General features: G+C 47.7%; 4 protein-coding genes across 7 annotated transcripts; 1 reads left to right on the top strand and 3 right to left on the bottom strand.

The window, feature by feature from the left end:
• Positions 1-2,872: 2,872 nt before the first annotated feature.
• Positions 2,873-10,043, bottom strand: LOC100285799 (uncharacterized). Of its 2 annotated transcripts, XM_035962295.1 has the most exons (12): positions 9,594-10,043; positions 9,162-9,197; positions 8,609-8,682; positions 8,438-8,478; positions 8,279-8,350; positions 8,006-8,201; positions 6,906-7,001; positions 6,702-6,769; positions 6,405-6,606; positions 5,965-6,048; positions 5,227-5,295; positions 2,873-3,134 (listed from the first exon to the last, which is right to left on the bottom strand). In XM_035962295.1, exons 1-11 carry the CDS (start codon positions 9,826-9,828, stop codon positions 5,236-5,238), a joined length of 1,164 nt encoding a protein of 387 aa, XP_035818188.1. In that variant the 5' UTR covers positions 9,829-10,043; the 3' UTR covers positions 2,873-3,134; positions 5,227-5,235. The 2 variants fall into 2 exon arrangements, with proteins under 2 accessions (XP_035818188.1, NP_001152161.2); NM_001158689.2 differs by lacking the exon at positions 2,873-3,134 and having other exon boundaries at positions 4,831-5,295; positions 9,594-9,865.
• Positions 3,461-4,325, bottom strand: LOC100281347 (50S ribosomal protein L10-like). The gene has a single exon (NM_001154265.2). The coding sequence runs from the start codon at positions 4,245-4,247 to the stop codon at positions 3,579-3,581; it is 669 nt and encodes a 222-aa protein (NP_001147737.1). The 5' UTR covers positions 4,248-4,325; the 3' UTR covers positions 3,461-3,578.
• A 17,645-nt stretch (positions 10,044-27,688) lies between the features above and the next one.
• LOC103639283 (uncharacterized) lies at positions 27,689-28,657 on the top strand. The gene has a single exon (XM_008662043.3). It carries the CDS (start codon positions 28,021-28,023, stop codon positions 28,507-28,509), a length of 489 nt encoding a protein of 162 aa, XP_008660265.1. The 5' UTR covers positions 27,689-28,020; the 3' UTR covers positions 28,510-28,657.
• Positions 28,658-47,221: 18,564 nt separating this feature from the next.
• Positions 47,222-57,258, bottom strand: LOC103639281 (pentatricopeptide repeat-containing protein, chloroplastic-like). Of its 3 annotated transcripts, none has more exons than XM_008662040.3 (12): positions 56,659-57,258; positions 55,118-55,205; positions 54,683-54,887; positions 54,010-54,117; positions 53,510-53,674; positions 52,879-53,433; positions 51,880-51,945; positions 51,699-51,779; positions 50,912-51,009; positions 48,059-48,275; positions 47,863-47,923; positions 47,222-47,764 (listed from the first exon to the last, which is right to left on the bottom strand). In XM_008662040.3, the coding sequence occupies exons 1-12, from the start codon at positions 57,170-57,172 to the stop codon at positions 47,445-47,447; spliced, it is 2,478 nt and encodes an 825-aa protein (XP_008660262.1). In that variant the 5' UTR covers positions 57,173-57,258; the 3' UTR covers positions 47,222-47,444. The 3 variants fall into 3 exon arrangements, with proteins under 3 accessions (XP_008660262.1, XP_008660264.1, XP_008660263.1); XM_008662042.3 differs by having other exon boundaries at positions 53,368-53,433; positions 56,659-57,256; XM_008662041.4 differs by lacking the exon at positions 54,010-54,117 and having other exon boundaries at positions 47,268-47,764; positions 56,659-57,256.
• Between the last annotated feature and the right edge of the window lie 13,920 nt (positions 57,259-71,178).

Genomic DNA, 71,178 nt, shown 5'->3' with positions numbered 1-71,178 from the left:
CTATAGTGATATGCCTCGCGTAGACAGGCAACAGCGCAAGCAAGACGATTAACTTGCAGACGTGTGTCAGCACAGCAGAACAATTAGATCATCGATTTAAGGATGAGTTTTCAATTTGGTAAGTTTGGGATTAGTTAAATTTGATCAAGATCCTAGTTGTTTGATTGGGGAGGGGGAGGGTGTTGGCGCGGGCACCTGTCGGCCATCGTGGCATCACCGCCTGCCAAGCCTGCGAGGCCTGAAGTCACAAAACGTAAGGAGAATGGAGAACCTAGTCGGTATCATCCTCGCAATTCACTTGACACTTTCAACTGCTTACTCTAGTGGTGGCAAGACAGAGAGGAGAAAGGGCTATGGTGGTGGCTATGGTTTGGTGCTACCCAAGCTACCTCATAGGAGACGTCGCGATGATTGGAATTGTGGTTTCTCACTCGTTATATGAAATGCATTCATGCAAATTGTATGCAAGTTGTATGGTAGACGCGTTGAAAACGAGCATAACCCATTGTAAAGGTTTGGAACGTGTTTGACCAATATTTTATTTAAACAAGGTCTACCGATATGATATATAGAAACTAAACAATGTTGCACCTAACTAGTATATAGCAATGCATAAGCATCTCTACGATAATTCATGAAAATGTGCAGAATTTAACTATTTACTGTCACTAAATAGCAAGAATTGATGCATATGGTGCTTAGGCTATTCCCAATTCATAGTATCATACACATTTAATACATGCCACATAAGCATTTTTTATGATGTGGTAAGAGAATTAAGGGGAAAGAGAGGGAAAAAATTGTATCTTGAATGAAAAACTATATGGCCACGAGATTATATTCATTGAATTTTGAACCATCCAAACGACCCACATCTCATACTCTCACATATACTAGCATTTAATATTCTGTCGAGAATCAAAAAGTAACCTATGATATTATGCATTGGAATAGTTATATCTTATATAATTTCAAATGACATGCCGGTTTTAGAAGATATTGTGACAAGATACTATAGACTGGGAATAGCCTTACGCCTTGTTTAGATCGTTGGAATTGAATTCAATTCTAGTAAGGTCCCGTTTGTTTCCTTTCATTTCGAATAGGCTATTTTTTTAGAATATGGCATTCCACCACTTTCCAAAGTTATCATATAAGCCTATCTCAAATTCATGGGGTGAGAGATGGAAATTGATTCTATAGATTTACATATTAATTTTCTGATGTACAACTTATAGCACACTCTTCTACTTGTGCCTTTATAACATAAATGTACTATATAACTATCTCTCTCATATGATTTGGGATAATATACAAATATATTACATATATAAATATAAAAACTTAATTAGTTTTGTCTAAATTATAATTATTAAAATGGAATTCAATTCCAACCAAACAAACGGGCCCTTATAGTAATTTAGGCATATATTAATTAAGTTACTTTGATTTTATGCAAAATATATTTATATACTATTATTAGCAAGATGTTGGAGATATTTATGTGCTACATTTTTAATGTAAAGAAGTGAGATGAAGAGTGTAATGTAAATTACATAGTAGAAATAAATTCTACTAATGCATAAAATCATTTCTCATCCTCCACCCTATGAATTTGAGTAGGCATATATCTGAACTTTGGAAGGTGGTGGAATGTCAAATTCCAAACTAAATAAGTTACTTTATTGAGTGAATTCTAATTCCTCTAAAATAAAGGGATCCAAACGCTCTATTAGATAAATTTTGGATGAGTATAGACATGTACATCTGGTTTACTGAACTGTTTTGATGTTGTGCTAAGTTCAAACTTCAAACTTTATGTATATGGTATAACAAGCGATTGCATCTTTCAGCCGTGAAAATCATCTCACTAGTCATAATGATGATGATTCAGTGACAAGCTTAGAATACTACATTGATGATTAATGGAAGAATAATGAACACTGAAGACTACTACAAAACTATGGTTTCACCATTTTGCCTCATCAATGAAAGCTCAAAGAAATAACAGAAGCATAATTCATTTACTAACTGAATGACTGCTGCGTTGTACATAGAACAAACATAAAGGTACTCATAGGCATGAATCTGTGCGTGCCGTGCATGTGGTGAATTGCGTCTGTCAGTATTGTGTTCCTAATAACAGATATCTACCTGGATGACTGGCACCGTATATGTTGGAACAAACAGACAGAACCGCATATTTTTTTCATTACCAAATCAAACTAATCATGATTGATGGCTACAAAAGAGAACTAAAACGCAAAAAAAAGACCGGGAGAATGGAGTATGTAATTGTTAGAAGGTATTGTGGGTGTAAATACATAACACAACGAGAAGACCAGGACCTACAACTACATTACAATAACCTGTGCACCAAATAATGCCTGGGGAGGGACCGTTCCTGCCAGGAAAAGAGTTAGCATTTCATGTTCATAGCTAGCCACTAGCCAGTACTCACTCCGTTTTTTTTAATTTGACGTTGTTTAGTTCAAAAATGAACTAGACGGCGACAAATATTCCAGAAGATAGTACCATGTAAAAACAGTCCTGCAAACTGCATTCTTAATTTCTCATCCATTCACAAATTGATAGCTCAATGCTTAAACAATTTTGAAACTGCCACTCACGAAAAAAAAAACCTTAGTACCTGTTTGTCACAAAAGATGCACTTGGTTGTTAGAGTCATGCATACAGGACTGGGATTAAAGGCTTCGATTACGGGACCAAATCCAAGAAAATTCAACGCAAACTCACCTACCTTGCAGCTAGTGCAACTCAAACCATTGTCAACAATCACATGACTCAAGTGTCCTCCATTAGACTAGCTACATTCGTCAAATTATGAGTTTATGATAACAACCAATACCAATGAAGGCAATTAGCACACACCAAACAGATGGTTACGTGGATGTGATTCCAGAGCAAGTGAATGTTCATACAATCAAGATATTGTGCACATTGAATAAGCGAGTCTCTCTAGCTATCCAGAAGAATTTCTAACTCTGCTTCGATTGTTACAACTTATTTGAATGCTTGAGTTCTGTCAGTGCATAAGTGGACTTCCCCTTTTACTGTCAGAGTTTCTGAAATGACAGTGCCAATTTATATCTCATGACACTCCAGCATATTCACTGGAAAAAAAAAAGAAACCTCAATCCTAAACCAGTATATAAGCAAACACAGCCACTCTAGAGTATAAGCAATCACAATTGTTTCAGGGGCATGTACAATTCATCATGAAACCCTCCCTGGGACAGTGAGAGTCAGGTAGAATTGCTCTAACACAAATCTAATTATCAAATCATTCTACATACTAGTCATCGCCCTCATCTACAATCTCACCCGATCCTGACCCTCATCTACAATCTCACCCGATCCTAGAATACTATGCATGGTAGAAAGAACTGCTAAGAATCACGAATGTACTCTCTTTAGTCTTCCAGGGGAAGAGCAAGCATTGTAAACTGGAAAGTGTGATTCAATTCAAATGTGACTGGGAGCCAGTTAAGGTACACAGAATTCTACAAACAGAAAGTAGGGAGTGAAAGGGAGATGACAACCATTTCACAACCCCACTAGGCGGCTCCAGCCTCCTCTTCGAGCTTGCGTACGTACGCGGAGAGCACCGCAACGACATCCCTGGCTGGCGCCTGCAGCGTGGCGACGAGCGACGTAGCGGGTCCCTGCAGCGCGCCGAGCAGCGTGGCGTACACCTCGGCGCGGCTGGGCATAGTCTCGAGCGCCTTGAAGTCTCCGGGCCCGTAAAACTTGCCCTCAAAGACGGCCCCGACGAAGTCGTTGGTCTCCTCGACGCGCTCCTCTTTCTGGAAGGCGCGGTAGGGCTTGAGCGCGGCTGGTACCTCCTCGGTGTGGACGAAGAGCCAGGCATTCATACCCTTCATGCACGGCTTGAGCGCTTCCCAGGGGGTGCCCTCGATGGCTTTCCCCACCAGAGTGTTCTTCGCCACCAGCAGTCTGCAGGTCTCTGGGAGCGCGTCGCGGATTCCCTGCAGCTGCTTCACCGTCAGGCCCTCGTACTTGATACCAGCCAGGAGGTAGCAGCCCTCCAGCTGCTCCCGGACGGTGGTCACCGTCTCCTCCTTGCGGCCACGGGTGATGGCCGCGCGTATGGTGCAGCGGCGAGGGCGCTGTTGGGGAAGTTTCGATGCGGCTACAGCGTGGGTTCGGAATGCCGGGAGGGGCTTTGCGGTGGGGAGCGTGGTGGGGAGGAAGGAGGTCTCCATTTTGCTGTGCGGGAGGAGGCGGAGGAACGGCGGGTTGGGTTGCGCGCTGGGACTGGGAGGGACGAACGGAGTCCGCACGAAGTAGAAAGACGAGTGAAAGGGGCTTATCTGTTGCGAGACGTGGACTGGGTCTACGGAACATTTAGATTATGTGGGGCCGAGCGCTCAGTGGCTCGGCTGCGTTTAGTCCGTAAGCAAAGCTGCAAAGGGCTAAATCTTTTTATGCGAAAGGGAAAAAAGAGGCTAACTCATGAATTTCTTTGAATTTGTACCAAATTACACCTATAGTACACACAACATCGAAAGAATTCAGCAGCATGACAACATTTTTCACGTACATCAGTAGATGTAGACCAGCCATAAAAGAGTTGGAAAAGACCAAAATGAAGAAACATTGAGGACGTAGAGAACAACTTGAGCCAATCAGTTCCATGCAAGAAGCAGCAGAATCAATGCTGACTCCGTAAATTTGAAGTTATCAGGTAGTTAAAAAAGTTGTGGAAAGATAGATATTTGAATGTTCAATTTGGTGAATTAATTATTATAATAATGGAACGTTATATAATTCATAACTTCGAACAAGTAAAGAGCAGCCCGAGAAGCAAATATTCTACATGGAAACAAGAACATCTATTACAAGCGACGCTCATTTCAGTTTTGGTTCCACTGCGTGGAGCCTGCCTTAGCCTTTGTACACATAGTAATAAATACCCTCTTCAGGACCCAAAAAATGCAATAAAATATGTCTTGCTGACTCTAACGTGTATTTGTTGGCAGAACGAATAAAGCTGTTTGCAACAGTCTACCTATAGTTTAACAAAAACATTATTTTATACTGTAGACTGCACTGTTCACGAGGTGGAGTTCTAAGAGTCGACCTCCAGTTCCAGCCAAGGATTATAAATTTACTAGACCAAAAAAAAAGGGCTACATCTTGTCTTGTCAAGCATGTCAAATGATAATGATCAAGGGAGCATACATGGTATCATCACTGTATACGTTCCTTCTCCAGAATATAGTTGATGGCATCTTCAACAGTATCAACAACCTTATAGGCAAACACAAGTTTTATCAGAACAGCAATCAAATTATGATGATAAATTCACGATAATGGGTAACCTATGTTTGTTTTCATCCTAGATATTTTCCATTGCAACAGATCGATAGTGTTGAGTTAACAAATTTCAGTTAAGCAGGAAACCTGCTATGACAGCATATGCGAAAATCACAATCCAAGGAACATAAAAAACGAAATAAAATAATTAACTCCCAGATTGCCAGTGAAACATGAATATAACATATTATACTAACAAAAAATGAAGTAGGTAATTATTTTCTTACGAGAAAAAGAAAGGCACCCAAATAGTAAGCCCACATCTATCACCAGTACAATCCGGTTTGTTCCTACAATATATTTTCTGGCGTTGTGGTGTGAGAGGACTCACAATAAGTTATAACACGGACATTTATTGTGCATTACACAAACAAAAACAAAGAGGCACAGTTTTGCAGGTCATTACTTGAGATTTGACCCATGGATACCAAAACTCTCTAGCTGTGTGAGCTATAAGATGGGAAAGTCGCTTATGGTTAATTGGTTATTCTAAGATTAAGACTCAAGCATCTGTCATGTACACATACTTTCTTGTCAAACATGTGTTACCAGATAACTTAACAGTCACAGGGTGGAATATAAGTTTTTGGTTATAAGATATACCACATCTGCAGGAAACTGTGGGTCGTTATCCTTTCCCCTAAAAACACCCGTCCTTGTAAGAACAGATGACCATGGGTGGCCAGCCTGGAAAGTTCAAATTATGCAGGTTAAGTATCTCTTGATAGAAAGCAATGGCTTGCTGGCTCATAACCGTTTTCAATTCAATGTAATAAAAGAGCAACACAGAAAATGAAAATGTTTGAAAGTGGATGATATGTTATTCAATACGGTAATGCTGTCCTCCAATGGATGAGGTAGCCTGTTTTTTTGTTGGACTACAAGCTAGCTGTTCAACTCTGCAATCATATATATTGTACTAATAGGCAATGTTGATATCATCAAAGAAACAGATATTGAAAGCTGTACAACATCCTTGTACCATCAACCACTCCATGCAGTGAATATTTTTATATAAATGTTAAAATGTATCAAAGACTAACCTTCATAGCTCCATTGATATCCACTTTAGGATTATCTCCAACCATGTAAATAGTTGAAAACTGATAATCTTTTCCTTCCATTGGTGTCTGTGAATTAGGATACATACTCATAACAAGTTTTTCAAGTATGTTTGCTGCATTCTTGAACACAAATGGATTAGGTTTCCCATAAGATGTATACTTCAGTGGATGATCATTTATTCTGAAATTTAAGTGAGCAGAAAACGATTAAGCTGGACGCACAACCATGCTTATAAATTTGAAGTACAGTATCTCATAAACAAATAAATGTCTTACTCATTGAAGATGCTTTCCAAAGCTATCCTGAAGGCGCCCATCCCAAGCCGCTCAGAAGGAAATGCTGCCTGCCATAGGATCTCAAAACTAAGTTTCTTCCAGTGCAATGGTTATCTTAGTATTACTGAACCTGGATGGAAATAAGAGAAAATTTGGCCTGTAGGGTGTTCACAATATAGCACCATTCTTAACATATCATCATACCTGGTATTCAAGATCATCAGCTGCAAAATACAAAGGAGGTTGATCACCTTTTTCAGTCCCAGGAAGTCCATGAGTAGACAAGATGTCACAGAGTACCTTTCGTATTGATTTTTTTTAAAAAAAAAACAGATTATTAAACTTATGTATGTCGATCTGAAAATGAAGTAATCACAATTTCACATGAAACAGCTGCACTTTCGAGGAAGAAGGTGTTTATGGATCACTCATTAAGATATTCTATGAAAATCAAACAAATGCAGCCCAACAGTGGCAGACCTAGGGGTATACCAGGTATGCTCTGGCATACCCCACGTACTCAGCGTATACAAAGTATATATATAGGGAAAATAAAAAAACATTTTAAAATATTTAGTAAAAAGGATGTTACGCAAATAGTCTTGTAGATTGTGTTTTTTTGTGTTTAGGCTTATGGTCTTAGGATCTATCTAATAAAATCTTGAGATGACCTGTAAGATATACAATACGAACATAAAAATGATAAAATCGACAGTCCAACGCTCGATTGTTTAGATTCTTCAACGGACATGGCTCGCGAGATGCCGTTGGAGACTAAACTGCTGGGTGTAGGCTCACGAAAACGACAAAACGTCTAACAACTTTATGATGGGTTTTAAGCTTTCGATAGTCGAGAGGCAGGAAAAGATCAATGTTGATCAACAGTTCGGTATATATTATGTGACTGTTTGTGTTATCTCGTGAGAACTAAGGATTTAATCCGTGCGAGTATAATTTATTTTATCGTTTATTATTTTATTTTTAAAGTTGATGAATCTAATATAATTAAGATATTGATCATGTCTCTTAGAATGTCTCAGCTAAAATGTCATATAAACTGCGAGTATGACTTTTCATCTATTTATATTATAATTTAGGAATGTTTTTAACTTACTTTCTGAATTGAAGACTTATTATTTATATTTTTAACTTAACCTTAAAATTTAAAATTTACTGTATTGCTAAGTGGTTTGATCAAATATGTATGAAAATTTTAGATGGCATACCCTATAGTAAAATCCTATATCCGCCACTGCAGCCCAAGAAGATTTTCTATTAGTGAGGCCCGGGCATGAAAGAAGTACCTGTAGATCTCTTCCCCAATCGACAGGATCGCTGACAACAAATACTCCTTTAACTCGCTCTGAATAAACATCATATGATGGGTGCACTTTTGCAGACATGTGACTGTCTGTTTGCCCAACTTTCCAAGTCTTGAAAGGAGCAAGGGGGTCAATATCTTTATAATATGATGCATATTCATCTATGGACAGAACTTTTCTGTAGATACAGACGAGTCATGAGGAATTCACACCATAAATTTGACCCATGATCGTAATAGCAACATGAAGAACTACCTAAATCCGTACGCGGACATCACTACTGCAGGCTCTCCTTTTCCAACAGCAACAATAAGGTCATCTTCAAAACTGCAAAGTTCAAAAACGGGTTCCATTCAGGTGCTACAAGTCCATGAAGAAACAAGAAATCATTGATGTAGTACTTGAAAGGCACACCGCTTCACCAGCTCTCTGTAAGGAGAATGTCCATGCACAACCTACACACATCAGAAAATTTCGTAGATGGAATTTAACATAGCCAATGGTTGAGAAGGTAAAATAAATAAATGCAATAATTTTCTCTCCTAACTTCAGATAAGCAATGACTCATGAGTACTGCAGAAGTACCTGTGTTGGAGAAATATTGACTCCTAAAAGTTGGCTTAGCTCAAGGGCCCTTCTGTGCTCTGGAACACCTCCTCCTACCAACAAATTGGTAAACCTTAATAACCTCTCAATAAGAACTTCAGCAACGCAATTAAAAGTCCCACGCTCCATAGTGGCTTTGTCCAACCCTTAACTGTGATTACTGATGGCCATGTAAAAGGTATAACAAAACTTATAATAGGATGGACTGTTCACTGTAAATATAACAGTTATCTGCAGCATTAAAAAGTTGATAATAAACCTTTCCAGAACAAGATTGCCTCATAGATATAATTCAAAAAAAAACATGTTATGTTGAATGCAGATAATGCAACATTGGTCGAAATAATCAAATGTACCAGTCTAATAATGTCACATAATTTGGCAGTCTAGTTAAGGATAATGTCTATCAAAGAACAGGTTTTGTCGTTCTTGATATAAAGTGGGAACTTTTTAGAAATATCCCAAAACAGGGAGCTAGTATGAAACAATGATAGCAAAACACTGTGTGCAGATGGCACATTGAACTACTCACCATTCGTTAAAAACAGAAACGGGATCTTCAGGGTACCTGAAAAGGAACAATAACTGTGATCCATAATCTTTAACCCTAGTAGAAGCTATATGCCTTAATTAGCAAATAGGAATAGCAACATTGACAGAACAGATTATTCTCACAGGTTCGCACTCCAGAAATGAGTAGACGATGCAGCCTAAAAATTCAATTGTAAATCCAAATGCGATTTAATAATGGAGTAATACACAAGATACAATGCCTAACGACGTGGACCTGTTCAACAAAATGCTCAAAAGACACGAATGCGTCAAGCATGGCCAAACATCCGAGACTACTTCGCCGTTACAAACACAGAAGCGAGACACTCTATGAGTCGTCCTGTTGAAAGTGCAAAGTGCTTCAACGAATGGGTCGAATGCAGCAGGGTACGAGAAGGCGCAAGGGCGTTACCTTCTTCGGAATATAGGCGTCGGATGGCCCGCGGCGCGCCCCCGATCGGACTTCGGCCGCGCAGGATGACCCCATCGATGTCGAACGCGATGCCGAAAGATGGCCTCGCCGGCGCCGGCGCGGTGTGGGAAAAACGTTGGGCCACATCGGACGGCCGGCGGCGCTGCACGGTCTGGTGCTCCGCCCGCGACCGCGACCGCGCCGCACGGACCAACGCAAAGCGGAAGCCTCTCATACCAGACCCGCCGTGCTCTAGAAGTCCACAACTCCTGTGCTCTACGGGCTTCGGCTTCTCAGCGAATGCGAGGCGTCTGGCTCCGCGCTGTCCGCGGCCGCGAGGCGTCGCTGGTTGCGTTCGCGCGTGGCGGCGGGTGAGTTCTCTAGACAAGCCGCCAAGCGGGGACTGCTCCACCTCAGAAAATTTGGAGCTGAAATTGTGTCTACAAGGCATTTAGTAAATTATTTTATTTATTATTTAGATTATTTAAATTTATATTATAAGCTACCTCTTCACGTTGGAACTGAAACCCTGAGCAATCTCAAACACTCATAAGGCCTTGTTCGTTTGTGTCGGATTGCACCCGGAATCGTTCTGACTAATCAAAGTTTATATAAATTAGAGAATTAATCTGGTTAGAATTTGTTCCGACCCACCAATCCGATACAAACGAACAAGGCCTAAAGTTATCTCAAATATAATACCCATCCACATCTCATATTTTAAACGTAGTTATATACTCTATCATATAAAACATTATTTTGTATGGTCATATACACATCTACTCATTAATGTCTAACACCCTAACACATTCCCATGAGTCAAATTAGACCACACTTAGTAAATCGTGCATATGGTCGTGCAAAACACTATTTTCACTGTGTACTACATTATTTATAGAGAGAAATTTAAAATGAGGTGTGATAGAATGTTAGGTAGAAAGTCTGCTAGAGATAGCCTTAACAAGATAGAGATCCACATTGTTCAGTCAAATGTATGAGTTAGCTAACACTGCTTGTCGGGGACCATAATTAGGGGTACCCTCGAGACTCCTAATTCTCAGCTGGTAACCCCCATCAGCACAAAACTGCAAAGGCCTGATGGGTGCGATTAAGTCAGGGATCGGTCCATTCGAGGGACTCGATCACGCCTCGCCCGAGCCTAGCCTCGGGCAAGGGCAGCCGACCCCGGAGGATCTCCGTCTCGCCCGAGGCCCCCCTCCAGCGACGAACATACTTCCGGCTCGCCCGAGGCCCTGTCTTCGCCAACAAGCAACCCTGACCAAATCGCCGCGCCAACCGACCAAATCGCAGGAGCATTTAATGCAAAGGTGGCCTGACACCTTTATCCTGACGCGCGCCCTTCAGTCGACAGAGCCGAAGTGACCGCAGTCAATTCGCCGCTCCACTGACCGGCCTAACAGAAGGACAGCGCCGCCTGCGCCGCACCGACTGCTGTGCCACTCGACAGAGTGAGGCTGACAGGCAGTCAGGCCCAGCCTCAGGCACCATAGGAAGCTCCGCTTCGCCCGACCTAGGGCTCGGACTTGGGCTCAGCCCCAGAAGACGGCGAACTCCGCTCCGCCCTACCCAGGGCTCGGACTTGGGCTCAGCCCCGGAAGACGACGAACTCCGCTCCACCCGACCCAGGGCTCGGACTCGGGCTAAGCCCCGGAAGACGGCGAACTCCGCTCCGCCCGACCCAGGGCTCGGACTCGGGCTAAGCCCCGGAAGACGGCGAACTCCGCTCCGCCCGACCCAGGGCTCGGACTCGGGCTAAGTCCCGGAAGACGGTGAACTCCGCTCCGCTCGACCTAGGGCTCGGACTCGGGCTCAGCCCCTGAAGACGACGAACTCCGCTTCGCCCGACCCCAGGGCTCGGACTCAGTCCTGGCCTCAGCCGACGGTCTCCGCCTCGCCCGACCCAGGGGCTCGGACTCGACCTCGGAGGAGCCTCCACATCGCCCAACCTAGGGCGCGGACCGGCCACGTCAACAAGAGGCGCCATCATTACCCTACCCCAAGCTGACTCAGGCTACGGGAAACGAGACCGGCGTCCCATCTGGCTCGCTCCGCCAGACAAAGTAATGATGGCGCCCCGCACGCTCTGTGACGATGGCGGCTCTCAGCCCCCTTACGGAAGCAAGAGGACGTCAGCAAGGACTCGACAGCCCCGACAGCTGTCCTTCCGCCAGGCTTCAGCGCTCCTCCGACGACCACGACACCACACGAACCGGGTGCCAAAACCTCTCCGGCTGCCACGATGGCATGTACTTAGGGCGCTAGCTCTCCTCCGCTAGACACGTTAGCACTCTGCTACACCCCCATTGTACACCTGGATCCTCTCCTTACGCCTATAAAAGGAAGGACCAGGGCCCTCTTACAGAGGGTTGGCCGTGCGGGGACGAGGACGAGACAGGCGCTCGCGTGAGGCCGCTCGCTCCCTCTCCCGCGTGGACGCTTGTAACCCCCTACTGCAAGCGCACCCGACCTGGGCGCAGGACGAACACGAAGGCCGCGGGATTTCCACCTCTCTCACGCCCGTCTCCGGCTGCCTTTTCCCCCCCTTCGCGCTCGGCCTCGCGCCGACCCATCTGGGCTGGGGCACGCGGCGACATTTCACTCGTCGGCCCAGGGACCCCCCGGTCTCGAAACACCGACAGTTGGCGCGCCAGGTAGGGGCCTGCTGCGTGTTGACGAACAGCTTCCCGTCAAGCTCCAGATGGACAGTCTCCAGCAACCTCTCCAGCCCGGGACGGTGCTCCGTTTCGAGAGTCTTGAGTTCATGTCCCTCGACGGCAGCTACGACATGATACTCCTTCCCCCGCCGTGCGACAACGACAATGGCGGCCGACAGCCCGCCCGCCGGTGGCGGAATCGACGACGTCTTCCCCGCGTGGTGGAAGAACAACATTCGAGCTCACCCCGCCCTCTCCCCCGCCGATGGAGGAGGAGGCGGGGCAACCAAGGACAAGCAGGAGGCGGCACCTCGTCGGCTGTCGAGCAAGTCGACGGCGCCGGCGCCCCAACGGGGGGCGCGTCGGGCATCGACCTCGCGTCTGAGACAAAGACGAGCGTCGTCTCCCCGCAACGCGCCAATCCCAAGCAAACGGACGACGCCAGCACGCTCGCGAAAGGCTTGCTGGGCGTCACCCTCGTACCTGAGACGACGGTGCAGTCAGTCCCTGACGTGACTTCGTCACCGCCCGTCGACCAAGAGGTACCCACCGATTCTTATCTCACGCCTTTCGGATTCAGCCTCGACTCGCCAAGCGACTTTGCTTTGGCGGACGCTCTCGTAGAGGCGAATCCAAACCCTCTGGGGTTTCGTATGCGGTCACCCTGGGACCGGCTGACGGACGTCTCGACCTACGGGCCCTCTAGGTCCAAGGAAGACGACATGCCCGACTCCTGTTGGGATTTCTCCGGACTTGGTAACCCCAGTGCCATGCGGGACTTCATGACCGCGTGCGACTACTGCCTTTCCGACTGTTCCGACGGTAGCCGCAGCCTCGGCGACGAGGACTGCGGCCCAAGTCGTGAATGTTTCCACGTCGATCTAGGGGGTCCCTCCGAAGGCAGCCATCTCGGTATGCCGGAGGACGGTGATCTCCCTAGGCCTGTGTCTCGCGTTGACATCCTACGGGAGCTAGCTGTGGTCCCCGTTCAGGCGGGGGGTCATGACCCACAGCTTGAGCAAATCCGCGGGGTGCAGGCCAGGCTCGACGAGGGAGCAGGAGCACTTGAGCCGATCCGCCGGGACGTCGGGCAGGAATGGGCGGGCCAGCCTCCGGCCGGAGAAATGCGCCATCTACCCCAGGGTATCCAGCACCGCATCGCCGACGATGTCAGGGTAAGGCCGCCACCCACTTCCAGTGGGGCCGGCCAGAAACTGGCTGCAGCGGCAATGCTTCTCCGTGCGATGCCAGAGCCATCAACCACCGAGGGGCGGCGAATCCAGTGAGAGCTCAAGAATCTCCTGGAGGGCGCCGCGGTCCGATGAGCCGAAAGCTCCACCTCCCGAAGGCAGGGGTACCCCTCAGAACATCGCGCCGCGACTTCCCGATTCATGCGGGAAGCCTCGGTCCACACCGGGCGCACGCGCAACACAGCGCCTGCGGCCCCGGGACGCCTCGGCAACGAGCACCATCACCGCGACCGTCGGGCCCACCTCGACGAGAGGGTGCGCCGAGGCTACCACCCCAGGCGTGGAGGACGCTACGACAGCGGGGAGGATCGAAGTCCCTCGCCCGAACCACCCGGTCCGCAGGCTTTCAGCCGCGCCATACGACGAGCGTCGTTCCCGACCCGGTTCCGACCCCCGACTACTATCACAAAGTACTCGGGGGAGACGAGACCGGAAATGTGGCTCGCGGACTACCGGCTGGCCTGCCAACTGGGTGGGACGGACGATGACAACCTCATCATCCGCAACCTCCCCCTGTTCCTCTCCGACACCGATCGCGCCTGGTTGGAGCACCTGCCTCCGGGCAGATCTCCAACTGGGACGACCTGGTCCAAGCCTTCGCCAGCAATTTCCAGGGCACGTACGTACGCTCTGAAAACTCCTGGGACCTCCGAAGCTGCCGGCAGCAGCCGGGAGAGTCTCTCCGGGACTACATCCGGCGATTCTCGAAGTAGCGCACCGAGCTGCCCAACATCACTGATTCGGATGTCATCGGCGCGTTCCTCGCTGGCACCACCTGCCGCGACCTGGTGAGCAAGCTGGGTCGCAAGACCCCCACCAGGGCGAGCGAGCTGATGGACATCGCCACCAAGTTCGCCTCTGGCCAGGAGGCGGTTGAGGCTATCTTCCGGAAGGACAAGCAGCCCCAGGGCCGCCCACCGGAAGATGCCCCCGAGGCGTCAACTCAGCGCGGCACCAAGAAGAAGGGCAAGAAGAAGTCGCAAGCGAAACGCGACGCCGCCGACGCGGACCTTGTCGCCGCCGCCGAGTACAAGAACCCTCGGAAACCCCCCGGAGGTGCCAACCTCTTCGACAAGATGCTCAAGGAGCCGTGCCCCTATCACCAGGGGCCCGTCAAGCACACCCTTGAGGAGTGCGCCATGCTTCGGCGCCACTTCCACAGGGCCGGGCCACCCGCGGAGGGTGGTAGGGCTCGCGACGACGACAAGAAAGAAGATCACCAGGCAGGAGAGTTCCCCGAGGTCCGCGACTGCTTCATGATCTACGGAGGGCAAGCGGCGAACGCCTCGGCTCGGCACCGCAAGCAAGAGCGTCGAGAGGTCTGTTCGGTGAAGGTGGCGGCGCCAGTCTACCTAGACTGGTCCGACAAGCCCATCACCTTCGACCAAGCCGACCACCCCGACCACGTGCCGAGCCCGGGGAAATACCCGCTCGTCGTCGACCCCGTCATCGACGACGTCAGGCTCACCAAGGTCCTCATGGACGGAGGCAGCAGCCTCAACATCATCTACGCCGAGACCCTCGGGCCCCTGCGTGTTGATCTGTCCTCGGTCCGGGCAGGCGCTGTGCCTTTCCACGGGATCATCCCCGGGAAGCGCGTCCAGCCCCTCGGACAACTCGACCTTCCCGTCTGCTTCGGAACGCCCTCCAACTTCCGAAGGGAGACCCTCACGTTCGAGGTGGTCGGGTTCCGAGGAACCTACCACGCGGTACTGGGGAGGCCATGCTACGTGAAGTTCATGGACGTCCCCAACTACACCTACCTCAAGCTCAAGATGCCGGGCCCCAACGGGGTCATCACCGTCGGCCCCACGTACAAACACGCGTTCGAATGCGACGTGGAGTGCGTGGAGTACGTCGAGGCCCTCGCCGAATCCGAGGCCCTCATCGCCGACCTAGAGAGCCTCTCTAAGGAGGTGCCAGACGTGAACCGTCACGCCGGCAACTTCGAGCCAGCGGAGACGGTTAAGTCCGTCCCCCTCGACCCCAGCAGCGACGCCTCCAAGCAGATCCGGATCGGCTCCGAGCTCGATCCCAAATAGGAAGCAGTGCTCGTCGACTTTCTCCGCGCGAATGCCGACGTCTTCGCGTGGAGTCCCTCGGACATGCCCGACATTCCGAGGGATGTCGCCGAGCACTCGCTGGACATCCGAGCCGGAGCCCGACCCGTCAAGCAGCCTCTGCGCCGATTCGATGAAGAAAAGCGCAGAGCCATAGGCGAGGAGATCCACAAGCTAATGGCGGCAGGGTTCATCAAAGAGGTATTCCATCCCGAATGGCTTGCCAACCCTGTGCTTGTGAGAAAGAAAGGAGGGAAATGGCGGATGTGTGTAGACTACACTGGTCTAAACAAAGCATGTCCGAAGGTTCCCTACCCTCTGCCTCGCATCGATCAAATCGTGGATTCCACTGCTGGGTGCGAAACCCTGTCTTTCCTCGATGCCTACTCAGGGTATCACCAAATCAGGATGAAGGAGTCCGACCAGCTCGCGACTTCTTTCATCACGTCCTTCGGCGTGTACTGCTATGTCACCATGCCGTTCGGCTTGAGGAATGCGGGCGCGACGTACCAGCGGTGCATGAACCATGTGTTCGGCCAACACATTGACCGGACGATCGAGGCCTACGTCGATGACATCGTAGTCAAGACGAGGAAAGCCTCTGACCTCCTTTTTGGCCTTGAAGTGACATTCCGATGTCTCAAGGCGAAAGGCGTGAAGCTCAATCCCGAAAAGTGTGTCTTCGGGGTGCCCCGAGGCATGCTCTTGGGGTTCATCGTCTCCGAGCGGGGCATCGAAGCCAACCCGGAGAAGATCGCAGCCATCACCAGCATGGGGCCCATCAAGGACTTAAAAGGCGTACAGAGAGTCATGGGATGTCTTGCGGCTCTGAGCCGCTTCATCTCACGCCTCGGCGAAAGAGGTCTGCCTCTGTACCGCCTCTTAAGGAAGGGCGAGTGCTTCACTTGGACCCCTGAGGCCGAGTAAGCCCTCGGAAACCTGAAGGCGCTCCTCACGAATGCGCCCATCTTGGTGCCCCCCGCTGCCGGAGAAGCCCTCTTGATCTACGTCGCCGCGACCACCCAGATGGTTAGCGTCGCGATTGTGGTTGAGAGACGAGAAGAGGGGCATGCATTGCCCGTCTAGAGGCCAGTCTACTTCATCAGCGAGGTACTGTACGAGACCAAGATCCGCTACCCACAAGTTCAGAAGCTGCTGTACGCGGTGATCCTGACGCGGCGGAAGTTGCGACACTACTTCGAGTCTCATCTGGTAACTGTGGTGTCATCCTTCCCCCTGGGGGAGATCATCCAGTGCCGAGAGGCCTCAGGTAGAATCGCAAAGTGGGTGGTGGAAATCATGGGCGAAACAATCTCGTTCGCCCCTCGGAAGGCCATCAAGTCCCAGGTCTTGGCGGACTTCGTGGCTAAATGGGTCGACACCCAGCTCCCAACAGCTCCGATCCAACCGGAGCTCTGGACCATGTTCTTCGACGGGTCGCTGATGAAGACAGGAGCCGGCGCAGGCCTACTCTTCGTCTCGCCCCTCGGGAAGCACCTACGCTACGTGCTACGCCTCCATTTCCCGGCGTCCAACAATGTGGCTGAGTACGAGGCTCTGGTCAACGGGTTGCGGATCACCATCGAGCTAGGGGTCCGATGCCTCGACGCTCGCGGTGACTCGCAGCTCGTCATCGACCAGGTCATGAAGAACTCCCACTGCCGCGACCCGAAGATGGAGGCCTACTGCGATGAGGTTCGGCGCCTGGAAGACAAGTTCTACGGGCTCGAGCTCAACCACATCGCCCGACGCTACAACGAGACTGCGGACGAGCTGGCTAAAATAGCCTCGGGGCGAACAACGATTCCCCTGGACGTCTTCTCCTGAGACCTGCATCAACCCTCCGTCAAGATCGACGACACGCCCTGACCCGAGGCACCCTCGGCCTAGCCCGAGGTACCCTCGGCTCAGTTCGAGGCACCCTCGGCTCAGCCCGAGGCATCCTTGGTTCAGCCCGAGGTACCCTCGGCCCCCGAGGGAGAGGCACTGCGCGTCGAGGAGGAGCGAAGCGGGGTCACGCCTAATCGAAATTGGCAGACCCCGTACCTGCAATATCTCCACCGAGGGGAGCTACCCCTCGACCGAACCGAAGCTCGGCGGTTGGTGCGACGCGCCAAGTCGTTCGTCTTGCTGGGAGACGGGAAGGAGCTCTACCACCGCAGCCCCTCAGGCATCCTCCAGCGATGCATCCCCATCGCCGAAGGTTAGAAGCTCCTGCAAGAGATACACTCGGGGGCTTGCGGCCATCACGCAGCACCTCGAGCCCTTGTTGGAAACGTCTTCCGACAAGGTTTCTACTGGCCGACGACGGTGGCCGACGCCACTAGAATTGTCCGCACCTGCGAAGGGTGTCAGTTCTACGCGAGGCAGACCCACCTGCCCGCTCAGGCCCTGCAGACGATACCCATCACCTGGCCTTCTGCTGCGTGGGGTCTGGACCTCGTTGGCCCCTTGCAGAAGGCACCCGGGGGCTACACGCACCTGTTGGTCGCCATCGACAAATTCTCCAAGTGGATTGAGGTCCGACTGAAAGGGAATTAGGCTTACACCTAGTTCCTAAGTAATTTTGGTGGTTGAATTGCCCAACACAAATAATTGGACTAACTAGTTTGCTCTAGTGTATAAGTTATACAGGTGTAAAAGGTTCACACTTAGCCAATAAAAAGATCAAATATTGGATTCAACAAAGGAGCAAAGGGACAACCGAAGGCACCTCTGGTCTGGGGCACCGGACTGTCCGGTGTACACCGGACAGTGTCCTGTGCACCAGAGGACTCCAACTCAGACTCACCACCTTCGGGAATTTCTGGAGGCACTCCGCTATAATTCACCGGACTGTCCGGCGTACACCGGACAATGTCCGGTGCTCCAAGGAAGAGCGGCCTCCGGAACTCGCCAGCCTCGGGAAAACGCAGCGGCTGCTCCGCTATAATTCACCGGACATGTCCGGTGTACACCGGACTGTCCGGTGAACCAGCAGAGCAACGGCTACTTCGCGCCAACGGTCACCTGCAGGCGCATTCAATGCGCGCCAGAAGCGCGCAGAAGTCAGGCACGCCCATACTGGCGCACCGGACATTGAACAGTACATGTCCGGTGTGCACCGGACATCTAGGCGGGCCCAGAAGTCAGAACTCCAACGGTCAGAATCCAACGGCATTGGTGACGTGGCTGGCGCACCGGACATGTCCGGTGCACCATACGACAGACAGCCTCCACCAACGGTCAAGTTTGGTGGTTGGGGCTATAAATACCCCAATCACCCCACCATTCATAGCATCCAAGTTTTCCAGCTTCCAACCACTATACAAGAGCTAGCATTCATTGCAAAGCACACCAAAAGAGATCAAATCCTCTCCCAACTCCTCACAAAGCCTTAGTGACTAGAGAGAGTGATTTGTAGTGTTCATTTGAGCTCTTGCGCTTGGATCGCTTCTTTTCTTTCGCATTCTTTCTTGTGATCAAACACTCACTTGTAATTGAGGCAAGAGACACCAATTGTGTGGTGGTCCTTGCGGGAAGTTTGATTCCCAAGTGATTTGAGAAGAGAAGCTCACTCGGTCCGAGGGACCGTTTGAGAGAGGGAAGGGTTGAAAGAGACCCGGCCTTTGTGGCCTCCTCAACGGGGAGTAGGTTTGCGAGAACCGAACCTCGGTAAAACAAATCCACATGTCACACTCTTTATTTGCTTGCGATTTGTTTTGCACCCTCTCTCGCGGACTTGTTTTCATTACTAACGCTAACCCGGCTTGTAGTTGTGTTTATATTTGTAAATTTCAGATTCGCCCTATTCACCCCCCCCCCCTCTAGGCGACTATCAATTGGTATCGGAGCCCGGTGCTTCATTAGAGCCTAACCGCTCGAAGTGATGTCGGGAGATCACACCAAGAAGGAGATGGAGACCGGCGAAAAGCCCACTACAAGCCACGGGAGCACTTCATCGGAAGAGTCCCGCACCAAGAGGAAGGAGAAGAAAGACTCCTCCAAAGGGAAGGAGAAGAAGAAGGACTCCTCCAAAGGGAAGGAGAAGAAATCTTCTTCACACAAAGAGAAGAAGGAGAAGTCTTCCTCCCACAAGCCGCAACGGAGTGGGGACAAGAAAAAGAGGATGAGGAAGGTGGTCTACTACGAGACCGATTCTTCATCGGCATCCACCTCCGGCTCCGACGCGGCATCCGTCACTTCTAAGCGCCAAGAGCGCAAGAAGTATAGTAAGATCCCCCTACACTATTCTCGCATTTCTAGACATACACCTTTACTTTCCGTCCCGTTAGGCAAACCACCAACATTTGATGGTGAAGATTATGCTAGGTGGAGTGATTTAATGCGATTTCATCTAACTTCACTCCACAAAAGTATATGGGATGTTGTTGAGTTTGGTGCACAGGTACCATCCGTAGGGGATGAAGATTATGATGAGGACGAGGTCGCCCAAATCGAGCACTTCAACTCTCAAGCAACAACAATACTCCTCGCCTCTCTAAGTAGAGAGGAGTATAACAAAGTGCAAGGGTTGAAGAGCGCCAAGGAGGTTTGGGATGTGCTCAAAACCGCACATGAAGGAGATGAGCTCACAAAGATCACCAAGCGGGAGACGATCGAGGGGGAGCTCGGTCGGTTCCGGCTTCTCAAAGGGGAGGAGCCACAAAACATGTACAACCGGCTCAAGACCTTGGTGAATCAAGTGCGCAACCTCGGGAGCAAAAAGTGGGATGACCACGAGGTGGTTAAGGTTATTCTAAGATCTCTTATTTTCCTTAACCCTACTCAAGTACAATTAATTCGTGGCAACCCAAGATATACACTAATGACCCCCGAGGAAGTAATCGGGAATTTTGTGAGTTTTGAGTGCATGATCGAAGGCTCGAGGAAGATCAACGAGCTTGATGATCCCTCCACATCCGAAGCTCAACCCGTCGCATTCAAGGCGACGGAGGAAAAGAAGGAGGAGTCTACACCAAGTAGACAACCAATCGACGCCTCCAAGCTCGACAATGAGGAAATGGCGCTCGTCATCAAGAGCTTCCGCCAAATCCTCAAACAAAGGAGGGGAAAAGACTACAAGTCCCGCTCCAAGAAGGTTTGCTACAAGTGTGGTAAGCCCGGTCACTTTATAGCTAAATGTCCATTGTCAAGTGATAGTGACAGGGGCGACGACAAGAAGGGGAGAAGAAAAGAGAAGAAGAGGTACTACAAGAAGAAGGACGGCGATGCCCATGTTTGTCGGGAATGGGACTCCGACGAAAGCTCTAGCGACTCCTCCTCCGACGAGGACGCCGCCAACATCGCCGTCACCAAGGGACTTCTCTTCCCAAACGTCGGCCACAAGTGCCTCATGGCAAAGGGCGGCAAAAAGAAGGTTAAATCTAAATCCTCCACTAGATATGAATCCTCTAGTGATGATAATGCTAGTGATGAGGAAGATAATTTGCGTACCCTTTTTGCCAACCTTAACATGGAACAAAAGGAAAAATTAAATGAATTAATTAGTGCTATTCATGAAAAGGATGACCTTTTGGATTCTCAAGAGGACTTCCTTATTAAAGAAAATAAGAAGCATGTTAAGGTTAAAAATGCTTATGCTCTAGAAGTAGAAAAATGTGAAAAATTGTCTAGTGAGCTAAGCACTTGCCATGAGACTATAGACAACCTTAGAAATGAGAATTCTAATTTATTAACTAAGGTTGATTCTATTGCTTGTAATGTTTCAATTCCCAATCTTAGAAATGATAATGATGATTTACTTGCTAGGATTGAAGAATTGAACATCTCTCTTGCTAGCCTTAGAATTGAGAATGAAAAATTACTTGCTAAGGCTAAAGATTTTGATGTTTGCAATGTTACCATTTCTAACCTTAGAAGTGAAAACAATATACTACATGCTAAGGTTGTAGAATTAAAATCTTGCAAACCCTCTACATCTATCGTTGAGCATGTATCTATTTATACTAGATGTAGAGAGGTTGATATTAATGCTATTCATGATCACATGTCTTTAATTAAACAACAAAATGATCATATAGCTAAATTAGATGCTAAAATTGCCGAGCATAACTTAGAAAATGAAAAGTTTAAATTTGCTAGAAGTATGCTCTATAGTGGGAGACGCCCTGGCATCAAGGATGGCATTGGCTTCCAAAGGGGAGACAATGTCAAACTTAATGCCCCTCCTAAAAGATTGTCTAATTTTGTAAAGGGCAAGGCTCCCATGCCTCAGGATAACGAGGGTTACATTTTATACCCTGCCGGTTATCCTGAGGACAAAATTAGGAGAATTCATTCTAGGAAGTCTCACTTTGGCCCTAACCATGCTTTTGTGTATAAGGGTGAGACATCTAGCTCTAGGCAACCAACCCGTGCCAAGTTGCCTAAGAAGAAAACTCCTAGTGCATCAAATGAACATAGTCTTTCATTTAAAACTTTTGATGCATCTTATGTGTTGACTAACAAATCCGGCAAGTTCGTTGCCAAATATGTTGGGGGCAAGCACAAGGGGTCAAAGATTTGTGTTTGGGTACCCAAAGTTCTTGTGTCTAATGCCAAAGGACCCAAAACCATTTGGGTACCTAAAGTCAAGAACTGAACTTGTTTTGTAGGTTTATGCATCCGGGGGCTCAAGTTGGATACTAGACAGCGGGTGCACAAACCATATGACAGGGGAGAAAAGGATGTTCTCCTCCTACGAGAAAAACCAAGATCCCCAACGAGCTATCACATTCGGGGATGGAAATCAAGGTTTGGTCAAAGGTCTTGGTAAAATAGCTATATCTCCTGACCATTCTATTTCCAATGTTTTTCTTGTAGATTCATTAGACTACAATTTGCTTTCCGTATCTCAATTATGCAAAATGGGCTACAACTGTCTCTTTACTGATGTAAGTGTCACTGTCTTTAAAAGAAGTGATAATTCAATAGCATTTAAGGGTATGTTAGAGGGTCAGCTATACTTAGTAGATTTTGATAGAGCTGAACTCGACACATGCTTAATTGCTAAGACTAACATGGGTTGGCTCTGGCACCGCCGACTAGCCCATGTTGGGATGAAGAATCTTCATAAGCTTCTAAAGGGAGAGCACGTTTTAGGACTAACAAATGTTCATTTTGAGAAAGACAGGATTTGTAGCGCATGCCAAGCAGGAAAGCAAGTTGGTGCTCATCATCCACACAAGAACATCATGACGACCGACAGGCCGCTTGAGCTACTCCACATGGATCTATTCGGCCCGATTGCTTACATAAGCATCGGCGGGAGTAAATATTGTCTTGTAATAGTGGATGATTATTCTCGCTTCACTTGGGTATTCTTTTTGCAGGAAAAATCTCAAACCCAAGAAACCTTAAAGGGATTCTTGAGACGGGCTCAAAATGAGTTCGGCTTAAGGATCAAGAAGATAAGAAGCGACAACGGGACGAAGTTCAAGAACTCTCAAATTGAAGGCTTTCTTGAGGAGGAGGGCATCAAGCATGAGTTCTCTTCTCCCTACACCCCTCAACAAAATGGTGTAGTGGAGAGGAAGAATCGAACTCTATTGGACATGGCTAGAACCATGCTTGATGAGTACAAGACTTCGGATCAGTTTTGGGCGGAGGCGGTCAACACCGCTTGCTACGCCATCAACCGGTTGTATCTACACCGAATCCTCAAGAAGACATCATACGAACTCCTAACCGGTAAAAAGCCCAATATTTCATATTTTAGAGTCTTTGGTAGCAAATGTTTCATTCTTGTTAAGAGAGGTAGAAAATCTAAATTTGCTCCTAAGACTGTAGAAGGCTTTTTACAAGGATATGATTCAAACACAAGGGCATATAGAGTCTTTAACAAGTCCACTGGACAAGTTGAAGTTTCTTGTGACGTTGTGTTTGATGAGACTAATGGCTCTCAAGTAGAGCAAGTTGATCTTGATGAGATAGGTGATGAAGAGGCTCCGTGCATCGCGCTAAGGAACATGTCCATTGGGGATGTGTGTCCTAAGGAATCCGAAGAGCCTTCAAATGCACAAGATCAACCGTCCTCCTCCACGCAAGCATCTCCACCAACTCAAAATGAGGATGAAGCTCAAGTTGATGAAGTAGAAGATCAAACAAATGAGCCACCTCAAGATGGCGGCAATGATCAAGGGGGAGATGCAAATGATCAAGACAAGGAGGATGAAGAACCTAGGCCGCCACACCCAAGAGTCCACCAAGCAATTCAACGAGATCACCCCGTCGACACCATCCTCGGCGACATTCATAAGGGGGTAACTACTAGATCTCGTATTGCACATTTTTGTGAGCATTACTCTTTTGTTTCCTCTATTGAGCCACACAGGGTAGAGGAAGCACTTCAAGATTCGGATTGGGTGGTGGCGATGCAAGAGGAGCTCAACAACTTCACTAGGAATGAGGTATGTCATTTAGTTCCACGTCCTAATCAAAATGTTGTAGGAACCAAATGGGTCTTCCGCAACAAGCAAGATGAGCATGGTGTGGTGACAAGGAACAAAGCTCGACTTGTGGCCAAGGGATACTCCCAAGTCGAAGGTTTGGATTTTGGTGAAACCTATGCACCCGTAGCTAGGCTTGAGTCAATTCGAATATTATTAGCCTATGCTACTTACCATGGCTTTAAGCTTTATCAAATGGACGTGAAAAGTGCCTTCCTCAACGGACCGATCAAGGAAGAGGTCTATGTTGAGCAACCTCCCGGCTTTGAAGACAGTGAGTACCCTAATCATGTCTATAAGCTCTCTAAGGCGCTTTATGGACTCAAGCAAGCCCCAAGAGCATGGTATGAATGCCTTAGAGATTTCCTTATCGCTAATGGCTTCAAAGTCGGAAAGGCCGATCCTACTTTATTTACTAAAACTCTTGAAAATGACTTGTTTGTATGCCAAATTTATGTTGATGATATTATATTTGGGTCTACTAACGAGTCTACATGTGAAGAATTTAGTAGGATCATGACACAAAAGTTCGAGATGTCTATGATGGGGGAGTTGAAGTACTTCTTGGGATTTCAAGTGAAGCAACTCCAAGAGGGCACCTTCATTAGCCAAACGAAGTATACTCAAGACATTCTAAACAAGTTTGGGATGAAGGATGCCAAGCCCATCAAGACACCCATGGGAACTAATGGGCATCTCGACCTCGACACGGGAGGTAAGTCCGTGGACCAAAAGGTATACCAGTCGATGATAGGTTCATTACTCTATTTATGTGCATCTCGACCGGATATTATGCTTTCCGTATGCATGTGTGCAAGATTCCAAGCCGACCCTAAGGAAGCTCACCTTACGGCCGTAAAACGAATCTTGAGATATTTGGCTTACACTCCTAAGTTTGGGCTTTGGTATCCTAGGGGATCCACTTTTGATTTGATTGGTTATTCGGATGCCGATTGGGCGGGGTGTGTGGCAGAACCTTCCAAGTTATTAGGCCCACATGCACCTGTCCTTATCTCAAAGACCTCAGACTGCTATGCATGTGCACCAGATAACTTAACAGGATCCGTCCGAGTGTCCCAGGGACCCCGGATAAACCACTAACAACCAGAATCGCAAGATTAAGTAACACAAATCACACCAACAGTTTGCAGGGGAAATCTTATTATCAAATTTTACAAGTTACAAAAATTTTACTTTGTACATGATCGGAGTGATTATAAAAGTATAAGTTTGAAATATATGCTAGCTCAAGGGATCATCCTCAATAAGAAGTATAGAAGGGTTACTTAGACTTATAAGAAGGCCGAGCCCACCGGCACTTAACACCATCAACAACAGCACAAAGTTAGAACCTGAAAAACAACAGGGAATAAAACCCTAAGTACGGAATTACTCAGCAAGACTTACCCGACTAAAGAAAAGACTCTCAAGGGTATGCTGGCTAGAGGGATTCAAGGTATGGCTTATCAAGAATCAAAGACTCTTTTTTCCAGAAAAGCTTACTAGAAGTGGGTCCTTAAGCCATAATTTTACATTACAAATTAAGTACTTTTCCTGAATCTAGATTTGCCTAATCTAGAGCATTCACTTGTCCTACACTAGCTTTCTTTTAAAATCCAACTTTTGTTTCGCTTGTTATCTACGATGAGGGTCGAAGATCCAGTCTTCATATCCGAGAAGTTCGGCGATCCGAATCGATTAATACCCAGCTGGGGATCTCCAACCACACGACATATGCTTTCCTTAACTCTTTTGCACATGTCTACCATTCCCACGGATCCTCCACCACATGAACAGGTCCGCGCCACCCGAGAGCACACCACCCCTTTTAGGCGGTCCTTTGCCAGGAGGGTACGTGCCACTCTCGCCATCTCTCCACTCCCAGTGCGCGATTGTCTTTTCATGTATGGAATAGCCGGGTTCAAGCTTACCCATGATGAGGTATGTGGCCAGATAAAGGGTCCTAGATCAGCAGGCCAACAATCGGTACGGTCCTTAAACGACTCAGACGGAGACACTACATCGAGACTCCTTTCTCGTGCAAGTCACCCGCCTGGTCTCAGCTTAATCATTTAACCCCAAAGGTTGGTACCTGGCAGAGGTACATCTTTTCCGATGTTGAATCCATCACGGCCGTGATGGATTCACCATCAAGTTTTATTTTCAAAAACATCCCATCCACTTTTGCCAAATCATCTTTTGTAAAAACAAAACATTTTGTTTTTCTAAAGCAATGCTAAGCATCAAAAATCTTTTGTAAAACAGGTGATCAAGGAAGGTAATCAAATTCAAGGAAGGTAATGCAGGAATTGTTTTAGCAATCAACTCCTATCACCTAATGCATCAATCAAGTGAGAAAGATTTTAAAAACATCAAGGAAGGTGGCAAATGCACCGGGGCTTGCCTGAGTAACACTAGGTTAGTGTTTGTTAGGCGTCGATCACTTGACGACTATCCTTTGGCTTGGCACTCATTCAGATTATCCATCTTCCGGTTGGTCCATCAACTTTATCATGCGGATTAGCCCGCGCTTGGGGTCTACTTGGCTTGTGTTCCGCATCGCGCGATTAATTAACGTACCTGAATGAAGTGCATAATGCACATGAATGCATATAAACAAGAATAGTATAGGACTAAATATTGCTACACCGACAAGAATTAAACACTTAGTGGCGAGGCACCATAACACTCAAGTAATGTTAGACCTTGATATTTTTCTAAGTACAACATGCATGTTTATCTACCTTAACTAGATTTAACTCAAACACCAAGAATCTATAAACTATATAGACACGCTATATTTTCCTTAGCTACGGTCCAACGCCAGAAGACTAACAAAACCTGGACTCATTAGTCTTAGACATCTAAATTTGGAATAAGGATAGAAGCGTATTAACTACTTTCTAATCCACTTGTTCGAACTAATTTGGATAGCATTCCAATTATATGAACATCACATTATTCTATGATCTAGCAGGTAGAGTATTATCAAGGATCATAGAATTTTACCGGACCACAATATAAATCTTAAAGACTTAAAACACGAATGAGCAACGACCCCTAAGTAGTTTTCAGATTTTAAATGAAGCGAACCTAACAATATTACTCACTTTCTAATACGTTGGGTGGCACCAACAATCCTTTAAATCATTTAACTCTGAACACGATGACTATTAACACAAAGCATCACTTTACCATATAAGCAAAATTAACACAATTATGGAACATGTTGACTAGCCGATTGAATACTAAACATATTTTTACCCTTTTCTAGCATAAACAAACTAAATTAGTAAAATCTCACTTAGCAACCTCATTTCTGTATGAAACTTTTTTTATAACCTCTAGATATACAATCAACTCGTGTCTAAAATTTTTAGAAATTTCGCATTTACAGATTTAAAAATATTATTAAATTACAGAAACACTAATATAATTAAACTGCAGCAAATTATTCCGTATATTTGGACCTTACCATTTTTTCCCATATGCTATGTATTGTGCCGAAGCTAATAAAAGTGAATTTTTGTTTCTACGACTTTTCTTTGAATTTCTACGGTACTTTTAAGTTCCCTACTATAGACTGAAATTGAAAAATGAAAACCATGCCCTATTTTCATTCAACCCCCTAGGATTTCTTCAATCTCCTCTGCTAGCACTTCTTCCCCAAATCCCATACGTAAGTCACATATGGCATCCACAGGGTCGTGGTGGTGCTGCCGTGCAGCCACCAGACCATGAGTCCCTCCCGGCCACCATCTATTTGAACAGGGAGCACCCCCACCACTCCCCAAACACACCACTCCAAACAAATCCAGACATTGGAGATTCTACCTGCGTGCTATGGAAACTGGCAGATGAGCAGAGTTTGAACGTGAGCAGAGCCTTGGAGGTGAGGGCGAGCTTGGCTGTGGAGGGTGCCGGCGTTGGGCAGAGGACAGGAGCGAGCTCGCCACCTGGGGGCAAAGAAAGGGCGGCCATGGAGAAAACTGGGAAGCAAGGGCGCGACGGCCATGGGCGAGCTGAGCTTGGAGGAGCAGAGGGAGGAAGCTTGGGCGCGACGCAGTGAGCTCCGGCAAGGAGAACAAAGGAGCTGGACGCGCCGAGGGAAAGACGCCATGGGGGGCTCGCGGCAGCCATTTTTGGAGCAGAAAAACTCCAGCGCGCACAGGGAGGAGCTCTGGAGAGGGAGTCCGCGGCTGGGGAAAGGGGCATCCCGGCGAGCTGCGCGCAGGGGCAAGCTCGCGCGCGCCAGGGAGAGAGCAGAGGAACTCGGCGAGCTGCGGCAGAAGAGGGAGGCCGAGGAGCAAGGCAGGGGCGCTTGGTTGAGAGCAGAAGATGGACACCGATGGGATTTTTATCCAGGATGGCCGAGCGGATGGGAACGAGGCAACGGCGGTGAGAAAAATCTTGAGCAGAGCGGCGGCTGCGAGGATAAGCACGGCCACCGGCGGACAGATTTTTGTTCCCAACAACCGGAGCGGATGAGGACGACCGGGTGAAGGAAGCAGAGGTGAGCGCTCGGGAAGAACAGCTGTAGAGATATTTTTTTTTATTTTCTTTTCTCCTTTTTTTTTACAGAAAACTATAGATATTTTTGTGTCCGGATTTTTTTAGCAATGCACACTTGATCGATACACTATTCAACTACGCATTCCATTTCCCGAATCTTGAAATGGAAATCCGAGGACTAACGACTTGATTTAGCGAATTCTCTGAACTCGGACAAAATCGTGTTGTTAATTCATTTTTGACGATTTAGATCGAGACAAAAAGCAACGAACCGAATTAAACATATTTCGACGTTGGTATTTTAATTTACGACTGATTCCGTTGAAGTTAACCGATTAGAAATTATTCGAGTCCGGCTTCGCGATTTTAATTTGCTCTGCGCGATTCGACCGAAATCAGCCGAAACCAGAGCCGCTAATGTATACGCGATTTTTGTCGTCGAAACAACGTGCTGAAGAATTAATTGGATTATAACCTCACGCACGATTTTTCTCAGACAATACGCGATACAAATTATTTTGCCCCCAATAATTTTAGTCGTCGAGCACAAATTAATTTGTCCGGGATAAAAATCATCCGAGTGAGTCGGACTTCCGAATTCGTATTCGCGCGGGCGATGAGTTTTAAATAATCACCGGACGCACCGATGTTCGGAACGACTACGTTCCGAATAACACGAAAATTTCGGAAGAGCCCGGATAGATAAAAATAAAAACGATGTCGCACTCACGACAGACGGCACAGATGCGATATTAAAATCGCGATAGGCGAAGATTATTAAAATTTCGCATCCATTTTATCCGCTGCTTACGTGCTTACATCCGTACTCGCTGTCGAGCGGAATATAAACACCTGGGGTGTTACAGGGTGTAAAATCAATAGGAAGAGCACATCGGGGACTTGCCAGTTCTTGGGAAGATCCTTGGTGTCTTGGGCTTCAAAGAAGCAAAATTCGGTCGCTCTCTCCACCGCCGAAGCCGAGTACATTGCCGCAGGCCATTGTTGCGCGCAATTGCTTTGGATGAGGCAAACCCTCCGGGACTACGGTTACAAATTAACCAAAGTCCCTTTGCTATGTGATAATGAGAGTGCAATCAAGATGGCGGATAATCCCGTCGAGCATAGCCGCACTAAACACATAGCCATTCGGTATCATTTTCTTAGGGATCACCAACAAAAGGGAGATATCGAGATTTCTTACATTAATACTAAAGATCAATTAGCCGATATCTTTACCAAGCCTCTTGATGAACAAACTTTTAACAAACTTAGGCATGAGCTCAATATTCTTGATTCGCGCAATTTCTTTTGCTAACTTGCACACATGGCTCATTTGTATACATTTGATCATGTCTCTTTCATATGCTATGACTAATATGTTCTTCAAGTTTATTTCAAACCAAGTCATAGGTGTATTGAAAGGGAATTGGAGTCTTCGGCGAAGACAAAGGCTTCCACTCCGTAACTCATCCTTCGCCGTCGCTCCAAGCCACTCTCCATTTTTGGGGGAGAGAGCAAAAGGACTTCATCTTTGGTACAATCTTAACTCATTTATTTATGACCAAAGGGGAAGAAAGTACTTCGAGGGCTCTAATGATTCCGTTTTTGGCGATTCATGCTAAAGGGGGAGAAAGTATGAGCCCAAAGCAAAAGGACCGCACCACCACCAATTTCAAAAACTTAATCTTTCAAAGAGTATTTTCATTTGGTATCCTATTGTGTTCAAAAGGGGGAGAAAGTAGTATAGTAGTATTTCAAAAATGATATATCAAAACCCTCTTGAACACTAAGAGGAGGATCTCATTTAAGGGGAGTTTTGTTTAGTCAAAGGAAAAACATTTGAAATAGGGGGAGAAAATTTCAAATCTTGAAAATGCTTTGCAAAATCTTATTCATTTACCTTTGACTATTTGCAAAAGAACTTTGAAAAGGGTTTACAAAATAGTTTGCAAAAACAAAACATGTGGTGCAAGAGTGGTCCAAAATGTTAAAAGAGAAGAAACAATCCATGCATATCTTGTAAGTATTTACATTGGCTCAATTCCAAGCAACCTTTGCACTTACATTATGCAAACTACTTCAATTATGCACTTCTATATTTGCTTTGGTTTGTGTTGGCATCAATCACCAAAAAGGGGGAGATTGAAAGGGAATTAGGCTTACACCTAGTTCCTAAGTAATTTTGGTGGTTGAATTGCCCAACACAAATAATTGGACTAACTAGTTTGCTCTAGTGTATAAGTTATACAGGTGTAAAAGGTTCACACTTAGCCAATAAAAAGATCAAATATTGGATTCAACAAAGGAGCAAAGGGACAACCGAAGGCACCTCTGGTCTGGGGCACCGGACTGTCCGGTGTACACCGGACAGTGTCCGGTGCACCACCGGACAGTGTCCGGTGCACCAGAGGACTCCAACTCAAACTCACCACCTTCAGGAATTTCCGGAGGCACTCTGCTATAATTCACCGGACTGTCCGGCGTACACCGGACAGTGTCCGGTGCTCCAAGGAAGAGTGGCCTCCGGAACTCGCCAGCCTCGGGAAAACGCAGCGGCTGCTCCGCTATAATTCACCGGACATGTCCGGTGTACACCGGACTGTCCAGTGAACCAGCAGAGCAACGACTACTTCGCGCCAACGGTCACCTGCAGGCGCATTCAATGCGCGCCAGAAGCGCGCAGAAGTCAGGCACGCCCATACTGGCGCACCGGACATTGAACAGTACATGTCCGGTGTGCACCGGACATCCAGGCGGGCCCAGAAGTCAGAACTCCAACGGTCAGAATCAAACGGCATTGGTGACGTGGCTGGCGCACCGGACATGTCCGGTGTGCACCGGACTGTCCGGTGCACCATACGACAGACAGCCTCCACCAACGGTCAAGTTTGGTGGTTGGGGCTATAAATACCCCAACCACCCCACCATTCATAGCATCCAAGTTTTCCAGCTTCCAACCACTATACAAGAGCTAGCATTCATTGCAAAGCACACCAAAAGAGATCAAATCCTCTCCCAACTCCTCACAAAGCCTTAGTGACTAGAGAGAGTGATTTGTAGTGTTCATTTGAGCTCTTGCGCTTGGATCGCTTCTTTTCTTTCGCATTCTTTCTTGTGATCAAACACTCACTTGTAATTGAGGCAAGAGACACCAATTGTGTGGTGGTCCTTGCGAGAAGTTTGATTCCCAAGTGATTTGAGAAGAGAAGCTCACTCGGTCCGAGGGACCGTTTGAGAGAGGGAAGGGTTGAAAGAGACCCGGCCTTTGTGGCCTCCTCAACGGGGAGTAGGTTTGCGAGAACCGAACCTCGGTAAAACAAATCCACGTGTCACACTCTTTATTTGCTTGCGATTTGTTTTGCACCCTCTCTCGCGGACTTGTTTTCATTACTAACACTAACCCGACTTGTAGTTGTGTTTATATTTGTAAATTTCAGTTTCGCCCTATTCACCCCCCCTCTAGGCGACTATCACCGACCCCTAAACAGCATCAGGTCCGAGCAGGCGGTGACGTTCTTCACCAACATCATCCATCGTTCCGGGGTCCCGAACTCCATCATCACCGACAACGGCACCCAATTCACTGGCAGAAAGTTCCTGGACTTCTGCGAGGATCACCACATCCGAGTGGACTAGGCCACCGTGGCTCACCCCATGACGAATGGGCAAGTGGAGCGTGCCAACGGCATGATTCTACAAGGGCTCAAGCCTCGGATCTACAACGACCTCAACAAGTTCGGCAAGCGATGGATGAAGGAACTCCCCTCGGTGGTCTGGAGCCTGAGGACAACACCGAGCCGAGCCACGGACTTCACGCCGTTCTTTCTAGTCTATGGGGCTGAGGCCATCTTGCCCACAGACTTAGAATACGGTTCCCCGAGGACGAGGGCCTATGCTGACCAAAGCAACCAAGCTAGTCGAGAAGACTCGCTGGACCAGCTGGAAGAGGCTCGGGACAGGGCCTTACTACACTCGGCACGGTACCAGCAGTCCCTGCGATGTTACCACGCCCGAGGGGTCCGGTCCCGAGACCTCCAGGTGGGCAACCTGGTGCTTCGGCTGCGACAGGACGCCCGAGGGCGGCACAAGCTCACGCCTCCCTAGGAAGGGCCGTTCGTCATCGCCAAAGTTCTGAAGCCCGGAACGTACAAGCTGGCGAACAGCCAAGGCGAGGTCTACAGCAACGCTTGGAACATCCAACAGCTACGTCGCTTCTACCCTTAAGATGCTTTCAAGTTGTTCATATACCTCGCTCCCACGCAAAGTTTAGTCATCAAGGAAGGGTCAGCCTTGCCTCGGCAAAGCCCGACCCTCCCTCGGGGGCTAAAAGGGGGGAACCCCCTCTGCGTCGAAATTTTCCTCAAAAAAGGATCCTTTCTGCCAGAATGGCTTTCGTGCTTTTCGACTACTTCGAAAGTGGATCCTGAAAACGACGGAGTACACGTAAGCAGCCAAGGCTGACCGAGCCGAGGGACTCCTACGCCTCCGGGATACGGATACCTCACTCATCACCTTCTGCGATAAGTAACTCACGTTCGGATAAGTGATTCCGCGGACCGAACAAGTCTTCACGTTCGAAAGCCCCTCTGCCGAAGCGATTCTTCGAGCCTTCTCGACTGCGTCGGTGACAGAACCCTATGGACGGGCAAGAGTACGCGTAAGCGGCAAGGCCGACCGAGCCGAGGGATTCCTACGCCTCCGGGATACAGATACCTCACTCATCACCTTCCGTGAAAAGCAACTCTCGCTCGCACAGACAATTTTGTTACCGACGAGAAAGTCCAGATACTCGAAACAAGAGGAAAAGAAGCGCAGCTTTACAACACGGCGAGGGTGTGTTTGGGCCTCGGCGGCCGCAGAAAACACACACTACAAGATGATCCGATCCTGCAGGCCCGGATCTTGACAATTGAAGGGAGCAGCAGCACCCTCGGCATCGACTACACCTTCGGCGAGGTCCGACCTAGCCTCGGACGGCGACGTGGTCCGAGGATCTCCACTCTGAAGGACGACATCATCATCACGCCCGGGCCATCGCCGCCAGGGTCCTCTTCAAGAATCCGGCTCGAGCAGGCGGCTCGGCTGGTCACCCCGAGGCCTCGGCAGATCGACTCCGGCGTCGGACCCGCTAACGGACGACCCGGCCAGGCTCCAGCCGACCAAGTCTTCTTTTCAAGCCAACTCTGCCTCTGTCCGTGCTGACACCGCTACCCCTGGCCTCGGCTCATCGAAGAGCGGCCGAGGGGTTTGAAAGGGAAATGTGCCCTTGGGCCATTTCTAAGTATTTTGGTGATTGAGTGCAAACACAAGTGCTTAAATGTAAATTTATGCCCATAGATGAACAAAGTGCAAATCATGAGTAAAGGTATGTTTCTAAGCCTTAGTACATTGGTTTTGTGTACTAATATACTTGTCTAAGTGTTAGAAACAGAGAGAAGAAAGAAGAGAAGAGTTGGATGTGTACAGCCAAAAGGCTGTTTCGGTCTGGGGCACCGGACTGTCCGGTGGTGCACCGGACAGTGTCCGGTGCGCCAGACTGCCTCGGGCGAAGAGGCCGCTCTCGGGAATTCGCCGACGGCGTACGGCTATAATTCACCGGACTGTCCGGTGTGCACCGGACTGTCCGGTGTGCACCGGACTGTCCGGTGAGCCAATGGTCGGCCGAGCCAACGGTCGGCCGCGGAATCTGCGCGCGACACGTGGCCTGGCCAACGGTCGGAAGGGGGCACCGGACTGTCCGGTGTGCACCGGACATGTCCGGTGCGCCAACGGCTCCCAGTTCTTCAACGATCGGCAACGGTCGGCTGCGCTGTTTATGGAAATAAATCGGGCACCGGACAGTGTCCGGTGTGCACCGGACTGTCCGGTGCGCCCGACGACAGAAGGCAAGGATGGCCTTCCAGATTTGTTCTCAATGGCTCCTAGCTGCCTTGGGGCTATAAAAGGGACCCCTAGGCGCATGGAGGAGAATACCAAGCATTCCTACAACATTCCTAAGCACCAAGACATCGATCTCGCGCATTCGTTTCTTTGTGATAGCATATAGAGCTCTTGTGGAGTTGTGAACTCTTTGAGTTGTGTTGCGAGCTCTTGTTGCTACTTGTGTGCGTGTTGTTGCTCTGACCTTTTGAAGTCTTGTGTGCGTTGCTCATTCCCCCCTTGCTCTGTGTTTCTTTGTGAACTTCAACTGTAAGGGCAAGAGGCTCCAAGTTGTGGAGATTCCTCGCAAACGGGATTGAGAAAAAGCAAACAAAACACCGTGGTATTCAAGTGGGTCTTTGGACCGCTTGAGAGGGGTTGATTGCAACCCTCGTCCGTTGGGACGCCACAACGTGGAGTAGGCAAGCGTTGGTCTTGGCCAAACCACGGGATAATCCACTGTGTCATCTCTGTGATTGATCTCCTATGGAATTGTGTTGTTGAGACTCCTTTCTAGCCACTTGGCAATTATTGTGCTAACACTTAACAAGTTTTTGTGGCTATAAGTCTAAGTTTTACAGGATCACCTATTCACCCCCCCCTCTAGGTGCTCTCAATTGGTATCGGAGCCGTTCTCTTCAAGAAGGGACTAATCGCCCGAAGAGATGGATCCTAAGGGAAAGGGGATGGTGGTCGACAACAACGAGAAGGAGTCTATCTTCAACGAGTTGAAGAATGACAAGTCTACCGACTTGGGCTCAAGCCACAAGCGCAAAGATGGGAAGAAGAAGAAGACAAGGCGCATCAAGGAGATCGTCTACTACGACAGCGACGAATCCTCTTCTTCCCAAAAGGACGACGACAACGACTACATGAAGACGGTCAATTCGAACTTTTCATTTGATTATTCTCGTATTCCACATAGTTCGAATTTGCATTTGCTTTCCATTCCTCTTGGCAAACCTCCACACTTTGATGGGGAGGACTACGGATTTTGGAGTCACAAAATGCGTAGTCATTTATTCTCTCTCCATCCAAGCATATGGGAGATTGTAGAGAATGGAATGAAATTTGATAGCTCGGATAGCCCTATGTTTATTAATGAACAGATTCATAAAAATGCACAAGCTACTACTGTGTTGCTAGCCTCTTTGTGCAGGGACGAGTACAATAAGGTGAGCGGCTTGGACAATGCCAAGCAGATATGGGACACCCTCAAAATTTCTCACGAGGGGAACGACATCACCATGCTCACTAAAATGGAGTTGGTGGAGGGCGAGCTTGGAAGATTTGCGATGATAAGGGGCGAGGAGCCAACCCAAACATACAACCGGCTCAAGACCCTTATCAACAAAATAAGGAGCTATGGAAGCACGCGATGGACGGACCATGACGTCGTCCGACTATTACTAAGGTCCTTTACCATTCTTGATCCTCATTTGGTGAATAATATTCGTGAGAATCCCAGGTACACCAAAATGTCGCCCGAAGAAGTCCTAGGAAAATTTGTCAGCGGGCGAATGATGATTAAGGAAGCAAGGTACGTGGACGACGCCTTGAATGGTCCAATCAACGAGCCACAACCTCTTGCTCTCAAAGCAACAAGAAGCAAGGAGGCGCTACCTAGTAAGGTGGCACAAATTGAGGCGGCCGGACTTAATGATGAAGATATGGCTCTCATCATCAAACGCTTCAAGACGGTGCTAAAGGGTCACAAGGGGCAGCCAAGCAAGACCAAGACAAAAGGGAAGCGCTCATGCTTCAAGTGCGGTAAGATTGGTCATTTTATCGCTAACTGCCCCGATAATGATAGTGACCAAGAACAGGGAAACAAGAGGGAAAAGAAGAAGAATTACAAGAAGGCGAAGGGCGAGGCACATATTGGAAAGGAGTGGGATTCGGATTGCTCCTCGTCCGACTCCGACAACGAAGGACTCGCCGCCACCGCCTTCAACAAGTCATCTCTCTTCCCAAACGAGCATCACACTTGCCTTATGGCAAGGGAAAAGAAGGTAATCACTCGTAACGATAGTACTTATGATTCTTCTAGTGATGAGTCTAGTGATGATGATGACATAGACTACTCTAGCTTGTTCAAAGGTTTGGATAGAACTAAAATAGATAAAATTAATGAATTGATTGATGCTTTGAATGAAAAGGATAGACTCTTAGAAAAACAAGAAGATCTTTTGTATGAAGAGCATGATAAATTTATGAGTGCACAAAATTCTCTTGCTCTAGAAGTTAAAAGGAATGAAATGATTTCTTGTGAACTATCTACTTGTCATAAAACTATCTCTGCTTTACAAGGTGTTAACAATGATTTTAATGCTAAATTAAAAGTAGCAAATAAATCTAATTCTTGTGTAGAACATGTTACAATTTGTACTAGGTGTAAAGATTTTGACATTGATGCTTGTAGTGAACACTTAGTTTCTATTTCAAAATTGAATGATGAATTAGCTAGTCTTAATGCCCAACTTAAGACTAGCAAAAGTGAATTTGAAAAACTAAAATTTGCAAGGGATGCCTACACAATTGGTAGACACCCCTCAATTAAGGATGAACTTGGCTTCAAGAGAGAAGCCAAGAACTTAACAAGCCATAAGGCTCCCATTCCCGCCAAGGAGAAAGGGAAGGCCCCTATGGCTAGTAGTGTGCAAAAGAACCATGCGTTTATGTACCATGATAAGAGACAAACTAGAAATGCTTATAGGAGTTACAATGCTTATGATGATTTTGATTCTCATCACATGTTTGCTTCAAGTTCTTCCTATATGCATGGTAGAAATATGTCTAGGAAAAATGCTATTCATCATATGCCTAGAAAGAATGTTATTCATGCTCCTAGGAAAGTAGTGAATGAACCTTCCACAATTTATTGTGCTTTAAATGCTTCCTTTGCTATTTATAGAAAGGATAGGAAAGTAGTTGCTAGGAAGTTAGGGGCAAAATGCAAGGGAGACAAAACTTGCATTTGGGTCCCTAAGGATATTTGCACTAACCTTGTAGGACCCAACAAGAGTTGGGTACCTAAGACCCAAGCCTAAATTTGCCTTGCAGGTTTATGCATCCGGGGGTTCAAGCTGGATTATCGACAGCGGATGCACAAACCATATGACGGGGGAGAAGAAGATGTTCACCTCCTACGTCAAGAATAAGGATTCCCAAGATTCAATTATATTCGGTGATGGGAATCAAGGCAAGGTAAAAGGGTTAGGTAAAATTGCAATCTCAAATGAGCACTCAATTTCTAATGTGTTTTTAGTTGAGTCTCTGGGATATAATTTACTATCTGTTAGTCAATTATGCAATATGGGATATAACTGTCTATTTACAAATGTAGATGTGTCTGTCTTTAGAAGAAGTGATGGTTCACTAGCCTTTAAGGGTGTATTAGACGGCAAACTTTATTTAGTTGATTTTGCAAAAGAAGAGGCCGGTCTAGATGCATGCTTAATAGCTAAGACTAGCATGGGCTGGCTGTGGCATCGCCGCTTAGCACATGTGGGGATGAAGAACCTTCACAAGCTTCTAAAGGGAGAACACGTGATAGGTTTGACTAACGTTCAATTCAAAAAAGATAGACCTTGTGCAGCTTGTCAAGCAGGTAAACAAGTGGGAGGAGCACATCACAGCAAGAATGTGATGACCACCTCAAGACCTCTGGAGCTGCTACATATGGACCTCTTCGGACCTGTCGCCTATCTAAGCATAGGAGGAAGTAAGTATGGTCCAGTTATTGTTGATGACTTTTCCCGCTTCACTTGGGTATTCTTTTTGCAGGATAAGTCTGAAACCCAAGGGACCCTCAAGCGCTTCCTCAGGAGAGCTCAAAATGAGTTTGAGCTCAAAGTGAAGAAGATAAGGAGCGACAACGGGTCCGAGTTCAAGAACCTTCAAGTGGAGGAGTTCCTTGAAGAGGAAGGGATCAAGCACGAGTTCTCTGCTCCCTACACACCACAGCAAAATGGTGTGGTAGAGAGGAAGAACAGGACGCTCATAGATATGGCGAGGACGATGCTAGGAGAGTTCAAGACCCCCGAGTGCTTTTGGACGGAAGCCGTGAACACAGCCTGCCACGCCATCAACAGGGTCTACCTTCATCGCCTCCTCAAGAAGACGTCATATGAGCTACTAACCGGTAACAAACCCAATGTATCGTACTTTCGTGTATTTGGGAGCAAGTGCTACATTCTAGTGAAGAAGGGTAGAAATTCTAAGTTTGCTCCCAAAGCTGTAGAAGGGTTTTTGTTAGGTTATGACTCAAATACAAAGGCGTATAGAGTCTTCAACAAATCATCGGGTTTGGTTGAAGTCTCTAGCGACGTTGTATTTGATGAGACTAATGGCTCTCCAAGAGAGCAAGTTGTTGATTGTGATGATGTAGATGAAGAAGATGTTCTGACGGCCGCTATACGAACCATGGCGATTGGAGAAGTTCGGCCACAGGAACATGTTGAACGAGATCAACCTTCTTCCTCAACTATGGTGCATCCCCCAACTCAAGACGATGAACAGGTTCATCAACAGGAGGCGTGTGATCAAGGGGGGCACAAGATGATCATGTGATGGAGGAAGAAGCAGAACCGGCACCTCCAACCCAAGTTCGAGTGATGATTCAAAGGGATCATCCCGTCGATCAAATTCTGGGTGACATTAGCAAGGGAGTAACTACTCGGTCTCGATTAGTTAATTTTTGTGAACATTACTCCTTTGTCTCTTCTATTGAGCCTTTCAGGGTAGAAGAGGCCTTGCTAGATCCAGACTGGGTGTTGGCCATGGAGGAGGAACTCAATAACTTCAAGCGCAATGAAGTTTGGACACTGGTGCCTCGTCCCAAGCAGAATGTTGTGGGAACCAAGTGGGTGTTCCGCAACAAACAAGACGAGCACGGAGTGGTGACAAGGAACAAGGCTCGACTTGTGGCAAAAGGTTATGCCCAAGTCGCAGGTTTGGACTTTGAGGAGACGTTTGCTCCTGTGGCTAGGCTAGAATCAATTCGTATCTTGCTAGCATATGCCGCTCACCATTCTTTCAGGTTGTACCAAATGGATGTGAAGAGCGCTTTCCTCAACGGGCCAATAAAGGAGGAAGTGTACGTGGAGCAACCCCATGGCTTCGAGGATGAACGGTACCCCGACCACGTGTGTAAGCTCTCTAAGGCGCTCTATGGACTTAAGCAAGCCCCAAGAGCATGGTATGAATGCCTTAGAGATTTCTTAATTGCTAATGCTTTCAAGGTTGGGAAAACCGATCCAACTCTTTTCACTAAGACATGTGATAGTGATTTGTTTGTGTGCCAAATTTATGTCGATGACATAATATTTGGTTCTACTAATAAAAAGTCTTGTGAAGAGTTTAGCAGGGTGATGACGCAGAAATTCGAGATGTCAATGATGGGCGAGTTGAACTACTTCCTTGGGTTCCAAGTGAAGCAACTCAAGGACGGCACCTTCATCTCTCAAACGAAGTACACGCAAGATCTGCTGAAGCGGTTTGGGATGAAGGACGCCAAGCCCGCAAAGACTCCGATGGGAACCGACGGACACACCGACCTCAACAAAGGAGGTAAGTCCGTTGATCAAAAAGCATACCGGTCAATGATAGGGTCATTACTTTACTTATGTGCTAGTAGACCGGATATTATGCTTAGCGTATGCATGTGTGCTAGATTTCAATCCGATCCTAAGGAGTGTCACTTAGTGGCAGTGAAGCGAATCCTTAGATATTTAGTTGCTACGCCTTGCTTCGGGCTCTGGTATCCAAAGGGGTCTTCCTTTGACTTAATTGGATATTCAGACTCCGACTATGCTGGATGTAAGGTCGATAGGAAGAGTACATCGGGGACGTGCCAATTCTTAGGAAGGCCCCTGGTGTCATGGAACTCTAAGAAACAAACCTCCGTTGCCCTATCCACCGCTGAGGCCGAGTATGTTGCCGCAGGACAGTGTTGCACGCAACTACTTTGGATGAGGCAAACCCTCAGGGACTTTGGCTACAATCTGAGCAAAGTCCCACTCCTATGTGATAATGAGAGTGCTATCCGCATGGCGGAAAATCCTGTTGAACACAGCCGCACAAAGCACATAGACATCCGACATCACTTTTTGAGAGACCACCAGCAAAAGGGAGATATCGAAGTGTTTCATGTTAGCACCGAGAACCAGCTAGCCGATATCTTTACCAAGCCTCTAGATGAGAAGACCTTTTGCAGGCTGCGTAGTGAGCTAAATGTCTTAGATTCGCGGAACTTGGATTGAATTGTAGCATAAATGTGTTTATGCCTTTGATCATGTTCATTCTGCATTTTGTTGCTTATTGTGGTGCTCAAGTTGTACAAACACTCCCTGGACCTCACAAGTCCGTTGCAAAGTGATGCACATGTTTAGGGGGAGATGTGTTACAACTTGACCCTTTGAGACTAACCATATGCTTGAGTTTGCTTGTTTTAGTCTCGAAGGAGAATTGAAAGGGAAAGGTGGAATTGGACCATGAAAGACTTCCACTGCACTCCGATGAGAGGGTAACTTATTCCAAGTTCATCTCATGAACTCTTATTGCCATTTGCTCTTAATTGAAGATTTTGGTGAGGCAATGGGGTTAAAGGGCCAAGATTGATCCCGTTTTGGTGCTTGATGCCAAAGGGGGAGAAAATAAAGGCCAAAGCAATAAATGGATCAACTACCACTTGAGAGATTTGAAAATAGTAGAGTAGAGCTTTTGGTTTGTCAAAACTCTTTCATTGTCTTTTTTGTCAAAAGTTGGCTTCTTGTGGGGAGAAGTAGTGATTATGGGAAAAGGGGGAGTTTTTGAAATCTTTGATCAATCTCTTTTGGAATGACTCTCTTTATGCTTCAACATGTGTGTTTGACTTAGAGATAGAGATTTGAGTTTGATTTGCAAAAACAAACCAAGTGGTGGCAAAGGATGATCCATATATGCCAAAATTGAAACAAAATAAATTTGAGTTTTATTTGAAGTGATTTTGCACTTGTTCTAGTTGCTTTATGTTGTGTTGGCATAAATCACCAAAAAGGGGGAGATTGAAAGGGAAATGTGCCCTTGGGCCATTTCTAAGTATTTTGGTGATTGAGTGCAAACACAAGTGCTTAAATGTAAATTTATGCCCATAGATGAACAAAGTGCAAATCATGAGTAAAGGTATGTTTCTAAGCCTTAGTACATTGGTTTTGTGTACTAATATACTTGTCTAAGTGTTAGAAACAGAGAGAAGAAAGAAGAGAAGAGTTGGCTGTGTACAACCAAATGGCTGTTTCGGTCTGGGGCACCGGACTGTCTGGTGGTGCACCGGACAGTGTCCGGTGCGCCAGACTGCCTCGGGCGAAGAGGCCGCTCTCGGGAATTCGCCGACGGCGTACGGCTATAATTCACCGGACTGTCCGGTGAGCCAATGGTCGGCCGAGCCAACGGTCGGCCGCGGAATCTGCGCGCGACACGTGGCCTGGCCAACGGTCGGAAGGGGGCACCGGACTGTCCGGTGTGCACCGGACATGTCCGGTGCGCCAACGGCTCCCAGATCTTCAACGGTCGGCTGCGCTGTTTATGGAAATAAATCGGGCACCGGACAGTGTCCGGTGTGCACCGGACTGTCCGGTGCGCCCGACGACAGAAGGCAAGGATGGCCTTCCAGATTTGTTCTCAACGGCTCCTAGCTGCCTTGGGGCTATAAAAGGGACCCCTAGGCGCATGGAGGAGAATACCAAGCATTCCTACAACATTCCTAAGCACCAAGACATCGATCTCGCGCATTCGTTTCTTTGTGATAGCATATAGAGCTCTTGTGGAGTTGTGAACTCTTTGAGTTGTGTTGCGAGCTCTTGTTGCTACTTGTGTGCGTGTTGTTGCTCTGATCTTTTGAAGTCTTGTGTGCGTTGCTCATTCCCCCCTTGCTCTGTGTTTCTTTGTGAACTTCAACTGTAAGGGCGAGAGGCTCCAAGTTGTGGAGATTCCTCGCAAACGGGATTGAGAAAAAGCAAACAAAACACCGTGGTATTCAAGTGGGTCTTTGGACCGCTTGATAGGGGTTGATTGCAACCCTCGTCCGTTGGGACGCCACAACGTGGAGTAGGCAAGCGTTGGTCTTGGCCGAACCACGGGATAATCCACTGTGTCATCTCTGTGATTGATCTCCTGTGGAATTGTGTTGTTGAGACTCCTTTCTAGCCACTTGGCAATTATTGTGCTAACACTTAACAAGTTTTTGTGGCTATAAGTCTAAGTTTTACAGGATCACCTATTCACCCCCCCTCTAGGTGCTCTCAGGGTTCCTTTAACTAAGCAAGAGAAGCCTCGGACAACAAGGCCGACCGAGTCGAGGGACTCCTACGCCTCCGGGATACGGATACCTCACTCGTCACCTTTGCACGGGGCGACTCACGCTTGGTGAAGCGGTTCAGACAACCAACAGGCGAGTCTTAGTGCTCGAAAATGAGGAAAAAACACGGCTCCGCGCCAAAAATACATACAGGTTCAGGCCCCGACAGCCACAATGAACAAAAGACCGGCACTCAAGGTGCCATTACAAACGGAACTCCGGTCCCACCTCCGCAGGTACGAACAACCCCACTCGATCAGGGGGCCTGCGGAGCAACAGAAGACCGACGAACGGCGCGCTATCACCCGCTTTAGCAGCGGCAACGACGACGACTTCTGCTCCGGGGGGCCGAACAGCAGCAGCGATGACCTCAGGGCGGATGGTGCTGCCAGGAGGCCCCCGCCCGTGCCCAAACTCGTGAGGCAAGGACAGGCAGAAGGCCGTAGAGTTGGAGGTCGGTCCGTGGGCGGCCCCGGCTATCTCGTCGGCAGAAGAACCTCTTCCAGCTGCCGTGGCGGAAGGCGGCGCCGGGAGCGGCTCCGAAGCCACTCGGGTCTGAGAGTCAGGCACGCGGCAGCTGCCGGCGCCACGAGCGGCGAACGCCCTTCCCCCCGATCACTGAGGGAAGGAGCGGGCCACCGCCCACGCAGGGGCCGACCCCAACTCGGCACACTCCCCTCCCCAGCACTGATGATGAAAATCCTTGAGGCTGAGGGAGGGGCAGAGGCCGCAGCCCGACTTGCTTTCCCCCGCCATCAAACTGGAGGTCGCCGTCTCATGTGACCGCCGACGGAGGGGTGCAGCTGGGCTGCGTGATGAAAATCCTTGAAGCCGAACGATGGCTGAAAGGTACCAACTCCCACGGAGTTGCGTTCCTCCAACGACAAGGCGGAAGGACTGCGGGCATCCCCCATCCGGGGGCTCGGAAGGTGGAAAGACACGATGCATAAGGGAGCGCGAAGACATGGTCGCCTTTCAAGGGGGTCACCCTCCTTTTAAAGGCGACTCTCCCTACTTGTGTCCCCAGCCGTCATGGGCTGAGTCTTCTCCAACACGCTCCAAGGTCCTCCCCCTACGGCGCGGGGGCTGGGTCCCACGCGTCACGCAAGTTGGCCCAGGGCAGAAGAAGCCAAACCGCCGCGCGCGGTGCAGGCAACCGTCCAGCGGTTACAAGCGTCCCCCACTTTTGCCCAGACCAGCGGGTGAAAGGGCGGGCAGCCATGCAGGCGGCATGCAACCGCGCCAAGTGGGCGCACCTCTCCAACTTCCAACGCGCCCAGCATGGAAGCCCACGCCCACGCGTCATGCAACCGTCGCGCCGGTCGCTACGTGCAAGCAACTGCACCGCCACTCGCGCCACCACCGTGCCTCCTCGATTGCGGAATCAGTACCGCGACTCGAGGCGACCCAGCACGCGACCCAGCAGCGCCAGCCTGGCGCGACGGTCAATGCGGCCAAAAATGGGCCGGCAGTAATGGCAGTGGCAGGCGGGCGGGAGCACCGGTCACGTCGTCAGCCAGGCTTGCGTCCCATCCTGGGGTAGTGAGAGAACCCTCTCTCACGGCGTGAAGACGGCGCGTCCGTGTCCCGTTCCTCGAACGACTCGCGCACGCGCAACGGCCGCCCCGCGAACCGCTCGCCCCATCGCATTAACTCCGCGACGGGACAAGCGGCGCCTCTGGCAGGGGAAGCGAGCGACGCTTCGCCTTTGCCATAATGACCGCGTCAAAAAAAGGTACGCCACGTCATTCGATTTCATATCCTTTTCCTTTTTTCCTCTTTCTCTCTCTTACAACAGGGACTGGGAAAGGGGGATACCCCGAAAAGGATCCTTCTCCGTGAAGGAAACAGGCTCCGAGCCTCCCTACTGATCAGAGGTTCGAAGGCTGGCCCCTCGGAGGGGTTTAACAGCCGCCTCAGAGCGCGTGGGCTCCACACCCACTACTGGTCAGAGGTTCGAAGTCCGGCCCCTCGGAAGGGTTCAACGGCCGCCTCAGGCCACTCGGGCTCCGCGCCCACTACTGATCAGGGGTTCGAAGGCTGGCCCTCGAAGGGTTCACAGCCGCCTCAGACACAGAGCGAGGGATGACCATGGGTACGTTCGATACATTGCGCGAGGCATTGCGCGAGGCATTAAGCCCTCGGAGGAGTCAAACCACTCCTCCGAGGCCTCGGGGGCTACACCCGGCGGGTGCGCTCGCGCGCACCCACCGGAACAAAACGCAACCGAGAAAGGCTGGTCCCCTTGCAAAAAAGTGCGACAAAAGCTTCCAAGCGAGTGTTAACACTCCCTTCGAGGCTCGGGGGCTACTGTTGGGGACCATAATTAGGGGTACCCTCAAGACTCCTAATTCTCAGCTGGTAACCCCCATCAGCACAAAGCTGCAAAGGCCTGATGGGTGCGATTAAGTCAGGGATCGGTCCATTCGAGGGACTCGATCACGCCTCGCCCGAGCCTAGCCTCGGGCAAGGGCAGCCGACCCCGGAGGATCTCCGTCTCGCCCGAGGCCCCCCTCCAGCGACGAACATACTTCCGGCTCGCCCGAGGCCCTGTCTTCGCCAAGAAGCAACCCTGACCAAATCGCCGCGCCAACCGACCAAATCGCAGGAGCATTTAATGCAAAGGTGGCCTGACACCTTTATCCTGACGCACGCCCTTCAGTCGACAGAGCCGAAGTGACCGCAGTCACTTCGCCGCTCCACTGACCGACCTGACAGAAGGACAGCGCCGCCTGCGCCGCACCGACTGTTGTGCCACTCGACAGAGTGAGGCTGACAGGCAGTCAGGCCCGGCCTTAGGCACCATAGGAAGCTCCGCTTCGCCCGACCCAGGGCTCGGACTTGGGCTCAGCCCCAGAAGACGGCGAACTTCGCTCCGCCCTACCCAGGGCTCGGACTTGGGCTCAGCCCCGGAAGACGGCGAACTCCGCTCCACCCGACCCAGGGCTCGGACTCGGGCTAAGCCCCGGAAGACGGCAAACTCCGCTCCGCCCGACCTAGGGCTCGAACTCGGGCTAAGCCCCGGAAGACGGCGAACTCCGCTCCGCCCGACCCAGGGCTCGGACTCGGGCTAAGCCCCGGAAGACAGCGAACTCTGCTCCGCCCGACCCAGGGCTCGGACTCGGGCTCAGCCCCTGAAGACGACGAACTCCGCTTCGCCCGACCCCAGAGCTTGGACTCAGCCCTGGCCTCAGCCGACGGTCTCCGCCTCGCCCGACCCAGGGGCTCGGACTCGACCTCGGCCTCGGAAGACAAACTCGACCTCGACCTCGGAGGAGCCTCCACATCGCCCAACCTAGGGCGCGGACCGGCCACGTCAACAAGAGACGCCATCATTACCCTACCCCAAGCTGACTCAGGCTACGGGAAACGAGACTGGCGTCCCATCTGGCTCGCTCCGCCAGAAAAAGTAATGATGGCGCCCCGCACGCTCTGTGACGATGGCAGCTCTCAGCCCCCTTATGGAAGCAAGAGGACGTCAGCAAGGACTCGACAGCCCCGACAGCTGTCCTTCCGCCAGGCTTCAGCGCTCCTCCGACGGCCACGACACCACACGAACCGGGTGCCAAAACCTCTCCGGCTGCCACGATGGCATGTACTTAGGGCGCTAGCTCTCCTCCGCTAGACACGTTAGCACTCTGCTACACCCCCATTGTACACCTGGATCCTCTCCTTACGCCTATAAAAGGAAGGACCAGGGCCCTCTTACAGAGGGTTGGCCGCGCGGGGACGAGGACGAGACAGGCGCTCGCGTGAGGCTGCTCGCTCCCTCTCCCGCGTGGACGCTTGTAACCCCCTACTGCAAGCGCACCCGACCTGGGCGCGGGACGAACACGAAGGCCGCGGGATTTCCACCTCTCTCACGCCCGTCTCCGGCTGCCTTTTCCCCCCCTTCGCGCTCGGCCTCGCGCCGACCCATCTGGGCTGGGGCACGCGACGACATTTCACTCGTCGGCCAGGGACCCCCCGATCTCGAAACGCCGACACTGCTATTATACCTGACATTGTATTTGTACATGGCAATATCAGTAATTTCCTTAGCCAAGATCACGCCCTCAGCTCAGTATTTTGAAGTACCAAATTGACATGAGTGAAGACTTTGTAATCTAGTTACTCACATATATATTTGAACACCAGTTGTTGTGTTATTTATTTCTGCTAGAGAACTGTTTCGTGGAAAACATTTCTGCCAGATATGTACTGGAATTTGATACATAACACATGTGATTTAGGCTATCTTCAACGGCTTATCCATACTCAAACTCTACTCTGTGAACAGTGTAGTCTACAGTATAAACTACTCTGTAAACAATGTAGTCTACAATATAAACTAATGGACACGGTCTGATCTTAGATCGGCTGGGCCTCGTATCTCGTGAAACTTCCATGTTGAAATGGAAATGGGATAACCCGGTTTGAATGGAAATGAACTGGACATTGATATATAACAGTATGAATGCTTGATGCCTTTAGAAACACGACCATTAAATCAACACAGAAGCACAGTTTATTGCCTGCCAACAAGTCCCTTTTCAAGTCGTGTCAGTGTGCCTGGAATACCAGGAGCAGTAACCTGTTTTCATATGTACACCCAATCCTGGAATAGCTGTGCTGATTTACTGGTATACTAAATGGACCAAAAAGGTAGTTTAAGCCTTTAAGGAAATGTCACTCTGCAATCCTCACGGCTTTCTTCCTTAACCAATGGTTAAGTGAGTTGATAGGGATTTTTATCATTCCCTGTGGTCTCCTAGTAAATTCTTTGGATATTTGCTCTAAATTACTTCTAGATTTAGTCGGTGCTTTGGGTTTTGATGAAACGGGAGGGCAGCTTCCAGGTCCAATCAAAACTTCAAGACCCAGATCATCCGTCAAAACAGTAACTATTGCCTGCACGACGTCAACTGCACTAGTTGTGGTTTCAGCTTCAGTTGTTGATGTCTTCTCATGACCCGTGATGATAACCACATCATCCTGGACCACTCTTCCTGATCAATGTTTCAAAAGGCATTGAGGTATCAAAATAGAGGCTTAGCATCTATGTTTCTTTATTGTAGTAGGAAAGGAAGTGACAGCTCAACATTACCTAGGAGGTATTGCTCTTTGATCTTCCGAAGGACAGAGAGAACAACAATTCGAGCTTCAACCTGCAGAACACATGGTATTATGGTAAGCACAAAAAATAGTGATGGTTTCTGTAAATCACATATCATTAAAATCGATCATGTTCATGTGTCAGATTGTTTGTGTATCATAACTTGAATTGGTTGCATGTCATTTACCTTTGAAAGGCCACGAACATCGACAATTTGGTTCTGATCAGTATCTTTTTGCAAGACTGTTACGACTTTCTCAAGAAACAGGTTGAACGATTCTTTCCTCTCAGTCTCAGGTTGTAGATCCAAATTGTAAAAATCTTGATTATCACTGCGACTAGACAGAACTCCTTCACACCATTCCACTATTAATTCCTTGAGATAATAATCATTTGCCTGAAACCTGGAATGGGAAATTAGGCTGTCAGTATGTTTCCTACAATGGAATAGTGGAATTAGAGGCAGTAGACACTTAGGCATGAGATAGCAACTAAAGCTTCAGTGAATTACATCCTCTGCTGGTACCTTTTTGTTGTTAAAATAATTGTAGCTTCGAGCAATTCTAGTTTCCATTAATTATGGTGTACTCCATGAATTTTACACTGGAACATTTATATCAGATAAACCTTTGTTCTTTATTTAATACAATCACAAATTACTGTCAAAGTGGTAGTCTTATAATATGGAAAGAGTAGAGTTGTCGACGAAGCAATTGTATACTGCCTTCAAAGTATCAAAGAAACAGCATATTATCGTTCTTGTGGGAAACACTAATCGTAGCTTAGGGTTGAGACTTGTATTAATAGACCAAGAGATGTTGGACCTCACCCATTACACAAGGATATGAAGGTAATTACAAGGGGCTAACCCCAAAAGCCTAAATGGGGTTCTAACCCCGCAGTATCAACTCTATCTTGTACAGATATTGAGACTGGATCGTAAATCGGCGAAGACACTTGACGGCAACCCCTTGGTGAAGATGTCAGCGAGCTGCAGCGTGGTCGGGACGTTGAGAACCCGAACATCACCGGGGACGACACGCTCACGGACGAAGTGCAGGTCGATCACCATGTGCTTGGTGCGCTATGTTGCACGGGATTGGTGGAGAGGTAGACCGCGCTGACGTTGCCGCAGTAGACGAGGGTGGCACGCTGGAGGGGACTGTGAAGCTCCTGGAGAAGCTGGCGCAGCTAGGAGGCCTCTGCCACGCCGTTGGCCACAGCGCGGTACTCGGCCTCTGCGATGGAGCGAGAGATGACGGGTCGTCGCTTGGCGGCCCAGGAGACAAGGTTGGCGCCCAGGAACACGGTACAACCGGAAGTGGACCGGCGTGAGTCGGGACAGTCGGCCCAGTCAGCGTCGGTGTATACCACGACCTCCGATGTCAGGGAGGGTCAGAGTAGAAGGTCGTCATCGAGTGAGCCACGGAGGTAGCGAAGGATCGCTTAAGAACAGTGAGATGGGGCTCCCGGGAGGTGTGCATATGAAGGCACAACTGATGGATGGCGTAGGGAATATCAGGCCTGGAGAAGGTTAGATACTGGAGCGCGCCGGCGACCGGTGGTCCATCATCCTCAGAGAGCTTCGCCTGAATGTCGGCAGGTGTAGAGCAGGGCTTGCAGTCGGACATGCTCGCCCTCTCCAGGATGTCGAGAGCGTACTGGCGCAGGTGGAGGAAGAGACCATGAGACCGGCGCTCGGCGGTGATGCCGAGGAAGTGGAGGGGCCCAGGTCCATCGCGAACTCCCGTTGAAGAGCGTCGATCGTGCGCTGAAGGTCGGCGGTGGACGTCGTGAGCACGATGTCGTCGACATAGAGGAGGTAGACGGGGAAGGAGGTAGATGAACAGGGACATGTCCGACTTGGCCTCGATGAAGTCGATGGAGGCCAAGTAGGAAGTGAAGCGACTGTACCAGGCCCGCGGCGCTTGTTTGAGGTCGTACAGGGAGCGGTTCAACTGGCACACCAAATTCGGACTAGCGGAGTCGACGAAGCCGGTGGGCTGGCTGCAATAGACCATCTCTGTCAGAGTGTCGAGGAGGAAGGCATTCTTGACATCGAGCTGATAGACCGCCCAGTCCCGAGAGAGTGCGAGGGAGAGGACGACTCGAACGGTGACAAACTTGACAACGGGGCTGAAGGTCTCATCGTAGTCCACTCTGAGGCGTTGGGAGAAACCCCGAAGGACCCAATGAGGAGGTGGACGGAGGAGCCGACGAGGATGCGACGATGTCGGTCCACGCGAGAGCGACGAGAGCGGGGTGGTAGGCGGGGAAACCCGGCGAGGGACACCACGCGCGCTGCTGCTGCACAGTGAGGCAGCGGGGAGGATGCCGAGAAGCGAGAAGTGGCTCGAGTCCGGCGATGAAGGGGGGGCCCGACCGAGAAGGAGCCTGCGGCGGGGAGGAGGTTGGCCACCGAGAAGGAGCCCACAGCGAGGAGGCCAACCACAGTGGCGGGGAGGAGGCCGATCGTGACGTCGAGGAAAACGGGGCCCGCGGAGGTGAGGAGGCCAGTGTCAAGGAGAAGGGCAGTGGTCGTGGCTGTACTGCGCAAGCCGACCCCCGAGACCGCACCTGCAGTGTAGGCGCTGGAGAGGCCAAAGCGCAAGCCCGCGCCCATGCCTACATTGCTCAAGGCGACGGCAAAACGCCCGGCCGCGCCCGCGGCAGCGGCAGCGGTGCGCCCGTCCGCGCCCGTGGCTTCAGGAGACGCGCTAGAGGGTGGGGGCTCCATGGGGAAGGTGGCCGACAGAAGAGGTGGCCAGCGGGAGAGACTGGACGATGGTAGGGGCTGGTCGGTGGGAGAAGAGAGGTGCCGGCGAGCAGGGGGAGGCCGGCGGCTGAGGGGGGAGAGAGAAAAGAGAAATTGGAACCTAGCTCTATACCATGTGGGAAACCCTACCCTAGCTTAGGGTTGGGACTTGTATTAATAGACCAAAAGATGTTGGGTCTTGCCTATTACACTAGGATATTAAGGTAATTACAAGGGGCTAACCCCAAAACTCTAAACGGGGTTCTAACAGTTCTAGTCACATACCCTGCTTTCCTCATCTCCTGATATATCGCTAAACACTGTTGGACCTCCTGTAGTGATCCATAATTGATGCGTGCTGCCAGGAGAGTTTTGTACGTCACCTGAAAATGAACTCCTATGTCAATGCAATTACATCGACGGAATGTTTGCAGGTTGATGTAGAGCAAACCATTGGGCTGTGCATAGGGGTGGTAATGGGCTCTAGATTTTATACTACAAAATTTAAGGATCAAATCGGATTAGGATCAAGCTCTATTCCTATTCATTTTTGAACTAAAATTAATTAAGGATCCTAACTTACTGTGAACAAATATTTGAATCGTGATCCATTATCACCCCTAACCGTGCATGTGTTGTATCATAATGTCTAACATCAACAGGCTACAGGGGCTATCCAACTAATCAACCCAAATAACTGACACAAATAAATTATGCATGCATCTGAGGCATTTAGCAGTCAACAATAGGCACAAGCTACTCTGGATGAAATTAACAACACTTTAGTAATCACTCCGTTCCAAATTATAAGATGTTTTGGCATTCTTAGATACATTTCTTTTACTTTGTATGTAAACATAATGTATAGCTAGATGCATAGCAAAAAATGTATCTAGAAAAGTAAAAACATCTTATAATTTGGAACAAATGGAGTACAATGTATAAAGCCTAAGCTTTCATCTGAACCTTAAATGCTGCCAGGTGCCAAATAGCTCATAGGAAGCACCAAATCTTATAGTTAAGAAAAAGCAAAGCATCAAAGTTTTGTACCTAAGTTTTAGATAAAACTCACCAAATTGGGCTTCAGTTGGTGTGTTTTCATTTCTTCAAATAAGTGCAGTGCTAACTTCAAATCTTTGTTTTCAACACACGCCTGGAGGATATTGTAGCAAAAACTTACTGGCAGACAATAAGTCTATAAATAAAAAAGAAGTGCCGATTAATCAAGTAAAAGGTGTTGTCCAGTGACCAACCTTAATAGCAACAGTATATGCAGAGACATTAAGTCTCATCCCAACTCGCTGCATTCTCCTTAGTGCCTATGTCAAAATGAAAACGATAACAATAATTAATTTATTATTTATTAGGGAAAAACTAAAACCGTAACAATCCACATTAAGAAATAAGTGCCGTCCTATGTTTATCCAGATAAAAAAAATCACATGAACATTGTCAACAGTGCGAGGACAGTACAGAAAATGGAAAGGCATACTACATAGATATGAGCATCTTCTGCAACTGTGATACTGAGAAATTGAATTACCATGGAATGCAAATTAAGGGTAGGCCTAGTGCAGTGACGAGAGCTGTCTCACTAAGTCACCGGACCATGGGTTCGGATCAGCCTCTCCGCATTTTCAAGAAAAAGGCTCGCCTCGGCTTATCCCATTCCCAGACCCCACTTAGGGCTTGTTCGGTTATTTTCAATCCATATGGATCGGAGGGGATTGATACGGATTGGAGGGGATTTTGACTTATTAGGGATTGAAACCCTCTCAATCCCCCTCAATCCATATGGATTGGGGTAAGACCGAACAAGCCCTTAGGCCTTGTTCGGTTATTTCTATGCCTCATGGATTGGGAGGGATCGGAAAAATTTATGAAGAAGTTTGACTTACTATGGATTGAAACCTACCTAATCCCCTCCAATCCATATGGATTTTGATGAAACCGAACAAGCCCTTATGTGGGAGCTTCTGGCACTAGGTCTACCCTTTTTATTTTTGCAGCCAGAACTCCACAAGCTAAGTGGGTTCATAAAATAATTCAGTATATGTTGTATCATCTAAATCTTTTAGTTCTTTGATTCTATGTCCACAAGAGGTATATCAAACTCTTATAAAGTTGAATACTTGAACATAATACAAACGACAAAGGCATATTTAGTTGACACAAAAGTTGATATAAGGCCAAATGTCATAGCAGATTATATTGTGCAAAAGATATCAACATAAAACTTTGAAGCGTGAAACCTGAACAGCTCCATCCCTATTTTGAGAAGATCCATAAATATCTATGAGTATAGACCAGCTAATAAGATCAGGACAAAGGCCATTCCGCCTCATTTCGTTCATGGTAGACTTTGCACGTTCTGCATTAGTACCACAAGCCTTCATTAAGATGTTATAGGTTGTGACTGTTGGCCTGAATGGAACCACCAATATAGTACTGTCATTATTAGGATACTCTTTACAGAATGTAAAGCCACCATCAATAACTCTCTTCTGTTCAGAGGATAGAGAGATCTTGATACCAGACTCCTTCCAACTGTAGAACAAGCGGAAAGCTCTATCATATTGGCATGACTTGACACATGCAGTAAGGATAATATTGAAGCATGGGGCAGTAGGTTGGCAGCCATCCCTTATCATTTCTTTGAGGATCTCTATTGCACGATCAACCAGACCAGAATTTGCATAAGCATTGATTAACGATGACCATGTTACTAGGTTAAGACGAACCCCGTTTGCTTGCATATCCTCTTTGATGTTGGAAGCCATCTTCCACATTTTTGCATCTGCAAACACCTGGAATTTAAAGAGAAAAGAATTCTGGAAACCATAAAAAGCCATAATGCATGGACAACAACAAGAGCCCCCATACCTTCATCATTGTACTATATGTGAAAACATCTAGCTTTAAAAGGCCATCACGTTCCTTTTTCTTCATTTCCTCATAAATTTCTTGAGCCAAGTTGAATTCTCTGACACTGCAGCATGTCTTGAGAAGAATATTATATGAAGTCAAATCAGGAGGGACACCAAGATTCTGCAAAAACACAAAATGGTGTAAACAGTAGCTTAAGGTCACTGTGTGTCTGCACTGTGCATAAGATTATAAAACATATTCGGTCATGGATGAAGGAAAAGTGAATCAAAGGAACAACCAAAAGCAGTGTAAATATTGTTTTAGTGAATATAATTTAAAACAACATGAACAACCATGCAATAGCAGACAGAAATTGGGCAGAACATAGCAAATTAGAAGAACTAGATACATTAGGCCGGCCACAAAAAAGGCAAAATGTGATGCAACAGAATCAATCTGATGAAGCTAAAACAGCCTACCTATGAACAGCAACAATAAAGTAGAAAATGCATTACTTGCATATGCTTGTAGACTGAAAAGTTGTAGCTCAAGCTATGGGCATTAACATTCATTAGGCTGTTGAAGACATAGGTATTTGGAGTAATCTTATCAGCAAGCAGCCCCTGCACATGATTCACATGTATGATATATGAGTGAAGTCTGGAACCGCCTGAGTATTAGAGCACCTGTCTACAGCAGGTGAACAAAAGGTACTTAGTTGGATAAAATTTGTGTATTCCTCTTTGTTAGACAAAGATGCAGCGAGCCAGCGACCCTATGGGCCTGTGCATCCTATTGGGCCTATTGCCTACATGGTTAGGGTAGATAGATTGATATCTACTAGGCAAGGATCACCACTGGTTCTGTTTCTATAAACCTAGGTCATCCTTGCCTATACATGTGTAACCTCATATCCCTAATAATCAATCTACTATCTTTGTGCCAAATCTTACATTCTTTCATCTTAGAGAGAGAGAACTTTAACGAATAAGGGATTTAATTTGATTTTTCTTAATTAGCAATGACTACAAAGATATCCCTTTTAGACACACCTTATTAGCTTTAAATATATGGAACTCTCTAAACTTAGGGAACCTATTTCTAATTCAATGAATATATCTATGAATGTAAAGCAGCAAACTCAGCAAACAGTCAAAATAACTGTAGTCAGTGAGGGATATCAAGTACCTCAAATATAATTCGAGCCTGTACAGAAGAGCCACAATGGCCACATATATCTATTATACTTCGGCATGCAAACATATTGATGCCTCCAAGCTGATTCTTAAGGGCTCCAAAGATCAATAAAGCATTTTTCAACTCCTTTCTTTTTCCAAAAGCTTCCATGGTATTGCAGAGTAAAAGTTGGGAACTAGGAAATATGCGTGCATACCTTCATGTCAAAAAAACAATGCATTGCAGGTATCAAGATTGATGGAAAGAATATGAAATTTTAACAAATCTCAAGAGTATGATCCAAGAATGAAACCCACTACTATGTATTGCATAAAGCTTAAATCTCCCGCAAGAAACATGCCATGCAAACACTAACATCCTTGAAGTAATCATCATGTAGTTAGTTGACAGAATTTGACATGTTAAATGAAGATGTGATAAGATCACCTTATAGCTATATCTGGGTCACGCTGCTTGACAAATATTTTCAGTACATCCATGGGGTTCACGATGTCTTGAACATAGAATCCATATCCTAAACAAATAATAGATCAAAGCAAAATATTAACAACAATTCAAATTTAATGAATGGACATCTAAAGCATGAGTAGGGGAGAATTGATAGAAAAAAGGAACCCCCTCCATTACAACTTATAAGATATTTTGGCTTTTCTAGATACATTGCTTTTACTATGTATCTAGACATAGTGTGTATCTAAGTGTATAACAAAAGCTATGTATCTAGAAAACCCAAAACGTCTTATAGTTTGAAATGCAGGTTGTACCCATGAAGAGTGTTGCCGGATATACAGCAATGAAGATTTTCAAGTTTAAACAAACAAAATATAGGAAAATAGTATGTAGGTGACATGCAGATGAGTGCACCTCATCAGTAATTATGTGAACCATACAATGTACAGTAATCAAACGCAGAATTCCAGAACATAAATAGCAATATATAGCAAGCAAAGACCTTCTCACATTGGTCGACAAAACCCTCCGAACCTTTGCCCCACCCATACACAGTGGCACCATAGCCATGTGAGAACAACCACGACAGGGTCAGGCCTTACACCTGTGCTTTGGCGTGAAATAAACTAACCACAGCCTGAAATCCGCTCCGACGAGGAGTCGAACTCAGGGCCTAAGGAGTGCTACTCAAATCACCTAACCATCTCAGCTGCCCGGGGGTTGTCTTACCCCTATCAGGTCGATTTTTTTCTATATAGTAAGCAAATAGCTGTTTATTATGTTTGTCTGCATGTCCAAGTCATTATACAATATGTACATGAAAAAATGACATCCTGCGGAAATAAATAAGATGTATCATCTCACCAATTAAACAGGTATAACCAGGTAGAAACCATGAGTCAACTACTAGCTAATGATATCAAACAAATTGATTATCTCGCTGAAATTAGCATCATAACTGCAGCCTTGGTACTGGCATGCTAATTTGTGCATGAAAACTACTAAACCACTTAAATCATTCAATAAACTAAAGAGATTGGTGCATCGAGCATGAAATCCACTACTACTACTGATTAGAACTTCTGAGAGATCCAAATCCGCCCATGAGGCACTTGTAAGAACAGGGTAAGCAGGTGATCATCAGTGCATAAAGCTACAATAGCAAACCAGTCGTGATTAATGCACCAACCAAGGTAGGTGAATCAACTAGTTGAAGTGTAGACTTCATACCAACATTATGATATATGATAGGTGGAAAGCCCTAACTAAGGTCATGTTTGTTTCCCTACTAGATTATATAAGCTGGATTATGGTGAAATGGTAGGAGGCTAAAATATCACTTTAGAATCACAAGTAAGCTGAAATAAGTTATACAATACTAGCTTATTTCACCTTATTTGTGGTCCTAAAGTGATATTTTACCCTAGTACCCTCCCAACATAATCCAACTTATATAATTAGTAAGGAAACAAACACATCCTAAAGCATAGACATGAAACGATTGGGGGTAATATTACGAGCTAGCGCCTCGACGACCTCCACGAACTCCACCATTCGTCGCTCCTCCAGCAACATCCGGCAGGCGCCGGCGACAGCGTTGGACGCGTCGGCGTCGAGCATCTCGACTACCGGCACGCGCACGCGCTCGGCGTCTCGGAAGAACTCGAGCATGAAGGGCAGTCCGCGCTCGCGGACAGCGGCGGCGACGCCGCGCGACAGGAGACGGGCGCTGATGCGGGCCGCGAAGCTGGGGTCGTTGCACGCGGCTGCGCGGAGGCCCTCGGCGGCTAGGAGGAAGTCTCGTAGGCGGCCGGCGCCCGCGAGGTTAGATGCGACGCGGGCGTAGTACTTGATGGCGGCGGGGTCGCGGCCGACGCCGACGTCGGAGAGTAGGGGGAGCGCCTTGGCCCTGGGTTTGGGTTTAGGTTTGGAGTTGGCATTGGGGGTGGCGGTGGTAGGTTGCGAGCGGCGACGGCGGCGGTGGTGAGGGGACGGTGGCTGCGTGGACGAGGAGGTCATGGCCAAGGCCATGGCGGGGGAGCGGGACTGTGGGAGTGGAGATGGAAGCTACGCGTTTCCAAACTGGGTTTTTGGGTGGCGTGGATTCTATTCGTTTGGATAGAAAGCTCACTGTGTGGAGTGGATTCTATTCATTTTCTTAGAATTTTGGACCTAAAATAGTTTAAATTAAAAGATAGCTTAGATGTTCTTTTAAGCCCTGTTTGGATCTTTATAATTGAATTTTAGTCTAGTAATAATAATTTAGGTAAATAATAATTAATTAATTATAGTTTTATGTGAAATATATGTATACTATTATTAGCAATATATGGAAGATATTTACGTGCTACATTTTTACTACATTAGTAAGGCGTCCATATGACAAATCTAAAAGATATTAAAGTGAACGCACAATAAATGGGTGTTTAAATGCACTAGAACTAATAGTTAGTTGGCTAAAAATTGTTAGTGAAATTAGCTAGCAAACAAATAACTACCTAACTATTAACTAATTTACTAAAAATAGCTAATAGCTAAACTATTAGCTAGAGTGTTTGGATGTCTTAACTAATTTTAGCCACTAACTATTAGAATCGTGATAAAAGTGATGGGGATAACGAGAGGCGCAAAAGTTCATGAGTCGTGAGACTTGTGCCACTGATGTTATTGTTAGCTAAAATAATAATAGAATAACCATTTTTGTTTAGTTAAGGACCTTTACATATTATCACATATAACTTTATATGAATTGTACCTTTTATGTCACAGTAGCAGCAATATACATGCGATTTTATCTGACCTCTGATAGGATAGTTGTATATGCCAAGACGGGTAAACAAAAAAAGCAAAAGAATTTGGCAGAATATTGTCATTCATTTAGTCTGCGTCTCTGTAATTAGTTTTATAATTAAACTATATTTAATACACATAGTTGACATTCAAATGTTCGATATGACACATACTAAATTTTAGTCAGAAAACCAAGCACCCCAGTCGAACCGATCGACTCTCCACCGGCTCCATCCTCGGTACACACCATAAAAACGGATATTATCTGTACCATATTTGTTTTCATTTTTACTCTATAGATTCATATCGGATATAAATATTATTGAGTTGTGTCAGATAAGATTTGAATGAATAACAACATCTTGAATAACAACATTGACTATATGGATTGTAACACCCGGAATCCTGTGCTGAGAATTATGAATGTTTCTCTAGGAGTTTTAAGATAAAAGGACTTCTAATAAAAATTTCCGTCCTCTATAAAATATAATAATAGGCAAGAATGTGTATTAGAAGCATAGACCTAAAACCTAAAGCTAGGACTTGAAGCCGCAAACAAGGGAGAGACTTTCAAACTAATTATTATTTCTTTTAATCAAAACCATCCTTAAAAATAATTGAACTAAAATAATTCGTAAGAAAGATTATATATTAACATAGCCGAAATAAATATAACTAAAGAGGATTATTTATCTTAAGCGTGCATTCAAAGATAAAATTTCCTTAAAAATAATATGTGTATAATCCATCATTAAAGCATTTATCTAAATGGATACAAATAAATAAAAGAAATAAGTATAAGTTATGCACCATGCTTGACCTTTGGGTGTGAATTCTTGTATTCAAAACTAAATCTAAAATTGAATTATGAAAATTGAAAACTAAAATCCGAAAAGATCAAAAGAAAGGAGAAAATAAAAAGGAAAATGTAAAAGAATAAAGGAAGCCAGCGTCTGGGCCTATTCTTCTCTGCCTCAGCCCATTCCCCACTATCTCCGCGCGGCCCATTGGCTCCCCAACCCGCGCGGCCCAGCCGGGGGATACACGTGCGCTGGCTAGCGGGCCCGTCTCGTCAGCCCCTTGCTCCGCTTCCGCGCCGCGTTGTGAAGCGCCCTAATCCTCTGGGACTCAAATGTGATACAATTACTAGTCCCAGTAGGCTAGTAAACATATTTATACAACAGATGATTCCAGATCTGCTTAAACGAGATAAACCTATGAATGTGACGAACAACTTTAAGAGTTGGTCCACAACTCGGGATATAACATCAGAGTGGGGCTGAAGCAGCCCGATATACGCAGCGAAGCAAATCAGTGGTCCAACAGCCACAGGCAAGGTTGGGAACAATCGTAACTCTTACCCAATCTCCTTTTCTGAAAAACAACAAATAAGCAAGGGTGAGTACAAACGTACTCAGCAGCCCACCTTCACCCGCGGAATGAGGAAATCAGATATAATGCATGGAATATGTGGAGCTCAGGATATTTTGCAGAAACAACAATATTTTATACAGGGTTGTTTTGTAAAACATTTTGTATTTTGCAAAGCGCATCCTCTCCCAAAGGAGCAGGAAGTTTTTTTTCAATATAGAACAAAATCCCCTGGACTAAATCATCCAGGTATCTCAGCAGTTTCCCACTGGTTTTCATTTTCAAAAACAGCTACTGGACTTCCCGTCCACCATAGCTCATGGCTCAACCGCCGGACCTTTTAAAAACCACTTTTTTCAAACGCACCCTTTTTTTGGAAAACAAAACACTAATTGTCATACCACACCAGACTCGTTCATTCCTGTGGACACAGACTATTCGAATATGTTTGAACTCTGCGCAGATGGGTACACTTTACCCACTAGTCCGGTTTCTGCGATCTCACCGTCGTGAGACCCGAATGCTGAATCTCTTTCTTTCCTCGCACGTCCTTACCTTAACGGTTATACCGGAAGGAGTCAGGCTACTGCCATGTCCAAACCTGACAAAACATTCCCCCTCCTTATCCTCCCGGTGCTCCCCAGCCTTCATAACCCTAGGGTTTGGACCGTACGAGTTCAGATTGAGCGACTGCCCATACAGTCTCGAGTGGTTGTACTTATCATGAGTACAAGTAGTGAAGGATGACAAACCGGTCCTTATGTGAGAGGACAATCCTTCTGCTCACACCTAAACCAGCTGAGCCATCACCTTAGGCCCTCCCCTAAACCAGAGAGTCCCTGATCATCCCTACTCAAAGGTGATAAGGGTGAAAACCCTTCATCATACACATTTTGAAAAGCATTTTCTTTTGAAAACTCACACCTTTTCTCAAATCATTTGTAACAAATATATCAAGGATTGATTGCGGCAAGCGGCTGGGTGGCCATAATAACTTGTCTCAAAATCATATCATGCATAAAATAACAGGCTGAGTGTTGTGGTTGAAAAATCATAGATAATTTATGCATCAAAGGGATCCAGTGAGCTTGTCGTGCTTATTCGGCGAAGGGGGAAGGGGAGCTCGCGGAACTGGCTTCTAGCTCCACTGTCTGGCGTAGACTTGCAGATCTAGCCTCCACGAGACGACACAAACGCTCTGATAACTATGCAACATGAACAAGCAAACATACAAACCAGCAAGTATACCAACAAATATTTAGTATAGTGGTCAGAATAGCGATATATGGATGGGTAGAGTCTTGAGCAGAATCTGTGTCATGTGGTGTTGAGATACTACTAGTGGTGGAGTGGAGGTGCTTACCAGGAGGGTGGACTGGAGGCGGAGCGACACTATGCGTGTAGTCGGCAGAGCAGAGTAATTGAGTGGGTGGGTGTTTGCCTTGGCTGAGGGTGTTGAGTGTGTGTGGAGAGGGAGAGGGTAGATGGGTGTATTTATAGCTGGGTGTATGTGGTGTAGCACAGTGAAGTTCACTGTTGGTGAGAATAGTGACGAATGAATCGTCTGACTTAGTATGAACAGGAGAGTTATAGGCAGAATATGGGACCAGAGTATTTTGGGAGTTTTCTGGAATATGAACCATGCTTAAGGGATAACATGGTTGGATAGGGAATACTTTGATAAGAATTTAGAAACAAGAATTATTGGAATCTGAGTTTAGAAGCCTGGTTCGAAGAAATCTCAGAGTTAAGCGTGCTCAACTTGGAGAAACCTGGGATGAGTGACCAGATGGGAAGTTCCCTACTGGAAGGAAAATCACAGTCACCGGAGTTCGTATGACTGGAATATGGGTCTGGCTGGTCTTAGGTGGACTGGACAACATGATGGATGAGTGGTTGAAATTTGGGGTGATCGGATGATCGATGAATAGTAATGATGAATATTAATGATGAATAGTGACGACGAAAAAGTTAACGCATATATCATGGATGAATAGCAACAATAATGAATAGTAACGATAATGAATAGTGCGATGAATAGTAACGATGGTGAATAGCAACGGTGAATAGTAGCGATGAATAGTGATGGTGAATAGTCGTATGAACGAACGATGAACGATGAATAGTGACGATGAACGATGAATAGGAACTATGAACGAACGGACGAACGATCGAATGATCGGACGAACGAACGATCGGAATTTTGGCACCATAACGGCAATACAAAGATTATCTGGAAGAACGATGAATAGGGACTATGAACGAACGATGAACGATGAATAGGAACTATGAACGAACGATGAATGATGAATAGGAACTATGAACGAACGGACGAACGATCGAATGATCGAACGAACGAACGATCGGAATTTCGGCAGCATAACGGCAGGAAAAAGATTATTTGGACGAACGAACGGACGAACGAACCATGAACGATCGGAAGAACGATCGAACGATCGGACTAACGAACAAACAAACTAAGAACAGGGGGACGAACGATCGAAGAACGACCGAACGATCCTTGTGCTAGTGTGTGCTTGTGTGGGAGATGGAGCGGGCGTGTGTGGGGGGAGAGTTGCCATGAAATGGCTTGGGGTGGCTTGAGAGGAGGCCCTTGCCCCTCTATTTATAGCCATGGTGGGGGATTAGGGGGAGGGATGAGAGGATTAGTGGGAGGATCAGAGAATTAGTGGGAGATTAGCATGGATTTGTCTTATATGAGTGTAATTAGCTTGTAGAGCTCAACGTATGACACCGGAGGCATACATATACGTATGAGTATGTGGAAAGTTATGAAGAAAATATTTGTAGGGACTTGAAAATGATTCTGAAGGTATTTCTCAGGAAGAAAATATTTGGAGATATATTGGTGGAATATCTGGGTAATATTTCTGGAAAGAAATTGAGGGAAATTACTAGGGAAATATCTGGGCAGTATTTCTGTAAAGAATTTGAGGGGGTCACTAGGGAAATATTTGTAGGATATTTTGAGGAGGATTTTGGAGAGAATATAGACCACTATATTTTATTTGTTGATATCAACATGCAAACAAACATTTTGAAATGAAATTTGAAATTCATTTTGAATTTAGAGCGAGTTTGAGAAAATTTCAAGATTTGAATTTTTGGGATGCTACACGTTGCCACCGTCAGGCGGGCACCTGTTTGGACCAATGACGCGTGGGGCCGTGCCGTCAGCTCTTCCTTCTCCCTCACGCTGCGTCCGCACCAAATCACCGATGCCGCGAGTCCGCCGCCAGGAATTGCGCGGATTTCGCTAGCTGTAACAACCCCCCCCCCCAAATCCACGCTGGAACCTCGGGACCAACCTGACCGAGCCCGTTCTCGACCTAGGCTATAAATTCGAATCCTTGACCCTCTCTCACCTCATCTACCGAGCAAGCATTGTAGCGCTACGTGCCGCCGTAATCCGCGGCGAAGAATTGACAGCCACCAACGAAAACATGCGCTGACCACCAAATGGGATCTGCTATTAGGGTGGTCAGGGGTAGCCCTGCTCGTGCGACGGCTCCTGCACGGAGGATGCCACTAGCGTCGGTCCATGCGTGAAGCGCTACCCGCGAGAATCTGTTGTCGGTGTCTTGCGCGTATGCCACCGCCGGGTCCTCGATGACTGCTCGGTGTGGTTCGCCAGGATCCATGGATGATGGGCACAGGCTAACCAGAGCCTGGCGTCAAGCACGGGGCGGTCAATTTCTCACCGGAGCCGCGATGGCCGCGGCGGACCGCACATTGCCGTGGGTGGGGCACCTTGTTGATGATTTTCCCGCTTCACTTGGGTATTCTTTCTGCATGATAAATTAGAAACCCAAGGGACCCTAAAGCGCTTTCTAAGGAGAGCTCAAAATGAATCTGAGCTCAAGGTGAAAAAGATAAGAAGCGACAACGGGTCCGAGTTCAAGAACTTACAAGTGGAGGAGTACCTTGAGGAGGAAGGAATCAAGCACGAGTTCTCCGCTCCCTACACACCACAACAAAACTGTGTGGTAGAGAGGAAGAATAGGACGCTCATAGACATGGCGAGGACGATGCTTGGAGAATTTAAGACGCCCGAGCGATTTTGGTCGGAAGCTGTGAACATAGCTTGCCACGCCATAAACCGGCTCTACCTTCATCGCCTCCTCAAGAAGACTGCGTAAGAACTTCTGACTGGTAACAAACCCAACGTCTCATACTTTCGTGTATTTGGGAGCAAATGTTACATTTTGGTGAAGAAAGGTAGGAATTCCAAATTTGCTCCCAAAGCTGTAGAAGGGTTTTTACTAGGTTATGACTCAAATACAAAGGCGTATAGAGTCTTCAACAAATCATCGGGTTTGGTTGAAGTCTCTAGCGACGTTGTATTTGATGAGACTAATGGCTCTCCAAGAGAGCAAGTTGATCTTGATGATGTAGATGAAGATGATATTCCAACGGACGTAATTCGCACCATGGCGATTGGAGATGTGCGACCACAGGAACATCAAGTGCAAGATCAACCTTCTTCCTCAACAATGGTGCACCCCTAACTCAAGATGATGAACAGGTTCTTCAAGAGGAGGCGTGTGATAAAGGGGGGCACAAGAAGACCAAGTTATGGAGGAAGAAGCACCATGGGCCCCTCCAACTCAAATCCGAGCGACGATTCAAAGGAATCATCCCGTCGACCAGATTCTGGGTGATATAAGCAAGGGAGTAACTACTCGCTCAAGACTAGCTAACTTTTGTGAGCATTATTCGTTTGTCTCTTCTATTGAGCCTTTCAGGGTAGAAGAGGCTTTGCAAGATCCGGACTAGGTGTTGGCCATGCAGGAAGAGCTCAACAACTTCGAGAGGAATGAAGTTTGGAGCCTGGTGCCACGTCCCAAGCAAAACGTTGTGGGAACCAAGTGGGTGTTCCGCAACAAGCAAGACGAGCACGAAGTGGTGACAAGGAACAAGGCTCGACTTGTGGCAAAAGGTCATGCCCAAGTCGCAGGTTTGGATTTCGAGGAGACTTTTGCTCCTGTGGCTAGGCTAGAGTCTATTCGCATTCTATTAGCCTATGCCGCTCACCACTCTTTCAGGTTGTTCCAAATGGATGTGAAGAGCGCTTTCCTTAACGGGCCAATCAAGGAGGAGGTGTACGTGGAGCAACCCCCTGGCTTTGAGGATGAACGGTACCCCGACCATGTGTGTAAGCTCTCTAAGGCGCTCAGGGACTTAAGCAAGCCCCAAGAGCATGGTATGAATGCCTTAGAGATTTCCTAATTGCTAATGCTTTCAAGGTTGGGAAAGCCGATCCAACTCTTTTTACTAAGACTTGTGATGGTGACCTTTTTGTGTGCCAAATTTATGTCGATGACTAGGGATGAAAACGGTCGGAAACGGTATTTTCTCGGTAATCAGTTTTTTAGTCGTTTTTCTTTGATTGTGAATAAATAAGATATAGAATATACAATACAAATTTGTATTCTTGTTTTTAACATCCATCTTGTTAAGATTCATAAAAGATAAACCTCAAATTCATCCTATATTTTCTCAAATAATAGATATAAACTTCGGTATGGATTCGGAAATAAATTCGATAAATTTTTCAACTTTTTGTGTTGTAGGGAGCAAATAATACATAAAACAATGTATGTAATATTTTATTCATATTTGTACTAATGTGCTTGATAACATAAGAAAAGATCAACATGAAATTTTATACATATCTATTTTAAAATATTAAATTTGTCCTAACAGTTTGGATTACCACTTTCATCCCTATCGATGACATAATATTTGGTTCTACTAACCAAAAGTCTTGTGAGGAGTTTAGCAGGGTAATGACACAGAAATTTGAGATGTCGATGATGGGCGAGTTGAACTACTTCCTTGGGTTCCAAGTGAAGCAACTCAAGGATGGCACCTTCATCTCACAAATGAAGTACACGCAAGACCTTCTCAAGCGGTTTGGGATGAAGGATGCCAAGCCCGCAAAGACGTCGATGGGAACCGACGGACACGTCGACCTCAACAAAGGAGGTAAGTCCGTTGATCAAAAGGCATACCGGACCATGATAGGTTCACTGCTTTATTTATGTGCTAGTAGACCGGATATTATGCTAAGCGTATGCATGTGTGCTAGATTTCAATCCGATCCAAGGGAGTGTCACCTAGTGGCCGTTAAGCAAATTCTTAGATATTTAGTTGCTACGCCTTGCTTCGGGATCTGGTATCCAAAGTGGTCAACCTTTGACTTGATTGGATACTCAGACTCCGATTATGCTGGATGCAAGGTTGATAGGAAGAGTACATCAGGGACATGCCAATTCCTTGAAAGGTCCCTGGTGTCTTGGAGTTCTAAGAAACAAACTTCCGTTGCCCTATCCACCGCTGAGGCTGAGTACGTTGCCATAGGACAGTGTTGCGCACAACTACTTTGGATGAGGCAAACTCTCCGGGACTTTGACTACAATCTGAGCAAAGTCCCACTCCTATGTGATAATGAGAGTGCAATCTGCATGGCGGATAATCCTGTTGAACACAGCCGCACTAAGCACATAGACATCCGATATCACTTTTTGAGAGACCACCAGCAAAAGGGAGATATCGAAGTGTTCTATGTTAGCACCGAGAACCAGCTAGCCGATATCTTTACCAAACCTTTAGATGAGAAAACCTTTTGCAGGCTGCGTAGTGAGCTAAATGTCTTAGATTCGCGTAACTTGGATTGATCTATAGCATACATGTGTTTTATGCCTTTGATCAAGTTACTTTATGCATTTATGAGATTTGTTGGTTTACTTCTGGTGCTCAAGTTGTGCAAGGGATCCCCGGACCTCACAAGTCCATGTGTGAGTAATGCACATATTTAGGGGGAGAAGTGCTACAACTTGATCCTTTGAGACTAACATTTGTGTCGAGTTTACTTAATGTAGCCTCAAAGGTGAATTGAAAGGGAAATGTGAACTTGGACCATGCAAAGACTTCCACAACACTCTGGTATTAACTCCAAGTTCATATCTACGCTCTTATTGCCATTTTGCTCTTAATTGACAATTTTGGTGAGGCAATGAGGTTAAAGGGCCAATAATGATCCTGTTTTGGTGCTTAATGCCAAAGGGGGAGAAATTAAGGCCAAAGCAAATGGATCAGCTACCACTTGAGAATTTTGAAAATAGTAGAGTTAGAACTTTTGATTTGTCAAAATACTCTTATTATCAAAATTTGGTCTCTTATGGGGAGAATGTTTGATTATGGGAAAAGGGGGAGTTTTTGGCTCTTAATCATTTTTACTCCTGGATTATCTCTCTTTATGCCCAAACAAGTGTGTTTGACTTAGAGATAGGAAAATGAATTTGATTTGCAAAAATAAACCAAGTGGTGGCAAAGAACGATCCAAATATGTCAAATCCTGTCAAAGACTATTTTTGTTCTGAATTGCATTGATGTTGCACTTCTATTTGTTGCTTTTTGATGTGTTGGCATAAATCACCAAAAAGGGGGAGATTGAAAGGGAAATGTGCCCTTGGGCCATTTCTAGTATATTTGGTGATTAAGTGTCCAACACATATTAAGTGAGTTATTATATGCCAAATGATAGATGAAGTGCAAATCAACAAGAAGGTATGTTTCTAGACTTAGTACATTTGTTTTGGGTACTAATGAAGTTACCTAAGTGCTAGAAACAGGAACAGAAAAAGATTGGAAGAGAGTGCCTCTGTGCAGCCAAGACTCAGCACAGTCTGGCACACCGGACTGTCCGGTGGTGCATCGGACGGTGTCCGGTGCGCCAGGCTGGTCTCCGGCGAACTGGCCACTCTCGGGAAAAGTTCGGCGGCGTACGACTATAATTCACCAGATTGTCCGGTGGTGCACCGGACTGTTCGATGAGCCAACGGTCGGCCGCCAAATCCGCGGGCGACGCGTGGCCCGCTCCAACGGTCGGCAAGGGGCACCGGACAGTGTCTGGTGCGCCAACTGCCACAAAATTGCAACGGTCGGCTGCGCCAGATTAGGAAGGGAATCGCGCACCGGACATGAACAATGGCTGTCTGGTGGCGCACCGCACTGTCCGGTGCGCCACCCGATAGAAGGCAACTCTGGCCTTCCAAGAATGCCTCCAACGGCTCCTAGCTGCCTTGGGATTATAAAAGGGACCCCTAGGCGCATGGAGGAGTTACCCAAGCATTCCTAAGCACCAAGACTCCATTCTCGCGCATTCGATTCTTTGAGATAGTGACTTGAGCCCCATTTGAGTAGAGAACTCCTCGAGTTGTGTTGTGAGCTCAAGTTGTGACTTGTGTGCGTGACTTTGCTCTTGTTCTGAGTCTTGTGTGTGTTGCTCTTCCCTCCCTTACTTCTGTGCTTCTTTGTGATCATTAATTCTAAGGGCGAGAGGCTCCAAGTTGTGGAGATTCCTCGCAAACGGGAGAAAGTATAAGAAAGGAAAACACCGTGGTATTCAAGTTGATCATTGGATCACTTGAAAGGGGTTGAGTGCAACCCTCATCCATTGGGACGCCACAACGTGGAATAGGCAAGTGTTATACTTGGTCGAACCACGGGATAAATCACCGTGTCTTTTGTGTTGTCTTTCTTTGTGACCATTGTGTTTCACAAAAGCTCGGTCCTTAGCCACTTGGTCCTATTGCACTAACTCTTAACCAAGTTTTTGTGGCTACAAGTATTTGATTTTTACAGGATCACCTATTCACCCCCCCTCTAGGTGCTCTCAAGGGATTCCTCCCTCCGTCATCCGGGCGAGCAGTCTCTGCCGCCAGGTCATGCAACTTTTCTATGGCCGCAAGTGCGGCGGTACGGTCACCCTGCACGGTGAGGACCCCAGTCGGGGATGGCATCTTGAGGACCAAGTACCCGTAATGGGCAATGGCCATGAACCAGTACAGGGCCTGCCTGCCAATGATGGCGTTAAAGGGGAGGTTGACTTCCGCGACGTCGAACACGATGTTCTCCGTGCGGAAGTTCTCCTCAGTCCCAAATGTAACCGGGAGTGCGATGCTCTCAAGGGGAAACACCGGCTGTGGGCCCACTCCGGAGAATGGGCGTGAGGGTCCCAGACGGGACCCCAGGATTTGCAGCTGCTTGAACGCAGCATGGCTGATGACGTTGAGGCCTGCCCCACCGTCAATCAACACATGGTGCAGCCGCATGTTGGCGATGACAGGGGCGGTGATGAGTGGCAGTATACTGGCCCTGCCATGTTGTCGGGGCAGTCGGATGCCCCTGAAGGTGGTGGTGGTGCTTCTCCATCGTTGATGTGGGGCAGCCTTCAGGACCCCTGGAGTTGCCGACAGGACCTCACGGCGCAGGGACTTGACGTTCCTGCGGGAGGTGAGTTCCCAGCTCCCGTCGTAGATGACGTACAGCTTCTTGCGGCGGTCGCTGTCATCCCCGGAGTCGGAATCTCTAGTGAAGACATCCTTGAGGTCCCCCTCGGGTGATTGATACCCGAGTTCTCGCTCTCCCGCGGCCACTTCGTCATTGTCGACCCTCTCCTTTCTAGGCCGGCGACGGGGCGGGGAGCCATCCTTGGACGACTGCTCGCGTCGCTCGCTGACGCGTTTCGTGAGCTTGATGATCTCGCGGCATTCCGAGGCGCTGTGGCGGGCGTTGGGATGCACTGGGCATGAGCCGCTATTGCCTCCCTGTGGCCGGGTGTGGGGGATAGATATCCCCTGGGTCCACTAAAGAAGTAAAAGGCCTCACGAACGGCCCAAGGGCCCAATAATTCGTAAGGTCATTCTTTCGTGGGCCTAGGGAAAGACAACCAACAAAGGAGACGTGAGACTGATTAGTGCAAACACAGGCGGCCCACAACGTCGAACGAATGGATCACAACAGAGACCCGACTTTCCCGCGCTGAAGCCCTCATGCAACAGAGCCATGCGAGGATAAGTCGGCGAAGGTTACGTAGGGATAAACTCAAGAGGTTCACTATCTTTTAGCTACTTGTTGTTATCGTATCACGTGTACTGCTCCACGGCCGAGTATATAAGGCCTAGGGGGCACCCCTTCAGATGGATCGACCCTGTTCTACTTAGCCACCCACAAAAACTCTCTGCGCCCTCTATCCAGAGAATCTTCTTGTAACCACGCTCATATACTCACCAGGACGTAGGGTGTTACGCGCTTCTAAGCGGCCCGAACCTGTAAATCTTGTCCATTGTCCCTCGTGCGATCGGCACAAACCATTTTGCTACAGTTGTCGACACCGTCCTACTCCTAAAAACACCTTGAGGGGCAACCCCGGGTGTGCGGTCGGACCCAAAACATCGACAGCTGGCGCGCCAGGTAGGGGGTGTGTCGACGACCCAAGCTAGCTCAATGGCCGTCACCTTCCACAGCAAGATCACCATGCGTCCCGGATCCATATTCTGCTTCGGGACAATCTCATCCGTGGCGGACGAAGAAGGAATCCTACACCGCCTCGCGGATCTGCCGGAACAGAAGTCTCCTCCAACAAACTCCGAAAATACTGGAAAGACGCTACCTCCGGCTCTTCGGAACAAGATCGTCTCCGGGGAGGCTGGAGCTAGAAGCTCGCTGACCCGGAAGACTCCGCTGTCTACTTCCCCGACGACAGAATGGACACAGGTCATGAGAAAGAAGGAGACCAGGGAGAGGCCAGTCGTTCTTCCCGTTCCTCCGACCTCAAAGGAGAACGGAAAGAAAGTCGCCGCGGCAGCAATACCGTTCTACCCCGACGTCCTCTTCATCGGGAGGGCAGAGTCGCCCGCCGTCTCCGACGATGAACCGACCGCGCCTGGAGAAGAACCGCCTCAGCGAGAATCCCGCCGACGAAGGAATCGACGCAGGAACGTTCGACGACATCACGCAGCTGGAGAACGGGATCCGGAGCAGCCTGTCTCGCGAGACGAGGTCTCAGAGATAGGAGAAACTCCGGAAGAACGCGTCTTCAGGGAACGAAGGAACTCCCGACGACGAGATCGCCGTCGGACTCAGGAGCAAGCCGAGCAGGATGCAAGGCAACGACGCGAGAATCCGCTCTTCGGGCGCAACCTGAACCCCGACTTCGCCCGAGCTATGAATACGCCGAGCGAAGTCGGAGGCGTTCTAGCCCGGATAGCTGACGGACTTCCTCGGACCCCCGACGCCGAGGGATACCGACGCCTGTTCACTCAGGCAGCCAACCATCTTCTACCGCTCGCTCACCCGCCGAACGATCTGCGACACGCCATCAACAGTCGCCGAGACGCGCGAAGCTCTATCAATGCTTCGCGCGAACGGCGGCACGAGAACGAAATTCGCCGTCGGGAGGAGTATGATCGAGATCATGGCTTCCCGACTCAAAGCCAGGCCACCCGAACTGAGTCGGCAACAGCTTCAACTGGTGGAACCACCCGGGGACGGTCGAGGAACCACCACCGCCACTCCCCTCCCCGGGACAGACGACATCCTCGACGACAGGAGGACACGTGCGGAGTATCTGCCCTTACTCCGCGCCTTAGGGCCATCCAATGGCCTCCTAACTTCAAGGTATCCAATGTCGACAAATATGAACCTAAGCAGGATCCAGGGGGCTGGTTGGCCGTCTACACCACCGCTGCTCGGGCTGCCGGGGCATCCGAGGACGTCATGACTGCGTATCTGCCCATCGTCCTCGGGCAAGACGCGCTGCAGTGGCTACGACATCTACCCCGACACTGCATCGACGACTGGGGAGACTTCAGTCGACGTTTCACCGCCAACTTCCAGTCTCTCTCCGACAAGCCAGCGCAACCCTGGGACCTCAAATCCATCAAGCGCCGGGGGGATGAGACTCTCCGGTCATACCTTAAAAGGTTCCAGACCATGAGAAACCGCATCCCCGAGGTCACGGAGGCGGCCGTGATCGAGGACTTCTACAGAGGATCTAACGACTCGGC

The sequence above is a fragment of the Zea mays genome, chromosome 9, assembly GCF_902167145.1.
Source record: "Zea mays cultivar B73 chromosome 9, Zm-B73-REFERENCE-NAM-5.0, whole genome shotgun sequence".
Lineage (NCBI taxonomy): Eukaryota > Viridiplantae > Streptophyta > Magnoliopsida > Poales > Poaceae > Zea > Zea mays.
This window is presented reverse-complemented; position numbering and strand designations above follow the sequence as displayed.

What these genes read in the sequence shown, in the direction of transcription:
- LOC100281347 (NM_001154265.2), bottom strand. Translation starts at nt 4,247, where the DNA reads ATGGAGACCTCCTTCCTCCCCACCACGCTCCCCACCGCAAAGCCCCTC.
- LOC100285799 (XM_035962295.1), bottom strand. Translation starts at nt 9,828, where the DNA reads ATGAGAGGCTTCCGCTTTGCGTTGGTCCGTGCGGCGCGGTCGCGGTCG. An exon ending in ATGTCCGCGTACGGATTTAG is followed by an intron (nt 8,202 to 8,278) that starts GTAGTTCTTCAT and finishes CTGTATCTACAG; the next exon opens with AAAAGTTCTGTCCATAGATG. An exon ending in CACAGTTTCCTGCAGATGTG is followed by an intron (nt 5,296 to 5,964) that starts GTATATCTTATA and finishes TTTGCCTATAAG; the next exon opens with GTTGTTGATACTGTTGAAGA.
- LOC103639283 (XM_008662043.3), top strand. Translation starts at nt 28,021, where the DNA reads ATGGGCGAGCTGAGCTTGGAGGAGCAGAGGGAGGAAGCTTGGGCGCGA.
- LOC103639281 (XM_008662040.3), bottom strand. Translation starts at nt 57,172, where the DNA reads ATGGCCTTGGCCATGACCTCCTCGTCCACGCAGCCACCGTCCCCTCAC. An exon ending in GACCCAGATATAGCTATAAG is followed by an intron (nt 54,888 to 55,117) that starts GTGATCTTATCA and finishes TTTGACATGAAG; the next exon opens with GTATGCACGCATATTTCCTA. An exon ending in AGGCTCGAATTATATTTGAG is followed by an intron (nt 54,118 to 54,682) that starts GTACTTGATATC and finishes AATCATGTGCAG; the next exon opens with GGGCTGCTTGCTGATAAGAT.